General features: G+C 39.7%; 1 protein-coding gene across 1 annotated transcript; it reads left to right on the top strand.

Annotated features, from left to right (window-relative positions):
* The first annotated feature begins 27,702 nt into the window (after positions 1–27,702).
* On the top strand, positions 27,703–55,040 carry LOC114471346 (platelet-derived growth factor subunit A-like). Its single transcript, XM_028460103.1, has 6 exons — positions 27,703–28,153; positions 28,459–28,555; positions 39,254–39,349; positions 40,731–40,924; positions 47,881–48,007; positions 54,701–55,040. The coding sequence occupies exons 1-6, from the start codon at positions 28,070–28,072 to the stop codon at positions 54,709–54,711; spliced, it is 609 nt and encodes a 202-aa protein (XP_028315904.1). The 5' UTR covers positions 27,703–28,069; the 3' UTR covers positions 54,712–55,040.
* The last annotated feature ends 17,049 nt before the right edge of the window (positions 55,041–72,089 follow it).

Raw genomic sequence — 72,089 nt, 5'->3', positions numbered from 1 at the left:
GAGTCACACTGCAGGGAGAGGGATATTGGGGCATGATCGCTAATAATTATAGGATGTATTTTAGAGGACATCTTATGTACGATGGAATTATTTGAAAGAAAAAAGTCAATTCGGGAGAAGGATTTATGCACGGGGGAGAAGAAGGTATATTCTATTTTAGTTGGGTTATTCAGTCTCCATACATCTCCTATTCCAAGATCTTCCATGTAATCCATTAATACTTTAGCAGATCGAGATGGTTTTGTATTTGAGCACTTACTAGATCTGTCCAATGATGTGTTGAGCACCAGATTGAAGTCACCTCCGATGATTAAAGATGAGTCTGCAGAAAGGTCTGAAAGCTCTGAGAAAATTCTATGGAAAAAATCAGGGTCATCATTATTGGGGGCATATAGATTTAGAATTGTGAAACATTTATTATAGATTACTACTTTGATAATAATATATCTACCCTCTGGGTCTATGACGGAGTTGATTATGTTAACGGGTAACCTTTTGTTGAGAAGAACCGAGACTCCTCTTTGTCTGGAATTGAAACTTGAATTATATATCTTGTTAAAATTTGAATCTGTCAAGGATTTTTTTTCTGATTTAAGTAAGTGAGTTTCTTGAAAGAAGACAATGTCTGCATTTAATCTTGATACATAGTCAAATATCTTAATCTTTTTAGCCTGCGAGCGAATGCCACGCACATTCCAAGAAGTTACTGTAAACTGATACATAGTATGAGGTGAATGTTAGTCCATACAGGTGTGAGCATAAGTGAGAATCTGTGAGCATTTGTGCACTGTGTTGTAAAAAGTTTGGATGCAAGAAAAAAAAGAAGAGGAGACATATTTATCATGCGATAGCACCACGGGGTAAAGGACTGGATCGAATAGGTTAGTGAAAAGCACAAACATACAACGACAACAACCAATATCAAAAGAGTAAAAGGAGCAAGGGGTAATTATAGGAGGTATAGGAGGTGGGGGTGTTGTGGGTGTTGAGTGAGTGTGAAAGAAAAAAAAGAGTGAGGGGTTCGAGACGAGTGAGTTGACATGAGGGTAGAGAGTGTCCTGTGAGAGAGTATGTGCCAAAAAGTGTTTACCAAAATCTAAGCCAATATGTAGCATACATACAAACATACATACGTACATACACACACGTGTCTATATATACCTATCCATGTTTTTATTTTAGTGTTATTATTATCTTTATGCATTTATTTATTTTAATTATTATTATTGTTATATATATATTTTATTTTATTTTATTTTTTTATTTTTTGGAGTTATCATTATTTTATATTTATTTCCTCTATTTTTATATATATATGCATACATATACACATATACATACACATACACATACATACATAAACATATACATACATACACACATGTATACATATATATACATATACATACATACACATACACACACACATCTACATACACATACACATATAAACATATATATATACACACACATATATATATACATACACATACACATATAAACATATATATACACACATATATATATATACACACATATATATATATATATATATATATACATACACATACACACACACACATACATACATCTACAGACACACTTTTTTAAAAAAATGTATTTATTGTTTTTATTTGCTTTCTTTTTTTGTTTTTTTTTTTTAATGTACAGATATATATATATATATATATATATATATATATATATATATATATATATATATATATATATATATATACATACACACACGCACAAACATACATACACACACATACAACATATATATTTATTTTAACTTTTTAAAAATAATGCTACCTTAGCTTCACCATAAGTGGAGAATTATCCTTTCAATGTTAACACTTTTTAAAAAAATTAACAAATATTTAATGAAACTGAATCAAGCTTAAGAAACATTTAATCAAACTTCACATTTCATCTAATCTAATTAAGCTGATGATTTTTAATGTTTAATGTGTGAAAGTGGGACTTATTTTTATTTTAATCACTTCTTCATCTTCAGACATTCCTGAACACACATTTAATCTGTAAATGTAAAACATTTAGAAACCTCTGATGTAGAAAGAAAGATGCCACAGTTCACATAATGTCCACTAGATGGTGACATTTCATTTACTGAGTTGATATTAATGCAATAAGATTAAAGAAAACTTGAGGAAAATCCCACTTCATCATCACTTCACTATGGGACACAGTAAAAACATTTAAATCAGGGGTGCCAGGGTCAAATTGGGGGCAGAATTACACTTTCGGCCTGAAAGACCAAACACTGACTCAACACATGGATATGCTGTTTGAAATTATTCATAAAGACTTACACATTAAAAAGAAATTGCATTGGTGGCACAATAGCCTCACAATGAGGCTTACAATTACATATCAGCCTAAAGCACGTTACCCTCTAAAAACGTAACATTGACCTATCCATGCAAGTAGTCTACATTTATAAATTAGAAATGCAACAAAATAGACAAAACACATTTCCTATGAATAACACAAGTGTAAACTGTAAATTACTCTCATCATATTTATTGAATGACATGAAAACATGCCAATGCATAATTAGGCCAATTAAAAGAAGGCCAGGCCAAGTAAATGAGTCAGAGAAAGTCAGTGTTAGAATAAAGTCATTCAACAATAGACCATGTGACTGAATATACAGTAGGAATTAGTAAAACAAAAAGATTCTTAAATATCTTAAAACATGACATTATCTCAATAACAGATGGCACATTAATTTTGCAAGTCGTCACCAGTAAACTCCACCCACATTTCCACCCACCCATGCCTACTGTACAGCCGACATCAGTCAACCCCACCCCTTTTATTCCCTCCCACCCATATCACACAGGATTATGATAAATGGGGAGAAAAGCCTTCTTCAGCTACATTTTACTTGTTGAAGTCAGACTTTTAACTTTTACCAGTTTAGCTCAGCTGTAGCTGAAGCAGCAGCAGCAACAGAACAACTGACGAATTCCACCAAATGTAAAGGTCCAGTATTCTGCTATTCTTCACCCATCTCCATTTGTTCTAAGAACCCCACCAGCATAGTATTTGAGGTTTATTTTCCCAAACAAACCTGTTTTCTGGAGTTTTAGCTTCTGAAAAGTCACTTTGACTTCGACTCTTGCATTGTGCTCTGCTGCATCTCCATCTTCCGCAAATCAAATTCCTGCGTAAACTCGTGCTCCCTCAACATCCTCATGCTACGCCGACCGAGTAGGACGAGAGGCAACAGGTGGAAGCACATTTTTATCAGATAACACAGTATGCACTTGACTTCTAATTACCTCCTTTTTTATCAGATTTAGCAACCGGCACATTAAAATGAGTCGCGATAGAAATCAACTCATCTTTTTTATAGGGGACATATCATTCTAAATCCACTTTTTTAGCCCTTAAATGCATTTTGTTGTATATTTAGAGTGTTTAGAAGCACAGAAAAGTTCAAATTAGTCTCTTCAGGTGCTCCGTTGATATCTTTATATTTGTTTTGGTCATATTTTTCAATCTGTTTCGATTTTTTTATTCTCTATTACGTTTTTTGAACAATAACATCACAGCATTTGCAGCAGAACTGCCAAATTAGGACATCGACTCCAGGTCCAACACTTCGAGCAATCCGCCATTTTTATTTCTCGCTTTTATTTTGTAGTCCAAGCTCAAGGATGCCGAAGTTACGAGAGGATAAGTCAAAATGTTGGGTTGTTGGATGTAGTAACACACACGCTTCATTACACCGTCTCCCAGTATCAGAACCTTTTCAAAGTGCCTGATTGAGTTTTATTTTTCACGAAAATGTACCCACATCTGTGGGTAAGGTCATTTTTGTGTGTGTGAAGCACTTCAATGATGACTGCTTCTGCAACCTCCGCCAGTATAAAGAAGGATTTGCCGAAAGACTGTGTCTGATTGAGGGTTCAATTCCTTCTATCTTTGGAGACGACAAACAGAGCACTTCGGTAAGCTGTAAATAACGCTAAAAAGTGATGATAAGACGTCCCTGTCATTGTTTTGTTAGCATTAGCAGTTGCACCGTCTTCATATGTTAGCGCTGTGTGCTCGTTTAGATCCTTGATGATATGGCCTACGTGATTTAATTTAAGTCTAAAGTTTTCATTAGTCATTTCATTTTGCCATTTTTGTCTCCGAAAAGACTGAATTAAAATGCATTTTGTGACGTTAGCTTGGCGCTGGCGTTAGCTCGGCACTTGTGTTAGCTCACTTGTTAGGGTTCTGCAGGTTCATCATCTTCATTTTCATCTCGCTCCGCCGGGTCCAACTCTGGCTCGAACATGTAAGGCTGGATGGACAAGTCTAACGTTGTTGACATTTTGTAAATAACGTGGGAATAAACATTTTCTGCACCGCTAAATAATCGTATCTCTTCTATCAAACTACAAAAATGGCCGAACAGGGTGGAGTTGAACCCAGTGTCACCTCTGTAACCTGAAGAGGGGGCGGGGTATGAAGTGTCTCATTTGCATTTAAAGAGACCACACCAAAACGAGTTGCTCTCAGAAGCACATCAGAAAAGGGGTAGAAAAGGGGTGGAGCTATAATAATGAGGAATTCAGACCCAAGCATTGCAGTTCTGCTTTATATAGATCACAACCGTATGATTTATATGTAAAAAAGGAAGGACTTAAATGCATAATATGTCTCCTTTAAACTGGCTAAATACCTCCAAAGTGCTGCACAAAATCCTCCAATTTAAACTCTATACTCAAGCAGAACACACACTCCTAATATTCACCACAGAAGGATAAACGCACGGTCCAAAACTGACCACCACAACAGACAGGGAAATACAAAGTAAGTGAAGCCAAATCTGAAAGTGCACACAGCATATTCAATGTCCCCTTTATCTAAGACCTACCCATCCAAAACTCACCTGTCTAAGTAGACCCTGTCTCTTCACGAGCTTTGGCAGCAGGTTCTTACGCACTAAAACTCGAGAGGCAACCCATATGAGCAACGACCCGATATCCCGTGGACGTGCACCCGAGATCACTGAGTGAACAATGACCGCCTTCAACCAACACTATCCCCAAAAACAAAACAAAAACCCAGGTGAAGCGGCCCACCTCTGCAGCCCACAGGGAACACTGGATACAGACAATACACCAGAAATAACTCCACTTACCTGTTGTACCTGTTTCAAACACTATGACGCAGCATCCTCCCTTACGCGTTCATTCACAAGTAAAAAGAAGCCCCATTGTGCGGGACAACTAGAAATGCCCTTCACACCAGCCCCGCACCAACCTACACACCTGTCAAAAAACAAACAGGTTAAAAAAACAAAAAACATTTTCCGAACCCCAAGGTACAAACACGACATAACCCCACTTAGTTACAGCCCAGGCTTGTTTGAGCCGCAACAAATAAGAACAGGGGACACAACGCAAACATTTAAGCTCACATTTATTAGAAGGATTAGTGCGCCCCGGACCCACCCACCAGTTCACAGATAGCTGGACAGACCTACCAAGCGGCCGACAGCGACCTCAACCACCGGAACAGCTAGCGCTGCCCCCCAGCAAACAGCATCATCCAGGAGCGCCAAGCAACTGATGAAACTACTTAACTAAGAAATAAAATAATAACGGCTGACTTTCGCTCTATTCACACACAGGGCAAATAAACAAACAAAAAAGGCACACTTACTGCACAACAAACTAGTCCTAAAGCCGGCACAATACACCCTACATTGCAGGCCTGTATCATTGCTCGTGCACGTGGAGGCCTAAAACACTCTGGCCACAGACGTTCCATGAGTACCGCAAGATGGCCGCACCTACAAACACATCTACAGAAGGTGGAGATGCTGTTCCTCACCTGCCATCAGAGAAAGACATTTTGCTACGAAACGACAACAAAGAAATTACCAAACTTCGGGAAGAGATTTGTTGCCTTTCTAACGAGCTAAAAAGAAAGACGAATTACTCCCCAAATATACAGGCACGGTTGTAAAGCAGTCAGTAGGGCTGTCATCCTTCCTCCATAATATTCCAGACACAGTTCCCTGGGAGAATCCGGGTCCAGGACTGTCCTGTTCCACACCACGCCTGCCATCGTGGGCTGAGGTTGTTGTCCGCGGACATAGTTGAAAAAATAATACAGAAAATGGCGTCCTCTTCCACTTACTCTCCAAAATCGTTTTGAAGCTCTCTCATATGAAAACGGGGACAAACTCAGTCCAATTAAGCCGATCGAAATAACTGCCAGGAAAACGCCTCCACCTCCGCCTGGATTAAATTCCCACCGGCCAAAAACTTCCTCTGTAGCCCGTTGAAACCTCCTCAAAGCTGCAGTCCAGAGGTATGCTACTGCAGCACCATTTCAATGGCCATCTGATGACAGAGGATCCACCTACAGACATCAGCGACCCTCGCTCTGTTAGAAGCACAGCCACTTCAACGCCAACCAGAGCCGGTAACAGAGACTTTCCCGCAGCTTTCTGCAACCCGAGCACCACCAGACGTTCCGACATAAATGCCCCAATGCCAGTCACCTCCGAGGACGGAAACTCCACCACAACCAGCTGTGATCCGCCCTCCGGGCGCTTCCAGTCAGTATAACAGGCGCACACTCACTCCTAACACTCTCTTTCCACAAACCACACTCATTATTGGCCTAAATAAATTATTTACCTCACTATTAGATTAAATCAGCTTTACACAAAATGTAAACAAACCAACTCATTATCTTAATCATGCTCTGGACCTTGTTCTAACATATGGTTTAGATATTGATCACCTGACAATATATACTCAAAATTCTATTCTTTCAGATCACTTCTTATCCTTTGAATTCAAAATATCAGCCTGCTTAAATTCTGAGAGAAGAGTACATTATAGTAGAGCGCTGTCTGAAAAAGCTATAGCTAGATTTAAAGATTTAGCTCATCATTTCTTACCTCTGATCCATATGATATTTCAACAGAGAGACTTCTCTTTTAACTCTCATATTAAACAAATCACAAGGACAGCCTTCTTCCACCTCCGTAATATCTCTAAAATCAGGAATAACTTGGCCCAGAGTGAAAAACTAATCCATGCATTTGTTATAGCTAGATTAGATTATTGTAACTCCCTACTTTCAGGATGTCCTAGTAACTCATTGAAAAGTCTCAAGCTAATCCAGAATGCTGCAGCAGAGAGCCTATTTCTCCAGTGTTGGCTTACCTTCATTGGCTTCCTGTAAAATATAGAATAGAGTCTCCGCTCTCAGTCTGCTGGTCTTCTGGAAGTTCCTAAAGTGTAAACAAGAGGCAGAGCATTCAGCTATCAGGCTCCTTGCCTTTGGAACCAGCTCCCAGTCTTAGTATGGGAGGCTGCTACTCTCTCCATCTTTAAAAGTAAACGCAAAACCTACCTTTTTACTAAAGCGTATATCGTATAATAGGAACTAAGAACTAAGATTATACAGTAGAACAACAATATTATATTCAAACACGATCCACCATTTACACATAGCTCTAATGGGCTGCAATGGGATGATGTCCAATCAGACACAGTTGTGCCAGGTTGTAAACAACCCCCAACTTCTATTCCTCAATGCATAACCCATCATACTGTTCACACTGCTTCACACCATTTACACTGATGTCCACCCCATATATCATTACGTGCGACCAGTACAAGATGAAACCTTGTCCGTATTGGTAGCATTTCAAAGCATGGAGGATGCCGCAAGATATTTAATGTTAACCCAACCACTAGGAAATCATAGTGTATCATGTTTTTATCCTGCAGTCTGTGCCTTCTCCTTGCCCTCCACTCTCTTTTCTGTTTCAGGTGTCTTGATGCTGGATTTATAGACCCCCAAAAAATTCTGGAGAATTCATGGATGAGTTTGCTGAACTGCTGTCAGTTGTATGCACTGAATACAACACTTTAATAATAATAGGTAACTTAAATATTCATGTAGACAATAACATGGACAATAGTGCTAAAGAACTGTATGCTTTAATGGATACTTTTGGTCTTACACAACATGTGACTGGTCCGACACACACTCAAGGTCACTTTGGATCTGGTTATCTCTAAAGGTGTTGATATCGTTAATGTAAGTTAATGTAAGAGACTTAGCTCTATCTGATCATTTCTGTGTCTTTTTTGACCTAGAGACTGTAACATCTGTTCTCCCTACTTCTGTGTGTTTAAAGAAAAGGTACATAAATGACAGCACAAGTGCACAGTTTATGGAACCCATAGCAATGACACCAATAATTGAGTGCTGAGACAGTTGATGATCTTTTGGATGAGTTTAATACAAAAGTCTGTAATGTCATAGATGTGGTGGCTCCAATCAAACCTAAGAGAAAATCAAACACACAGAAAACACCTTGGAGGAGGACTGAGATAATGCAGAATTTGAAATCTGACTGTAGAAGAGCTGAGCGTAAATGGAGATCAACAAAACTCCAAATTCATCTAGAACTGTACAAAATAAGTCTGCGAAAATTCAATGATGGCTTGTTTAAAGCAAGGCAGCAATACTTTTCTGAAATTATTGCCAAAAATGTCAACAACTCTCGCACGTTGTTTTCTGTAATTGAAAAGCTCACAACCCCCCCAGATCAGATAGTCCCTGAATTACTGTCAGCTGGAAAATGCAATGAATTTGCTGTATATTTCAATGAAAAAATACAATCAATAAGGTCAAACATCAGAACAAACCAGCAAAATCACAAAACGCTTGAACAGCTTCAACAACTGAGGGATGAGTCAACTACAATGTCAGAGTTTATTACAGTGAACCCAAAAACAATAGAGGAGACTGTTCAGCAGCTGAATCTATCAACATGTTGCCTTGACACAATACCCTCAAACTTCTTTAAAACTGTTGTAAAGTCAATTGTCACTGATTTGTGTCAGATAATTAACTGCTCATTCCAATCAGGCACCGTACCAAAATCAAAAACCAAAGAGAACACTGGATGCCTCTATACTGGATAACTATAGACCAATCAGCAACCTTCCATTCATGGCCAAGATCATTGAGAAGGTGGTCTTCAACCAACTGAGTCAATTCTTAACCTTCAACAAAATATTTGATAAATTTCAGTCATGTTTTCGTTCTCATCACAGCACTGAAACTGCTCTGATCAAAGTGATCAATGACATAAGGTTGAACACTGATTCAGGAAAAGTATCTGTTCTCATTCTATTGGATCTAAGTGCTGCATTTGACACTGTAGATCATACAATTTTGTTGCACAGATTGCAAACATGGGTTGGACTAAATGGAAAAGTAATGCAATGGTTTAAGTCATACTTGGAGGATCAAAGTTATTTTGTAAGCATTGGAAACTTTGAATCTGACAGATTACCAATGTCCTGTGGGGTTCCTCAGGACTCTGTTCTTGGACCTCTTCTGTTTAGCCTTTATATGCTTCCTTTAGGACACATTTTACACAACTGTAAGGTTGATTATCAGAGCTACGCAGATGACACAACTATATCTATCACTGAACCCAGATGACTATGGTCCCATTGAGGTGTTGTGTGACTGTTTAGAAAAAGTAAACTGCTGGATGAGTGAAAACTTCCTTCAACTAAACCATGACAAGATGGAGGTGATTGTCTTTGGTAACAAGGAAAAGAGGACTGCTGTCAGCAAGTATCTGAGTCTCGATCTTTAAAAGCTAAAGACCAAGTCAAAAACCTTGATGTTCTGATTGACTCAGATCTGACATTCAGCATCAGATCAAATCTATCACAAAAACATCTTCTACCACCTAAAGAACATCTCCAGAGTGAAAGGTTTAATGACTCAGAAAGATCAGGAGAAACTGGTCCATGCTTTTATCTCCAGCAGACTGGACTATTGTAATGGTCTTCATCAAACATCTACAGCTGGTTCAGAACGCTGCAGCTCAGGTCTGAACCAGAACAAAGAGGTCAAGAACACATTACTCCAGTTTTAAAGTCTTTACACTGGCTCCCAGTCAGCCTCAGAATAGACTTTAAAGTTCTGCTGCTGGTTATAATGTGTGAATGGGTTTGGTCCAGAATACATCAGTGACATGTTAGTCAGGTATGAACCCAGCAGGTCTCTCAGATCTATGGACACAGGTCAGATAGTGGAGACCAGAGCTCACAGTAAACATGGTGATGCTGCTTTTAGTTGTTATGCTGTAAAGAAGTGAAACAAACTGCAAGCAGAGCTGAAGTCAGCATCACATGTGAACATTTTTAAATCAAAGTTAAAGGCACTTTTTTTCTCTACTGTGTATGATTGAGAGAGAGATTTTTGGTCATGTTGTTGATGTAATGTGTTTGTTGATGATTTTACTGATGATTTTAATTGATTTTTACTGGTGATTTTAATTGTTTGTATGATTTTTAACAATTGAATGTTTTATCATGTAAGCACATTTCAGTTGCCTTGTGTATGAAATGCGCTATACAAATAAATTGTCCTTGCCTTGCCTTGTGTTAGTTTTCTTTTACGCACAGCTTTTGCACACGGCTTATAAGTGCTATCTGATATCTGAGTTCTCATGTGAGCTCTGCATCCCATGCAGCCCAAGCGGCCGAATTGTGTGCTCTGGCAGAGGCATGTTGTCTGGCCTCAGGTACGTCTGCTAACATCTACAATGACTCTGGCTATGCCTTTGGTGTTGTGCATGACTTTGGGGTGCTCTGGAAGCAGCATGGCTTTTTGAAATCTGCTGGCTCCCTGATTTTGAATTCTACCCTTCTAGATGTTACTCACCTACCTTCCTGCATTGCTGTTTGTAAATGTGCTGCTCACTCCTCTGCTGCTGATGAGGTTTCTCGTGGTAATGTATGTGCCAATGCAGCTGTCTTCTTCCTCCACTTTCCTCTCTTCTCCTCAGCCTGTCCCCTCTCTTTCCAAACTCTCCACCTTTGTCACCGCCGCTGATTGCCACAAATGGTAGGTCTCGGACTGTCACTGTGAGTGGGGTTTGGTATGGCCCTGATTCAAAACCTTGTTTACCTGCTGCTCGTTTTCCTGCCTATGCTAAGTTGACACACAGCCAGGCTCATGTGTCAAAGGGGGAATGATAGCCTCAGTCCAGACAGTGGTTCACTAGGGGGTTCTCGTCCTTTGCAGCTGATTTTTGTCAAAGATGCTGATTTGTGCTAAAAACCACCCAGAAAGAAGCCCTCGAGTAACAGACAACTCAACCCACCACCATCCATTTCCTTTTCAACATTTACAGATGGACTTTGTTGAACTAACACCATGTTAGGAAATAAGCACTGTTTGGTTATCATTGACATGTTCTCTAAATGGATTGTGGCATTTTCCCACTAAACACCAGACAGCCACAGCAGTAGCCAAAGCACTGTTAACAGACATTGTTCCCAGATGGGGCATTTTCATACAAAATCTCCTCAGACACACGGCACACAACTTTGTCAGTCAGGTGATAACAGCTGGGACTGAGATTAGACATGGATCTTAGAAAACATTTGCAGCCATCACCTTGAGTCAGCTGGGGCCGTAGAGAGAGGTACACTGAAAAACAGATTGAACAAGTTGTATGGATCAGACAGAGCTGAACTGGTTTCAAGGGCTTGCCACTTGTCCATTTCCAAATGAGACACCAAGTCCCTCCTTTTCAGATTATTTTTGGGTATCCACCAAATGTGGAGCTGTCCCCTCAGTTTTGTCCTCGGATGAGACAGCTCTCCAGATCAACTATTGATAAAATACTGTGCACAAACTCTCCACACTCCTCTCACTCAACAGGTCCAGAGTACAAGCTGCCTTTCTTCTGACTACAACGAGCATTCTGCATGCCATTCAGACTGGTGACTTTGTGATCGTTTCACAACGCGAAACTGAAAAGGTGGACCGACTGGAGGTGGATTGGCCCTTTCCAATTTCAGCTGACAACCCAAACGGCCGTGAAGGTCGCGGAGCGAGCGATGTGGATCTACGCATCACACTGCAGAAGGGTACTGACACCAGCTGATGCTGACCCAAAAGCAAAAGGACCAGCAGAGGGGGCGTCGACGAGGTCGTTGAATGAGGTGGCGCAGTAAGGTGCTACCCCGTCGTGAGCTGGCTTCTCGTGAGCGTGCGTGAAGGAGCGTTTCTTTTGGATCAGGAGCTGTGCATAAAGGAGCATTTCTTTGCTTTGTGGAAATACGAAGCAAGGGGAAAAAAGACGTTGGGCGATCACAGGGGCTGATATTTTTGACAAGGCACATGGTCTGTTAAAAAATTAAGCCTTGAGGACTTCGAAGGAAATTGTACAGTCACAAGCCTTTCTGTTTGTGATTGAGGAAAAGACTGAAGAATCTTCGTTCAACATGGCATCGGCCCGTTGTTTCATGTGGAGCTTGCTCCGCTATAGCCTCAGCTGCTGACGGAGGCACTGGACTGGAGTTAATGAATACGAGTGATGTTCATGATGTGAATGGTGTTTTTGACAAAGGTACATATGGTAACAGAAGTAAACGTTGGATTTGCGATCTTAACCTACACAATACTTTATTGGCTACTAATGTGACCCACCCGTTCCTCACGAATACCTATGCTAATTATCAACCTAAAAGTAGAGGCCGCTCCAACTGCTACGTATGTTCTTGTATGCCTGTGTCATTGATGCATCCACGCTTGACAGCTATACACATAACCCCGCCTGATTCGCTATGTTATTTGGCCTATTCCACCCCTGGCGGGGGGGAATCCCAAACATTGCCCTAAACAATCGGTAAAAAAGCTCACAATCCTACGGGATGATACTTCAGCCCCTATGTACGTGGAATACACACCATCTACCGTTTTCCCCTATTGCTTCACTAGGAACGGCACACGTAAATTGGGCCAATTTCCTTGGCCTAATTGCAATCGTACCCATGGTCCTGAATGCTCAAATTGAGAAAAAATAAACACATGGGACCACGCTCAGACACCCAGGGTTAATGGAACACTTAATTTGGACAATGGGTTCTGGTTGTGCGGCTATATACTATATACACATCTTCCTCCAAACTGGGATGGGGTATGCGCTTCCGTGCATGTAACTGATCACACTTACATAGTCTCAGCTGTTCCTCTATCTTCACTACGGAAACGCAAATCTCACACTCCTCTGGGTTTCAACCCACATGACGCAATCTGGGGTACGGACATTCTGCCGGAACATAAACTATGGACAATTGGGCAAAAGGTATCCTATTAGCTGTTTCCCTGGAAGGGAGTTGGGAAAACGTTGCTGCGAATGGAAACGTACGTCAATATGACGTACGCGGCCTTTACCAGGACCTCGGGGGAAATTACGAACACAAGATTAATGGTTTTGCAAAATAAATTGGTTTTAGACCTGCAAACCTTGGCCAAAGGGGGAGTGTGTGCAATTGGAGGGGCTTCCTGTTGTACATACATCCCGGACAACACCGTGGACAGTCAGATCATTGCGGAAGCGGTTAAAAACATCTCCAAGTTACGCAACGCTATAAACAAAGATCACTTAGGGGGTCCTGATTGGTTTTCCACCATGCTTGCAGGCTGGCGTCTACTTTTGCTTAAAATTGCTATGATACTGGTAATAACAATCCAAATCCTCTGTTGCAGGATTCTCATACTGCGCCGGTTAATGGAAGGACTCGTGCAAAGCGCATTCGCTGACAGACATGTGCGCATAGCACAACAATAGCCAGAACTACCACCAGACATATTTTTGATGTGCGTGTTTGACGATTCTGATGGTGAGTCTGCACAGTCATCCCTTTACACTTATTGTATTTCTTTTGCTGTGTTTTTGCTAAGTAATCTTTTCCAATGAATCATGTAGTAGCAATGTTTGACATATTCATGTGGTTGCTCATTTTTGATATAATCATGAATATAGACTTTGCTAATGAATGTAGTTGTTAATGATAGATTTTGATCATGTTCTTTTTTAAGGGTTTTGCTTATTTCCACCTTCCTCTTGCTCTATTTTTAGAGATGTCTGTGTCTCAGAAAAACAGCAAATCCGTAATGTGACGACAGTAACGATGCTATTGTTTGATCTATTATATGTGTTTCATCTATCTACTATTTGTTACTAAGATTATAATTTATTACTAGCTGATTTTCTTCAACTCGTCTTGCATGCTTTCCTTCTGCAGGAGGAATTTTTTTGTACTCCTTTTATTTAGAATAGAATAAATATTTTTTTATTACTTTATCACTCTTTCGTCTGGACCTCATCAATCATCACAGAGCGTAAACACTTGGTTTAACACAAGGAAAACTGTAAAACTGCCATGACAACGCTCTGCAGGGGTTATTTCCTCAAACCTGCAGCGTATCACACTTTAGAGCAGGTACCGTATTAATGACAGATGATGATGATGCGCTGATCATTTCTGAAAGCAGAAATGGAAGAAGTGAATGAAATCAGGCTTTCCACTTAAACGTTAATCTGTTGTTCGTATGAGGGGGAAAAAGGAGAGATTTTAATTGTGACACGGACAGAAGAATTTGGCCGATCCTCTCACACTGCAATAATCTGATCTATAATCTGATCAAATCAACCTGTTACAGTGTTTATCAACGAAGGCGCTTCAAATTAAAAGTGTACTTTATAATTTTCACGGATTTCAATGACATTTACAATCGTTGGGAAAATTTTAATGTTCTGTGATTTCTAGACAGCCCCCAAAAAATGACATCATGCCCCAGCCCGCCTCCTTTGCTTCAGACTGCCTTTATTCACACACTACGTGCTTTTGTTCTACTTACGCGCGATGGGCGTGTCAGGAGCCTGGACCTGACATAAAAAGTTGTCATTTTTAAGGTGGCGATACAAACGCTGCTTTAAATTAATTGTGGCCAAAGGCAGGAACGTGCATGTGAAGTGTTCATTATATCCAGTAGCAAAGACTTTGTCCACATCCGTTATAAACAACTCAAATTTAATGAAGCACCTCACAACAACACACGCATCTAAAGAATCTGAAGTTTTTGACATATAGCAACTTGCGTACCCCTAGGGGTACACATACCCCCATTTAAGAAACACTTGCTTATACTATAAGGTCTCAAAAAATTTATAGTTTTCATACTCCACAAAAATCTAAGATAAATGAAAATCTAAACATAGTGAACCTGACTGTGCCAGCAGTGCTGCTCATCCCTCTATGACAGTGTCCAGTGTGTGTGCTGCTATGGTTTGTGTCATTTGGGAGTTAATGGGAAACTTCCTCTGAGCTCTTCACACTGATGCTATGGTGTCACGTCACTCTGAGAGTTTGAATAAAGCATGAGAGAAAAGATTCACACACTGCTTCCCTCCATTAGCGCTATTGATAAAGCGTGGCTTTGTTTGAGAGCCAAAGGAGTAGAGCAGCAGCTCCTCCTTCACTCTGCCAACAAAGAGGCACAAATCCCTCTTTGGAAGAGGAGAAGAAGAAGAGATTTTTAAGAGATAATTTGCTAATTATCCTTGTAATCTGTAGAGATGAGCATGAAGGGGTGTCACAGAGGGGGGGGGGGGTGGGGGGGGCTAATGGACAAACCAGCCAGAGAAGAAGAAGCTGTTTTAGTTACATCTGATGGTTCATTATTGTCAAATACATAATGAATCATACACACACGAAACAGACTCCTGTTAGGCTCCTCCCACTCAGCTGTTGTTAGACTCCTCCCACATCGATCCAGGAGCTTCTGTTCATTCCTGTCCTGGTTTTGTTCATGATTCTGTGCTTGAAGAATAACAATGTTCGGTAACGGCTTCCAGTAACGGGGTAATCTAACGAATTACTTTTTACGCCGTTACAACGCCGTTAACGTTACTGAACGTTAAATGTGGTGCGTTACATGCATTGATTGAATTCACTGTTATCAGAAAGAAACCCTGGCTTCATACGCAGCTGTAGTGAGGAGGTGGGTTAAAAACAAGGTGAGCGATTATGATTGGCTAAGGCGGTGTCATGTTTCATGGTAGCCAATCAGAGCCAGTGTTTTTACACGTGTGAGCACAGACACACACACAGACACAACCAGTACGGATTTGATGAAGCAGCAGAGATGGCGAGCGTGGAGCAGTCTGATGAAAAGTCTTAAAGTGTAACAACCCTGGATCAATCTGTCACTGAGAATGTTCATGTACATACTATTTAATTTAAATGTTCACCTGCACTACTCATCAATGTACTACTGCACTATTATCTTATTATTATATTTTATTTTATTATTATTATTATTATCTTATCTTGTTATTGTTATCTTGTTATTTAATTTAGTTTTGCACATATTAGTCAAACTACTGTTTATATTTATGTTTATATATACTGTATATACCTGTATATATATATATATTTTTTTTTTTTTCAGGATTTAGTTTGTGTGTGCTGTACTACAACGCTGGACAACTTCTAACAGAGCTAAATCACCATGGTAACTTAGGCTGAACACTTAACCTGGTCTGGACCAGGTTAAGTTTTGGATAAAAGATCAGTTGTATTGGAAAATTAGCTGCCCAAATGGACATCCTATAGAGTTTTTGCCCCGACGTCACTGGGTTTTGTTTATGCTTCTATCTTGGATGGCATCATCATGTCAGCAGACCACAGTTCAAGTTGTGACTGTGATCATCTATCTATAAAGCAAAGAAGGTTTGCGTGTGTGTGTGTGTGTGTGTGTGTGTGTGTGTGGAGCAAATGTCTCCGCGATGCGGTATGATTTCGACCTGAAACTTTGCCAACGGATTCCAAACACCACAAGTGTGTGCATTCGTTATTTTGGAGTACTTTGGTATTGCAAAACGTTCAAAACGTTCATTTTAAGATTACAGCACTCTCGGTAATGAGCGCGGTATCGAGCGTGCAATGTCCGGTTCCGTGTCACCGGGTCATGACGTCACTGTGTCGCAGTTTGTTTGGATTTAAAAAAAGAAGGTTAATATTAAAAACTTTTTGTACTGCTAAAAGTTATTTAAGTTAATATTTCATGGTTAATTAAAATTATTCTTGTGATCCCAAACTTCCTTTAAATCACGGGTGATGGACTTGACTTCCTCTTCTGTCTCCATCACTGTGGGCAGCGGCTGTGCTTTATCACAAACTATCTGGTTGGTACCCAATGAAGATTGTCCCAAAAGAAATCAACATCATAGACTGTAGTTGTTTAAGGAGACCAGCAGGGGGCTCTAGACATGCCACCTTGTGCCAGAGACAACAGATTATTGATAATTAGGACCCTTCCTCTGTATGACATTTGTGGTAACAACCACCTCCATTTCTCTAACCTGCCCTTCACCTTTTCTACCACCCCCTCTCGGATCTAAACCTAACCTTCACTCTTTGCCCAGTTTAGTTTATTTATTTCAGTTTGAATTTTTATCATTAAAATAATATCATCAGCATAGGCTGAAACAACAAAAGCTCTCTGACAGTGTGGTAGCACCAGCCCCTGAATTGAGGAGCCCAACTTACAAAGCAAGGGTTCAATAGAGATGGCATATAACATGCCTGAAAGAGCACACCCCTGCTTTATTACTGTTTGAATTCTCAATGGAGCACTTAATCCTCCATTCATTTTCAGTACACTCTCAATGTCCTGGTACAACGCTTTCACCATAGCTATGAAACCGGGGTTGAGGCCAAAAGCCCCCAAAGTTTTCCAAAGATAGAGGTGCTCAACCCGATCAAAAGCTTTTTCTTGATCCAAAGAAATGAGACCAGTATGTGCCCAACAAACTAGAGATGTCCAAAACATCCTGAATTATTAACACATTGTCATGAATAGACCTGCCAGGCACACAGTAGGTCTGGTCCTGATGCACGATCTGTTCCATGACTTCTTTTATTCCGTTGGCCAGCGCTTTGGAGAAGATCTTATCATCAGTGCAGAGCAGTGAGACAGGACGCCAGTTTTTTTTTATCTCAACTCAACTTTATTTATAGAGCCCTTTAAGGAGTAAACAGACTCATTACCTTCCGAGTGTTCAGAAAAGAACTGCACAGCTCGTCTCCTGATGGCTCTATCTTCCATTAGCTCCAGTCCCGCTGCTGATCTCAGAACATGGATGTACCTGCTCTGCCCATTCTTTTTTTCCAGCCCAAAGAAAAATTTGGACGGAGCATCCATCTGAGTTGCACTCTAAAATCTGGATCTGACCAGAGCTCCCTGGGCTCTGGTTCCCAGTAGGTCTGTAAGAGCTGACTTTTTGGCTTTTAGGACTTCAATATGTGCTTGTTTTCCTGTGGACTCTAGCAAAGTTTGGAGTTCCACAATTTCAGCCTGTAGAGCTTTCATGGATCTTGTGATGTCCGTGTGGCATTGAGAGTGTACTGCTGACAGAACGTTTGAATTTCGGCTTTACCTCAATCCCACCACTGTTTATAAGACTTAAAATCTTTCCATACATACATATCTAAAACTCTCTACAATGTTTTTAACAAGTAACAAAGATGTGTTTAAAGTACCATGAATTGCTTTTAGTTTTTAAAATTGTTCATAAAAATATTACAAAAAACAAGAGAGTTGTCAGTAAAAGGGGCAGGTACAATAAAACTATCCTTAAACACATTCATCTGATACTTGAAGGTATAAAACCGATCAAGTCTGGCTAAAGAAATAAAACCATCTCTGCTATGACTCCACGTTTATTTTGTTTCTCCTCCACACGTCTACAAGCTCATGATTTTAATTACCTGGTTTAACAGTAGGATGATGTTCAATATGATTCTTATTCATAGAGTCCTCCGCAGTACAATTAAAATCACCTCCTGAAATCAAAAAAGTGTCGTTAGTAACACTTTTAATAATGAGTTCATCTCACTCAAGAACAGCAGTCTGCAGGAGCATAGACATTTACCAAAAACAGCTCACACTGCTCAAAAATAGAGTGATCTACCTCATCATCATCATCATCATCATCATCATCAGCAGCAGCAGCAGCAGCAGTACCTTTAGTTAGCTCCATCCTAACTCCTGGTAAAACAGCCTTTCCTTCGACTTCTTATCAGATCTCTGACTGTTTCAACACTTTTTTTTTTTTTTATCAGGGAAGTAGTTTTCAATTTTAACTCCCCACATGTTTTTTTGTTTTCTTAATTAATTTTTTACATTTTTTTCAATACTGTAGTCTTTTTTGTTTCTTTGTCTTTGAGAAAAGCAGATGTCTCACTATCAGTTAGATGAGAAAAAAACTTCATCAGCACTGAACTCCGACCCTTCAGATTCCTTGTGTTCCCTTTCTGATTTCACTTTTGCTTTCTTACTTGTTTTAAAACAAGTTTTACTCATTTCCTGCTAAACATAGTCATTATTTTTCTCTTCCTGCATCCCCTCCTCTGCAGTATCAGCGCTCCCCTCTAGGGACGCTGTGGCCTCTGTTTCTATCATCTCCTCTACTCACACATACGTCCTTCATCTGCATCATTCTGTATTTACCATCTACACCATTCTCTTGTCCAACCTGTGACTGTTTCTCTCCCTGCCTTTCATCAACACACTTCTGTGTTTCTTTAACTGTTTTTTATCTCCTCTTCATCGACTTTTCTACGCTTGTTTGCCTGTTTTACCTGCATCGCTCCCACTCTGTATCTGTTCTCCATTCTTTAACTGTTCACCTTCCTTTCTGTCATTCTGCACTCTCCCACCTGCCCTCCTCTCCTTCTCAGTACTTTCACTTTGTTCATCTACTTGTCTGCGCTGTCCCTGCACCTCCTCCCCCATCAGCCCTTGGGTGATCTCCTCACCACTCCTTCCTCACCCACCGGTCTGTTTATCAGCTGACCTGCCGCCCTCACCAAAATGTGGACATGCCCTGACCGGGCGCCCCTCTTTCTTACAGTGGAGACATTTCATGTTTTCGGACGTAACGTGAATAACATAATCAAAATCATCCAATCTCAAACTTTACACAAGACTAAGGTCCTCATTTCTTTAGTTCAAAATCCTGTACACTTGTTGTCTCACGTCTCTAAAGTCACTTTTCCAGTGGTGGCACTGGTGCGACTAACTTTCTTTTTGGTCGCATCAGCACAGAATTTGGTCGCACCCCTTTTTTTTTCAAGCCATGCGTGCTGATAAATAGTTGACTTAACAGTAGTTTAACTAACTTAACATCTGCATTGTTTCACCCGATTCAATTAAATTCAAAGGGTCCAGCTCTGATAGTGGGGTCTCCTAACCCTCGTCCCCTGGTCAGGGGTCTGCAACCTTTACTCGACAAGGAACCATTTAACCTCATCTCACCTGGATTAAAGTCCTCCTGGAGCCACAAATACCTTCTCTATGAAGACAATACAGTATTAAATTATATAGAATAATGTTTGATTTCATTTGATTTGATTTATATTGATCATGTAAATGGAAACTTATAAACAGTTTGAAATAAAATAAAATAAATTAACATCAATGAATAAAACAGTATCTTTCATCTTCAAATTCTTATACATCTCAGTTTAAATGAACACAATGTTATATAAAGAAGATTTTTATTTAATTTGAAAGGCTACAAAAAGTAACTTGAATATGATAACACATGATCATGTAATCAACACATGCTAATAACTCATTTCTTACCACACATGCATATTTAACCTGTACATTGGTGAAGTAGGAATGTACTGAGTCATTGCACAATGTGATTTATTTTAGGTTAACAAATTGTTATATCTTGATTTTATTTGTCATTAATCATTATTAGCCTCTGTAAAAAAAAAAAAAAAAAACTATTTATTTCAATAGTTTTTTTAAAGCTATTGGGAGCCATTGCATAAGAGTCAAAGGGCCAAATTAGGCTCCAGAGCCGCAGGTTGCAGACCCCTGAACTGAGAGACCCACAGCTGAACATCTGTCCTGGCATCATCGTCCATCAGTTCTGGTCCCTTCATGATGATTCTGATGAGGTCCTCCTTTTTGGTGTGGAATCGTGTATGCGCTGCACGTGTACGCTCTCCACTCGGCGCCCCACATGCACTCCGTCACTATGCCCGGTGAGCTCAGCGAGCCCTCCCACCCCACCATCCCCCCAATCACCCGCCCCACGTCCAGACGCCTGTCCCCAGTGTTGGTGATGCAGCAGTGTGTGACATGGTGCGTGTAGTGTCTATGTCGGACCCTGATTCACAGGAGGAAGACTCAGAGGATGAGGAAGTTTACTCCTTTTGGATTTTCACAAGAACTCGCACAGATGAGACCAGACAAAAATTTACTCGCACACACTGAAAAAATAGTCGCATATGTGACCAATTTACTCGCAGTCTCGAGCCCTGCGTCTGTGTGACACTACATGACTCATAAACTGTGGTGCCTTGCAACTCGACGACAGCTTTTTATTATAGGAGAGACTATTTTACCATGTCATGACAAAAATCATCACTTATGAAAGGCGGAACGTTCGACAAAGTCACTCTTTTTGCCGCCAGAGACAGAGAAGATACAGCAACAAACATATCATTAATAACCACTCCGCTCTCCACCACCGCATTCACCTTTTCTACGCTGTCAACAAACAGCACGACTGCTCCGTTCATTCTTGCTGTGAATTTTACACTCTGAGGTCAGATCACCACAGCAACAGCGCGGGCGCATTCGTTTACTGAGTACTGGGAAGCACGGGCGACCTTTACACCATGCGTCCTCGTTAGACCGGTAAACTCCACATTCAACCCCATTATCTTTCCCAACATAAACTCCACACACCACGGCGACCGGCGAGTGCTGGTTGTCACCAACACAACTAAAAAACACGTACCCTTAACTTTACAATCAATTCGTTAATACCTAAACATAAAATTACACAGTATAGAGAGAGAGAGAGAGAGAGAGAGAGAGAGAGAGAGAGAGAGAGAGAGAGGAAAATGCATGAATAATGTGTCAGTGTTGGTCTCACCCCAGGTGTGATATGAAAAAAAAAATGATGAAAAACTATAGAAATAAATGTATTCAGTAGACACTAAATCACCTGAATTTTCTGAAAAATGTAAATATATTTTTATTAGATTTTTTGATCATGTATATATTTGAATTGCCTTGTGTATGAAATGTGCTTTACAAAGCGTTTATATGCCTTGATAAAGTGAAACTGATCAGAGTCCATTTATTCTCCCATGAACTAATATTGTATAATATCACTAATGTAAACATTAACACTTATCAATTATCTGCCTGCATTCATTTCTTCCCGCTTTTTCTGGAGCAACAGTGTTGTTTTTGGTCTGCGTTTGTGATTGGTCAGACGCAGCAAACTCCACCCCTTTTTTATGTGAGCGCGCACGCACCCAGCTTGAAAACCGCTGGTTAAAGTGAATGTGTTGATATCCTGCTTCGTAGTACAGCTGCTCTGGGATTGATTATGTGAAGCTAACGGAGAGATAATTCAGATCCAGCTTTGTAGTAAAAGTACTTTGAGTTTTAGGAATCATTTTGTTTTGTTTTCATTGCCAATTTTCTGGTCATTGAATGTGTTTGTTTTGTATATTTTACTTTTTTTGTGATTATTTTAGTCATTTTTGTCTAATTTTAGTTTTGTCGTCATTTTCTGTGATTTTGGATTCATTTTTTTTGTTTATTTTTGGAGTCAGTGTGTGCATGTAAACCTGAGTAGGTCTATGGTGGGAGGTCGAGCCCAGTGATTCTTAAATGGGGGTACGTGTACCCCTAAGGCTACACGATGGCATTACAGGGGGTACATAGAGAGAGAGAGATACTGGAAAATTATTAAATGTGAGCATGAAAAATATGGGTTTTAAAATGTTTATTTTTAGTTAATAATGATATTCATAATAATGATTATAGAAATGATCTTGATTAGAAATTAACTGAAAATACAAGAATCATAAATGTTCCCACACCAGAATGGAGAAGACAGGAAATTATAAAAACTATAGAAATAAAAATTTTCTGAAGCCACTAAATCAGTGTTTTTCAACCGTGGGGTCGTGGACACATGTGGGGTTGTCTGGAATTTAAATAGGGTTGCCTGTAATGTAGAGTAATTGATAAAAATGTATAATAACTATGTAAAAATATATTCTTTAAATTTAAAACAACATGTATTCTATAGTTTCACTTTCTCAAATATAAATCTATGTAAAATAAAATGCACTTTATATCTGAGCTGGTGCAACTTGTAACTAATCCAAGCTGCTCTGTATTTGTAACACAATAAAACAAACATGATCAAAAACTACTTAGAAGAAAAAAGTGTCTTTGGGGCCGCCTGAAAGTTTTTGATATCAAAATAGGGTCACGATGCAAAAAAGGTACAAAATACTGTTGAATTCCACTTCTTTACAAAATGATATTATTCAAAAATGTTATCACTATTACTGGTATTCTGAGGAAAATGTTGTCGTCGGAGAAAGTTGAGCCAAAAAACTTTGAGAACCACTGGTCTCTAGCCTGTACTGTGTGCTAAGCTAACTTAAGCAAGTTTTGTGTCTCCATGGCGATAAACTGTATTTCCCTTTACCAAACACGTCAATATAAACTGTAATGATGGTGGTAGCCAGCATGTTTAAAATGTTAATCCAGAATAAATCCCCAAACATTCATGTGTAACATAATAGTTTTTTAGCAGACGTCGCACGTTGAACGTAGTCTGAGTTAAAAGGTCAAATCCACTGGATTTAATTTAGACAGAATGTATGAATGTGCTTTCCCACCAAATGCCTACTTTTGTAAATAATTTGTGGAATAGCCGTTAACCCCCGCCCTGCTCATAAAATGTTTTTATCCACAGATGGATTAACTTTATATGCACTCTGTGTCTCTTAAAATGCCCTTTTCTATGTGTCAACTGTGGCCAAATCCTTCCTTAAATGTAACAGCTATAGCTTTGTGTTGGGATTGCTGTGGTAATGCTAACGTTGCTTCCAGCAAATTAATGGAGGAAAAAAGAACAAAACAAGACTTTCCCAGAGGAGGCTAAAAATAACATTGATATGTTTAAATCAAGGGAACAAAAAGGTTTCAATCACTTTTTTACCATTTTGGACTTTTTAAAAGACTGTAAACTAGCCATGATAAGGATGTAGCTGCTGTACATTTTCTCTTTTCACGTCATTTCTGGATTTTATAAATAGATGAAAATGTCCTGGTTTCTCAGGGACCCTGAACGCATCTCGGAGAGCAAGTTATTTTAAAAGACCGTAACTCTGCTAATATTTGCTCTATGGGCTACTGTATATGCACGTTGACTTTGCATAATATACTAACCTTTCACTGACAAACTGTAGATAGATGATAGATAGATAGATAGATAGATATAGATATAGATAGATAGATAGATAGATAGATAGATAGATAGATAGATAGATAGATAGATAGATAGATAGATAGATAGATAGATAGATAGATAGATAGATAGAGATATAGATATAGATAGATAGATATAGATAGATATAGATATAGATAGATAGACTTTATTGTCTGGCCTGAAGCAGTGACAGAAGTTATTATTTTACACGGCCACAATAGCAACTTAATAAAACACATAAATTTGGCTTAAAAATACATAATGAGGATAATTTTATTCAGAGTTGCTCCTCTTGTTTTATGTTTAGCTAGGCGCTAATGCTACTTTAGTAGCTACAGCTATGTTTTGATAGCATTTCTTACCTTGTATAAAACCTAATGTCCTCATGTGAAGCAGCAAACCTTTCCAAGTCAAACTTGTTCCTGATTCATCTCCTCCATCCGTCTTTGGAGCGCAGCGTTCTCCGCCCTGACCTCCTCTATAACACTGAGGGCTATAAGTCCAATGCAGCACAGGAGCAGTAGTCGTGGTCAGGACATGATACATCCATTTTCTCCTCAGGGTTCTCAGAGGGAGAGTTTGGTCTCTTTCTTCATTCCCAAACACCAGGACGAGGGGCAGGAAGGGAGTAATTATTCCATTCAAACAGAACAGTTACAGCTCCTCTGACGCCCTTGTGCATTTGATCACTCCTTCATGTCAGGGTTAGGGTTTAGGGGTTAGGGTTTAGGGTTTATCTCTCCAGATGTTGATGATCCACTTTTTTGCAGCTCATCTTCTTGCGGGTTGTATAAAAAGTCAAAGCAGAACTACATGTAGCTGAAGCTGTACACCTAGGAACACACCAGTGGTATATTGATGTGCTATCTTCAGAGAGAAGAGAAAAACTGAAAGAGACCAAATATCAGTGGATTTTATTAAAAACATAAGCAGGAAAACATAGAGGCTCAGAGAGATTTATCCTATAGTAAGTTAAGGTAACACTTATTTATCAATGTGCGTATGTAATGATTATTTAATGTTCTGTAAGCCTTGAGGTTTTTTTTTTATTATAGTTTTGATTTCTAGGAGATGTTTCTCATTGTTTCAATGATAGTGATTTTAAGATGGCTTAAATGAGAATTTTCAAGGACAGATTAATATAATCATAATAAAGGTGATTGACCCACTGACTTCAGATGTTTTTAAGTCTTTCTTATCAAAAGAGAAATTGATTTTTAAACCTTATGAACATTAACAACTTATTTATCTACTCTAATGTATTTAGTATGAGGCAGATTCAAGAAAACGTTGAGTATTTTGAGGTCGGCCCAAGTGTCCTCAAAATATGGTCAACGTAGCCATGACAACCATTCTGTCAAGTTTGGAAATATGCAAGATTGACAGTGTTAGGAAATAAAATACAATAATAAAATTATGAATAAAAATAATAAAATGATTAAAAAATTAAAATAATTAAGAAATACCAGACACTTGTTTATTGTTTAAAAGTCTTGAAAACTGTTAAATGTCACAGAATGTTGGTTCTTTATTGCAGGAGTTCTCAACCTTGGGGTCAGGACCCCATTTGGGATCGCAAGACACTGGGATGTGATCGCCAGATGCCTTCAAGAAACTAAGAATATTTTTTGAACAATTTGAGCCCATTTGTTGCTTATTTTTAACCTTTTTTTTTTTTTTTGCAACTACACCAAACTTGTCATATTTTTGCTCCATTTTATGTATTTTTGCTACATTACTCCAATTTCTGCCACTTCGCCATCATATTTAAATGCCTTTTCTGCACATTTCTTCCAATTTCAAGACATTTTCAGCATTTATAAACCCTTTCCACCATTTCCCACCTGATGTCGCATATGTTGACCCATTATTGTCATTTCATGCTTATTTTTGCCAATTTAACCACATTCACCATTTGTCATGCCTATTATTTACCAGTTTAAATTAATTGTTCCTACTTTTTAAATTACATTAACCCCCTTCCACCACATCTGCCACTTTTAAGCCAATATTGACACTTTTAACCATTTTTACCACTTTTTCTGGCTGTTTTTGTCCACTCTCATTTTCAACTTTTAACTCATTTCTGTTTTTTTTAAAAATCCCATTTCACCACATTTTCCATCATTTTTGGTGTACTTTTAATTTTATTTGTGAATAAAACAAGGATTTCCATCTTTAAGATGACTATATTAATAATAATAAACGTTCCTGGATAACAGTGGATATTATTCAGATGAATAAATAAATGTGGTTATCACAGATTCATAGAACAATGGACCATCATTTTACTGACTTTATGGATGGACCCCAAAAATCTCTCCCCTTTATTCCCCCTATAGATGGTCCTGTCTCCACATGACTGTTCTTCAATGTTCATGTCTGTGTTCAACCACCTTCAGCTACAGTGGGGGTCCCCGCTCTCTGGGACCTTTATTTTGGAGGGTTGGAGGAAGTGGCACCACTGATGTCTTGCATGGCTGACACTGGTTCTGATTCACTTCCCCTGTTTAATGATTGTCCTTTGTCCAGATGATTGGTTCTTTGTGCAGAAGATTCCACACAAATACTCAAATGGTTTCAGTTTGATATTAACACATTTAAATGGTATTAAATTTATTTGGTATTGGTATTAAATCGTTTATCTGTTCTGTCCTCATGTGAACCGACTGCACAGAATCACTCATTATAATAAACGTTTAAAGAGAAATCTGAATAGTGTGTGTGTGTGTGTGTGTCTGAAAACAAGCACAAAGTCTTTTCTGTTCACCCAACAGTTCCAGTCATGGAACCAAAGACATTTTACAAAGTGTTTTATTTCTCTCTACAGAGCAAACAACACAGTGAGTGAATGATGTGTGTTTATAGGCTGGATGACACACGTTCAGTGTTTATTAAAAGAAGTCGGTCTCTGGCTTACAGTGAAACACGTACACGTTCAGTGCATCTATATCTGTGTAATTATGAGATAAAGAATAGAACAACATATGATCAGAAATGTTTTATTGGCCGAGTACAGATTTTAAGACAGCACAAGGAATTTGACTTGGGAGTCGGTGCGTGAAACAAAAAGCAAAGAAACAAACCAGCAACAACAACAATAATAATAATAATAATAACAATAATGATAAATATAAAGGAGGAGAGATAAATAAAGGATAGATAGAGAATAAAGGATAAATATCATATAGGTCTAGAAATATATAGATTTTATAATGGATCAGTGCTCGTTGTATTATTTACATGGATACTAAATATATATGGACTACTTTAATCACAGAAGGGACAAAAACGATCTGATCTGAGGGTCACGTGATCAATAGTACCCCCTTTCACTTATTTCTTAACGCATCAGTTGTAGCTCTTTAATGATCTGCGGTTCAACGTGGTGAGAGCGAGCCGCGCCCCCGATGGCGGTGTTCGACGGGGACGCGCACAGTTATATCCTGTGACTGAGCATCCAGAGCCTCAGTGATCCCAGAGCTCCACGACAGAGGACCACGGCTGTTTCTGCTGCTTCACCCAGACCAGCTTCACTCTCTCTGGGCTCGTTTTATTCCATCTAAGGATTTGTTTCACAGATGTTTGGTTTCACAGGGATTTCAGTGGGAGCAGGAGGTCAAGGGTGGATATTCCTGCACATCTGGATATAGGAATTGTTAGTGAAGACCGGGACATGCTCTGCTTTGGTTCCTGATCATCTGATTTTAACCCCACCACCATCACCACCAGCAGCACCAGCAGCTGATATTGTGGAGAGTCCTGGAGGGGCCCCGTCCTGTCTTTCTGAGGGATGCTTGTGGGCTCCTCTGGTCTGGGAGCGACTGTCCGGCTCCTGCAGCGGACGGAGAGGCGATGAGAGCCGCGGTGCACCTCCTCCTCTTCCTCCTCCTCCTCCTCTTCCTCGGTTACCTCTGCCTGTTACGCGCGGCTGCTGAGGTGAGCTCAGCATGAAAAACTCCTCAGTTTAACTTTCATTCATCGGAATAATGTTGCCATGGTGATTAAACGGAGACTAAATCATTACAACTACGCAAATCTGCATGAAATCCTAGAATTTTCGTTGTCGTGTGTGCGTAATTACGCAAAAACCTTTGGTGACCAATCTGTTTGCGGTGATCGCACGGAGCAGATGTTTCAGGTTATCCATCAAAGTTGTTGCATTCTTTACGCACAGCTGTTCTAATGTGCGCTTGCGTGCGTGTGCGTGTGCACGGTAAACTGAACCAACTTTGTTCCCACAGGACTCTTCTCTTCCTCGGGAGCTGTTGGAGCGGATCTCCAGCACCGAGATCCGCAGCATCAGCGACCTCCAGCGGCTACTAGAGATAGACTCCGTAGGTAAAGCTCCTCACTATTATAATAAATACAATTATATTATAATAATATTATATTATAATGCTGCATTCACTGTTTGGAAAGATGAAGTTTTCGTGTGAAGATCATAATGCAAGATCATTTCAGAAAGCACAAAAATAAAATACAAAATACATCTTTGCCACCTTTGTCAGAGTTAGAATTAACAGAAGTAAACGCATGTAAAACGTAGTCCATATTGTGCATTATGAACATTATGAAAAGCAAAGAAATGGTTGGATTTCTATTGATACATGACACGTGTTCTGAGATGCATATACTTTTATCACAGCAGGGGCCACACAAATGTGATTTTATGTGATCTGAGGGTCACATGATCAATGTTCATGTCTGCATTTGGAAAATTATTTCATCTGAACATAAACAGGAAACAACAAAGGGCCTTTTTGTGTATTTTTGTTGTTGTTCTGTATGTTTTTGTTGTCATTCTATATATTTTCTTTTTCATCCTGTGTTTTTTGTTTTGTTTTGTATTTTTTAAGTGGTTTGTGTGTATTGTTGTACTCATTCAGTATTTTTTTGTTGTTTTGCGCTTTGAGTGATTTTTATTTATTTATTTATTTTTTTGTGTGTGGTCCTTTTGGGGGTAAGCTACAAATCTAGATGACCTCTTATCACGCTAACTTCCGGGATTTAATCAGTGTGTGCTGGACTACGAAGCTCGCTGGAACCTGGTCACAATCAGGTTTTTCTCTGGCTTGGATGTTAGAGAGTCCTAAAGCCCCGCCTCCTGACCAATCAGATCTCTTAGAAAACAACCTGCCCATTGTTAGAAGATCCTGATTGGTGCAGATCTGACTGAGTTTAGGAAAGAAGATTATTAATTATAAATGCAATCCTTTCATTTACTGATGACATCCTTTAGGATCCGTGTACGCGGACGGGTGAGGTAATGAATGAATGAATAATTTAAATAATAAATAATCCATACGCTGGGGCTGACATTATCAGCAGGAACATACACAATGTGTTCTCATCCCAGTGTGCGTGATAGAGGTCTACCTGAACAGAAACACGTGTGTGCTGTAATAAAGTTTAACTGCAGAGCGCTGTTCGTTTATCATCTAATGGATTAATATCATAAATAATCTCATACTTTTACACATTCACAGTATCAGCAGCTTCCTGTCTGAGTTCTCTCATTCCTGCCTTTTCTGTAACAACAGCATTGTCTTTGGTCTGAATTATGGATTTTAATTATTCATCATTTTAAACTTCAGCAACCTGGTCAGTACCAAGTTATGAAGTGGATCAGATCTGAGCGAGTATAAAAGCTCCGCCTCCTGCTGTGCGCTGCACTAACACTGTTGCTCTTCTCTGTCATCATAGATTAATATTAATTATATTTATTTAAGATCATAAACTGTTCCTCCATTCATGGTGAAGACGCTCAGTCAGACAGTTCCCTCCATTGTTTGGTCAGACGTTGCAAGCTCCACCCCTTTCATGTGCACGTGCACGTAGCGAGGCTGTAAACACTTGGCTCTAATTAGCGTGTTGTGATCATAGGTGATTGACGTTCGTAGGGAATGTTTGCTTAGTTGAATCCAGCTAACGTAGATTAATCTAATCTAGGTTTGTTTTAGTAGACATTTATTTCTTAGTTATTTTGTGTTTACTTTAGAGGCCGAATGAAATGAAACCTTATATGGCCCCCAGTGTGAGTTGAGGTGTTTGTTGCCATTTTGGAGGAATTTAAGGCAGGGTTTGTGAATTTCAGAGCTTTGCCAATCATGACACTGTTTGAATACTTTCTAACACAGTTGGTGCATGATGGGAAATTTAAAACCACATTTTAAAACACAATATTTCATGTAATTGATTTATTTGATAAAGTAATTGAAGCACCCGTTGTGTGTCAGTAATGGTTCGTTGTGCAGAGGCTTCATCCTGCTTCACTGACTGGAACACGTTTGCTGACTCATCATTTGTACCATTCAAAGGGAAGATCTCGTCAATTCTATGTTGTCATCAATTTGTCCAAAATTAACCCCTGAAAGTTTACATTTCAAACAGTTCAAATGTATTGAGTTAATTAAAAAAAAGTTAATAATTTTAAAAAATATTTCAAATACATAAAAAAAAAATCTAGCTACTTTTTGGAGGGTTAACTCTCCATCCATCCATCCATCCATCCATCCATCCATCCATCCATCCATCCATTCATCACCCACTTAATCACTCATTGACTTTATCTGAAAAGTTTAGTGCATTGCATTGTGGGATGTGGAGTCCCGTAGATGGATGCTTTAAAGTGTTTTCACTTCATTCTTACTGTGATTTGTTGTGTTTGCTCCTAAAACTCTGATAAAGTCACTTACAACATATTTCTCATGTTTTCACTGAAAAATGTAACAGAACAATAACAGATGTTTATTTTTACACTCGCACGTGCAATTTAATGTCTGGGAATACTGGGGAACAAACTAGAACAAAATGGAGTCAACCAATCACAGTAAGAATAAAATAAAATGTGTTGCAAAGTCACTTTGTCAGAGTTTTTGGGGCAAACACAAGAAATCGCAGTAAGAAGTAAAAACACTTCAATGTCTACACCAGTGGTTCTCAACCTTTTCACCCTGTGACCCCCAAAATAAAGGTCCCAGAGAGCGGGGACCCCCACTGTAGCTGAAGGTGGTTGAACACAGACATGAACATTGAAGAACAGTCATGTGGAGACAGGACCATCTATAAGGGGGAATAAAGGGGAGATATTTTTGGGGTCCATCCATAAAGTCAGTAAAATGATGGTCCATTGTTCTATGAATCTGTGATAACCACATTTATTTATTCATCTGAATAATATCCACTGTTATCCAGGAACGTTTATTATTATTATTATTATTATTATTATTATTATTATTATTATTATATATAAAATGGGTTCAAAGTGACCAAAAATGATGAAAAAGGTGGTGAAATGGGATTTTAAAGACCACAGAAATTGGTTAAAAGATGAAAATTAGAGTGGACAAAAATAAAAGGGTTGAAAGTGAGAATATTGGAACAATTAGTTTAAACTGGCAAATAACGGGCATGACATATGGTGAATGTGGTTAAATTTGCCAAAATAATCATGAAATATAGTGAGAAGAGGTTAAAAGTGACAATAATGGATCAACATATGTGACATTAGGTGGAAAAGTGGTGGAAAGGGTTTATAAGTGCTGAACATGTCTTTAAAGTGGAAAAAATGTGCATTAAAGGCATTGGAATGTGATGAAGAAGTGTCAGAAATGGAAGTAATGTAGCAAAAATACATTAAAAGGAGAAAAATTCAGTGATGAAAATAGATTAAAATATGATAAGTTTGGTGTAGTTGCAGAAAAAGGTAAACATAAATAAAAATGGGCTCAAATTGTTTAAAAAAATATTCCTAGTTTCTTGAAGGCATTTGGTGACCCCCTCCCAGAGTCTTGCGAACCCACCCAAGGTTGAGAACCCATCTACAGGACTCCACATCCCACAATGCAATACAGGAAATGTTCCCGACAACAAGACTGTGTTTACAGTGGAGATGAAAACAAACTTTTTAGCATCAATTTCAACCTTTAACATCTTTATTTATTTATCTTGGGGACAAAATGTGTGTGTGTGTGTGTGTGTGTGTGTGTGTGTGTGTGTGTGTGTGTGTGTGTGTGTGTGTGTGTGTGTGTGTGTGTGCTCATTTTTTAATGTGTGCTGCATTAATCCTGACAGCATTGAGATGCTAATGGCCTGACTAACACCCCCCCCCCCCCCCCCCCCCCCGCCCCACGGCTGGGTGGGGGTCAAGTGGCTCACTTCATTATCCTGTTGTCATTCTGCCCATTCTTAGTTTGTCATGTTTAATTCATGACGAAATTCCTGCGTGTCAGAGCGAGAGAGAGAGAGACAGAAGTGGATGTTGTGTTTAAAAGCACACACACACACACACACACATGCGCACACACACACGCACACACACACTGTACTGTAACTAGCTACAGTAACTAGGTACAGTAACTAGTTAAAGTAACCAGGTACTGTAACCAGGTACAGTAACTAAGTACAGTAAAGGTACAGTAACTAGTTACAGTAACCAGGTACTGTAACCAGGTACTAGAGTACAGACGTCTCTAGGCAGAGAAACAGGAACCTGAAGAAGAGTTTCTCATCTATGGGTCAAAGTCAACGCTGTAGAGTTCACAAACTTCTACCTTCTCTGTTTGTTCTTTACCAACATTCAACGATGGAACACGTTGTCGTGCTTTTAGTGGTTTTAAATCCCTGGTTTGGGCCATCGGCTCTCTCTCCGTGCACGAGCGTACTGTGGAACTCTTTACGACTGTTTTCTCCACAGAGACTCGTAAAAATGTAGTGGCTTTATCTTGTGTTATTATTGGAGAGTTTTCTGATGTTTTAGAAACATGAAAACACGTATCACACCGAACGCGACTGAGGTGAATGAAGCAACGCATTTACATTAAAATCAATGTTAATGACGCGATCTCAAGTTTTCTCCCCTAAAGCGACGTGACATGTGTAATGTGAGCGACGAGGTCGAACGGCTCAAAGTTGCAAAAATCTGAACTTTTTAAGGGACATAAAGCGAGAAATTCCTCGTCCTTCACTGTGTGTAGAGCAGAGGCTGTAGCCCCTCCCACTACAGAGCACACACACACACACACACTTCCCTGGTGATTGCGTCACCAGAGCGATGAAGAGATGGAGTGACCAAAAAGCAGGGGCGATGGAAACTACTGCAGCGCTACTGTCGCGTTTGGTGTGAACGCACCTTAAGAGGCTCAGAGTCACAGCTGCTCCACACATACCAACAGATCGTAACCACAACAAAACCTGGTCTTGACCAGGTTAGGTGTTCTGCATAAGTTACCATGGTGATTTAGCGCCGTACATCTCTTTGTTGTTTCCTGTAATATTGCTCTGATTGGTCGTTATTCTAACTCAGATACAGTCACATGTTTGTTTCTGTTCTATGGACACATTAATGGACAAATGTTGGCCCAGTTTGATCCTGTAGACATGAGGTCAGCTGTTATCTGATGACTCAGCACTCTGAGGTGCTCTCCACAGTGAAGAACTGTTACTTTCCCACCAGTGTTTCCATGGAGCTCAGCCAGTGACCTGCTAACTAAGTGCTAACACGCTAACAGCATAACTGGGTTACACTAACCAGGTTAAAAAAGCGCTTTAATCAGACTGCAGCATGTAAACAACCATGTGAACCTCGAGGTTCCAAGAAGCTTTTAGCAAGTTATATTTGTCTTGTTTTTTATGATTATGTTGTCGATTTGTAAAGAACAGACCAAAGAAAACATAAATATTGCTTGGACATTGATAGTTTTTGATCCAGTGTAAAGTTGGGTTTCTCTGTTCCACAGAGTTTTGAACCATAACACAGTCCAATCATTAAGATTTGGTGTCATTAATTACAGTAATCTAACTGTGGATTCTTGTTATACATTTTTAAATTGTGATTTATCTTTGAAGATTTTATGTTAGACTGAAACAAACAAACTGAACCTGAAAAGTGAAGAATGGTTTAAACCCAAACTACAAACAAACAGGAGCTGGTATCTCACCATACCAGCCTGTGATTGGCCGATCCCGTTAGATGTGTGAAGATAATATCCACAGAGGCAGGATGGGGAGCACCGCTCCCCTCCTTCCCCCTTCTTTTAATTACACCCCATACATTCACTAAACACACATTCACACAGGGGATAGGGAAGTGCCTCTCCATTGGGGAATGGAGAGGCACCATAACAGGGTGGTGGGTTGGTTCACATATTTGGGCCTCTCTGGTGGGGGCCTGGCTCCTCTGTTGGTGGCTGGGCCACTGCTTAGAGTAAAAATACATCAGGATGGTGCGGTCGGGCGTGGCGGTGGGTCTCGGGGGGGCTTTGCTGGGGTCTCTCCTTGCGGGGTCTTTCCGGGCGGTGTTGGCCTGGTGGGGCGCGGGGGTGCTTCCTCCCCTTGGGTGTGGCTGGGTGATTGTTTCGTCTCCTGGTGGCCTTGGGGGCGGGCCCCGCGGTGTGCGGGCCCGGGGCGGCCTGCCTCGCCGGTTTGGGGGGTGGGTGTGCTGGGGGGTGTGCTGGTGTCCTCGCCGGGGTTGGGGCGGGGTTGCTTGGCGCCTCGGGGTGATGCTGTTTACTGGGGGGCGGCGCTAGCTGTTCCGGTGGTGGAAGTTGCTGTCGGCCGCCTGGTGGGTCTATCCTGCCGTTTGCGGACTGGTGGGTGGGTCCGGCGCATCTTTGGCAGGGGGCTGCTGTCCCGCACTTGATGTGTGCCATTGGGGTGCCTCCGTCCCCGCGGTGGGGATCGCCGGTTGCTCGCGGGCCGGCGGGGGGCGCTGCTCCGTGGCTGGCGCTGTCCGGGGGGCGGCGGGCCCTGGGCTGCTGGCCGTGGGCTGTCCGGGGCTGTGCGGTCCTGCTGGGCCGTGGCCGGGTCCCGGGCGGGGGTGGGGGATGCGTCCCGGGGGGCTTGGCCCGGGGGCTTGCCCTTGGGGGGTCCTGGTCCCGGGGGGTGCTCCTGGGGCCCGGGGTGCTTGGCCTGCTGGCCGGGCCGGTCCTGGCGGGGGTCTTTCGGGGCGGGTGGCGCGTGCCGCGCCCTTGCGTACCTACTGGTACGGCCCCTGCTTGGGCAGTGCCCCGTGAGGTAGGGTGTCGGGGGCCGGAATAGGGGGCCACATCCCGGCGGGGCGGTCTGGCTTGGCCCTTGGAGGGGGCCCTGGCTTTAAAAAAAAAAAAAAAACTGAAGCTCGTGGCGCGGGCGGCATCAGTGAAGGGTGATCTGGGGCGCCGTGGGGGGCTAGGTTGGGGTGCCTGGGGGCCGGCGGGGAGACTCCCAGCGGAGTCGGGAGTCTGGGATCGGTGGCATGGTGCGCTGGGTCCTTGGCTCCTTGGGGCTTTCTCGGGTGTGTATGGGGGGCGATGGCTGCCTCTCGGCTTGGGATCTTGGGGGCGTTCGGGGGACTGCTTGGCCGTGGGGTGGTCGCCGGGGGCCCTTAGGCTGCCTGCTCTTGCTGCTGGCCTGACTGCTTCTTCGGGCCCGGGGGCGGCTCTTGGGTTTTGCAGTGGCGGTACTTGGAAATACATTTGTCATGGATGCACTGGCCTTGGGCTGTGGGATAACACTCATACTGGGCTCAACCATAGACACGTTGTTCCCAAATACCTGTTTTATGGAATTTCCACTCACCTCTTCCTCTGTTCACAGCCACCACCATTATTCCTAAGCCGCACACTGGTTACCAGACTGGCTTGACAACACAACAATAAACACAATATACACAACCACAATTTCACATCGCATCACTTAAAACTATTCCCCACCCATTCCATATCCTATCTTGTATCCCTCTTCCCTGTTAACTTCCCCACCCCCCTCCAACCCCTCACCTTGGTGTAACACTGCCCTCTCTTTTTTACATCCTCCCTTTAATAAAGTATTTCTTACCCTTCCCTAGGGAGGGCTGGTGATGGTCACAATTATGCAATGAAATAAATAAATTTATTTAATTGCAATAATAAAATATGCATTGCTGTCAAAAGATTGCACTTCTTGTAGTGTTAACCTTCGACAGCATGTGCAGACAAGGTAAAAAAAAAAAAAAAAAAAAAAAAAAAAAGATGTGTGAAGATAAGCAGGTCTGGACCTGGTCAGTAGATGATGGACACCACTGAGAATTCCAGGGGCCACAGTGGGGGACAGTGGCCGCAGTGGTATCTGTCATTGTGTCCTTGGGCAAGGCACTTCACCCACATTGCGTAGTATGAATGTAGTGTGTGAGTGAGTGTTGGTGGTAGTGGGAGGGGCCAATGGCGCACCATGGCAGCCTCGCCTCCGTCAGTCTGCCCCAGGGCAGTTGTGGCTACAATAGTAGCTTACCACCACTAAATGTGGAGTGAAATAATATTCCCTTAATTCTCTAAAGCGCTTTGAGTGTTTATGATAAAGCATTATATAAAATCCAATAAATTATTATTATTACAGCTTTTTACGATTGAATAAACACTAAAATCTAAAGTTTTGCCCAATTATAAAAACCTTACACTCAAGGAGCAAAACTTGGCCCCAGATGTGCACCACTGTAAGCACAATGAGTCCGTTCACACTTTGTGCAAAACAATACACACCGTGATTTGAAACACTAACACACACGTCTATGCATTAGACACAGAAGTATATCAAGATGTCACTTCCTTGCAATTCCAAAGCACTGACTGTCAAATGACCACATCTATGAGCCAGTTGATTGAACACTGCCATCAGGTGTGCAAACACAAGATTGCTTAATTGTAGACACACCAATCAGGTTTAAGCACTAGAACAAATGCAGCAGGTGAGTTCACCAAGCTTAACCAAAATGGAAGGAGGAGGAAGAGGAAGAGTGAGGATGAGAGGGGGAATCGGAGAAGGAGGAGAAGAAGGAGGCAGAGGCCGTGGCCGAGGAAGAGGAAGAGGAAGAGGAAGACCTCAAGCAGGAGTAGGTGAAGCTCAAAGGAGAAGAGGTCCAACTTTAAGCAATGAAATTCGCGCAACTCTTGTGGACCATGTTGTGAACCATGGATTGACGCTGAGGGAGGCTGGACTGAGAGTCCAGCCAAATCTCAGCAGATTCACCGTGGCATCTGTCATAAGGGCATTCAGACTGGAAAACAGGTAAAAAAATGACCTGTTTACAGCTTCTTACTGTATGCACCCCATATCAGCACTTTTGATACCCCTTCCTGTGACATTTTACAGTAGGTTACATGTATTTTGTTCTACATAGGATTGAGGGTCGAGTACAACGAGGAGGAAGGGCTCCCATTTTCACACCACTGCAGGAGAGGGAGATTGTGAATATGGTTTTGGCAAATAATGCCATCAGGCTTCGTGAAATCCAGGCCAATATTATTGAAGACCAAATCATCTTTTCTAATGTGAATCAGGTCTCTGTCCACCATAGCTCGTATCCTGAAGGCACATCAGGTACAAATGAAACAGTTGTACCGAGAGCCTTTTGAGAGGAACTCAGAGAGGGTCAAACAGCTGCGGCGTGAGTATGTGGAGGTATGTATTGTTCACTTTAGCACTCTGATGTTGCATACTGCACACATAACCTTTTTTTACATGTAAATGTACTGTACACTAAATCTATGCTGAACTACACAATCTTGTCTTTCACTGTATTTTAGAGAGTTTTACAAATGGATGCTGAGGCCATTCAGCATGAGTTCATCTACATAGACGAGGCGGGTTCAACCTCTCAAAGGTCAGAAGGAGGGGAAGAAATGTAATTGGCCAGAGGGCAATTATCAGTGTCCCGGGGCAACGTGGGGGTAACATCACCCAGAATGGGGTCCTCCACCGCCATGCCAACATGGGTCTGTATAAAACACCTCACATCCTTACATTTTTAGACAGAGTATACAACCTCACAATCATAAATAACATGCAGATCCAATACATTGTCACCTGGGACAATGTTTCATTCCACCGCTCTGCTCTGGTTCAGAACTGGTTTACGCAGCACCCACATTTCACAGTCCTTTTCCTGCCACCATATTCTCCATTTCTTAACCCAATTGAAGAATTCTTCTCGGCATGGCGGTGGAAGGTTTACGATCTGCACCCCCTGGCTCGGGTAGCCCTCATTCAGGCCATGGAGGAGGCCTGTGACCAGATTGAGGCCACAGCCATACAGGGGTGGATACGGCATGCACGGCGATTCTTTCCCCGCTGTCTTGCAAATGAGGATATCGCCTGTGATGTGGATGAAATTCTCTGGTCAGATCCAGCTAGGAGAAGAGACCAACAGTAGCAATTTATGTGCTGTGTTTTCTTTTTTTGTACAGGATAAAATGTTATGTTCATGAAAACTGGGAAATGTTTTCTTTTTTCGCCATGTTGGCTTGAGTATATGGAAAAAAATAAATAACATTGTCAACAGCATTAGTCTTGTGTCCTGTGTGGTGTCTACAGTAATGCATACAAGTGTTCACTGTGTGTATTGTTTTGCAAAAAGTGTGAGCAGACATTGTGTTGACAGTTGTGCAAATCCGAGCGATTCTTTGCCAATTCACTGTGTGCTTCACCCATACTACTCTATGCACTTAGAAGCAGAATTAGCCCAAAGTGTTTAAGGTTTTCAACAGCAGAGTGTAACTGGTGCAAACAGAGTTAAGTCATATGCAACGTGTGTGTTTCATTTGGTAAAAAAATATGGTTTTGATAAGTTAGTGTATAGTTTTTACAAGAGTGGTTCATTTTGCAAAGGAGTTAAGGTGTTTTGCTAATTGGGTATGTGGTTGGGCTATTCGTGTGTTGGGTTTTGCTAAACAAAACAAAACAATCAAAATTGTGTTTATTCAATCGTAAAAAACTGTAACAACTGAGCAGAAAAATATAAACCTACAGCAGCACTAGTTTAGTAAACAGTTCCTCACTAAATGTGTGTGTGTTTGTGTGTCTATGTGTTAGTGTGTGTCAGTGTTAGTGTGTGTGTGTGTTAGTTAGTGTGTGTCAGTGTGTGTTAGAGTGTGTCAGTGTGTGTTAGAGTGTGTCAGTGTGTGTTAGAGTGTGTGTTAGAGTGTGTCAGTGTGTTAGTGTGTGTTAGAGTGTGTTAGTGTGTGCGTGTGTTAGAGTGTGTGTTAGTGTTTCTCTAACCATTCCTCCTGTTTTGTCTTTGTTCAGATAATGATGTGATGGAGACCAAACATCTGTATCACAAGGACGTCTCTCAGCTTTACCCTGACCTGAAGACACACAGCAGACAAAGAAGAAGCATCGGTGAGACACACACACACACACACACACACACACACACACACACACACACGCACACACACGCACGCGCACACGCACCCACACACACGCACACACACGCACGCACACACACACACACACGCACACACACACACACACACACACACACGCATACACACACGCTCACACACACACACACACACACACACACTCGATAATTTGCTCAAAAATAAAGACGTTAAAGGTTGAAATTGATGCTAAAAAGTTTGTTTTCATCTTCACTGTAAACACCATCTTGTTGACATTGTTGGAAAAATATCCTGTATTGCATTGTGGGATGAGAAGTCCTGTAGATGGTTCTCAACCTTGGGTGTGTTGAGGAGACTCTGGGAGGGGGTTGCCAGATGCTTTCAAGAAATTAGGTATTTTATTTTAACAATTTGAGCCCATTTTTGCATATTTCATGCTTATTTTTGCCAATTTAACCACATTCACGATTTGTCATGCCCTTTATTTGCCAGTTTAAACTAATTGTTCTTACTTTTTCTACTTTTCCTAATATTTTTGCCACTTTTAAGCCAAAATTGACACTTTGAACCCTTTTCAACACTTTTTCTGTTCATTTTTGGTCACTTTGAACCCATTTTATTAGTGATTGAAACAAGGATTTCCATCTTTAAGATGACTATAATAATAATAATAAACGTTCCTGGATAACAGTGGATATTATTCAGATGAATAAATAAATGTGGTTATCACAGATTCATAGAACAATAGACCATCATTTTACTGACTTTATGGATGGACCCCAAAAATCTCTCCCCTTTATTCCCCCTTATAGATGGTCCTGTCTCCACATGACTGTTCTTCAATGTTCATGTCTGTGTTCAACCACCTTCAGCTACAGTGGGGGTCCCCGCTCTCTGGGACTTTTATTTTGGGGGTCACAGGGTGAAAAGGTTGAGAACCACTGACGTAGACAATAGCATTGAAGTGTTTTTACTTCTTACTGTGATTTCTTGTGTTTGCCCCAAAATCTCTGAAAAAGTGACGTTGCAACACATTTCTGGTGTTTTCACTGAAAGTTGCAGCAAAAAAGAAAAATGGAGTCAAACCAATCACAGTCCTCTTTGTCTTTAGAAAACACACAAGAAAGAATGAAAGAAAAACCCTTCTTTGTATGTATCCGTCTACAGGACTCCACTTCCCACAGTGCTTTGCAAAATTTGTGACAACGTTAATAAGAGTGTTTACGGTGGAGATCATAACAAATGTCCATCGTCTCCAGCAGCTTTAGGAGTTTGTTTGTTTACAGATGAGTCTGGATTGTTGCATATTGCATGAAGCCAGTTTTCTTCATAAATTGTTGATGGTAACGATACGTCACGTCTCTGTTTACATGCAGTGGTTGAGGAGGCCCATCCCGCTGTTTGCAAAGTGCGAACAACCATTTTTGAAATTCCCAGGAGCCTGGTGGATCCCACTTCAGCTAACTTCATCCTCTGGCCTCCGTGTGTGGAGGTGAGACGTTGCACTGGTTGCTGCAACACAGGCAACATGAGGTGTCAAGCAGCTCGGAAACATCACCGCACCGTCAAGGTACGAGTACGTCCTTTAATGTTGGATACAAAGTCAGGTTGGATTTATAGTGTACAAACATCTGTCATCCACTGTGACATTTAACCTGACGTGGGAAACTCATTTTGTTTGGCCCCCAAAATAAACATACCAAATAACTAAGAATCACATAGAAAATTACAGAAAATTAAACAAAATTACACCAAAAACATTCAAGATGGCTTCAAGTAAATAACTGAAAAATGTATATAAAAGTACAAAACAACACAACAACAAAACTACACAAAATGACTCATAACAGAAAACAACAAAAATATACAGAATGACTTAAAATGAAACAAAACAACAAAAATACAAAAAATGACTCCAAAAATACACAGAAAAATACAGAATGACAGAAATACATTCGAACCGATAACAAAAATACACAAAAATGACTCCAAAAATAAACAGAAAAATATATACAAAACAACAAAAACAGACCAAACCGTGGTTTTTTCCTGAGTTAAAGCTCAGATTGGTTGTTATTTGGGCGACCGTGGCTCAGGTGGTAGTGGGTCGTCTTCTGATCGAGAGGTTGGGGGTTCGATCCCAGTTCCTGACTATGTGTCGAAGTGTCCTTGGGCAAGACACTGAACCCTAAGTTGCTCCCAATGGTCGACTAGTGCCTTGCATGGCAGTCCTGTCCCACTGGTGTGTGAATGTGAGAGTGATTGGGTGAATGAGCTGATATGTAAAGTGCTTTGAGACTGTTTCAGTGGTGATAAAGCGCTATATAAAATCATGTCCATTTTACCATTTATTTGAAATGCTGACATTAATGCTGATCATTTGAGCCTTAAAACAGACAATCACAGTTTTGTGGCCTTGCTGTGACAAACGTTGCCTCAGGAAAGTGAGATGTTCATCTCTCTAAGTTAAAGTCTAGGTCTCTGTGGTTGGACCATTGAAGTGAATGGGCTCAGTGTTGCACCATGTGTTGCTGTCCCAGTTCATACCCTGAGGTCCCAGTGCAGCGCAGCATCATGTGAACAATCCCAACGTGTCACCAGTGCTAAGTTGTTTTCCAGCTCAGCAGCTTGTGATTAGACTCACTTTGTGTTTTTCTCTAACTGATCAAATAGATCCACTGATTCTCTCTGTGGGTGGTAACGCTTTATTGGCGACTCCTTCAGTTTGATGTGGATTATCATGACTTTAAGACACAGCTTTAGTGTCTGAGCGAGCTATTATTACCTCGTAATACACACAACGTAAATACATGGTGTGTTGGTGACAATGCAGACTAGATGGAGTCTATGTTTAGTAGTGATGTACACGCTGTGATGTCACAGAGACAAAACATTCTTAGTTGTAAAGGGAAACCCCATAAATCAAGGGTTCTCAATCATGGGGCCAGGACCCGATTTGAGGTAGGCAGACACTGGAAGGGGGGTCTCCACATAGAAACTAAGTAAGATCATTTTAATGCATTTTTGCTACATTTCTCCCATTTCTGACACTTCATCACATTTCATTGCCTTTTCTGCACATTTCTTTTTTACATTTTCCAGACATGTTCAGCACTTATAAACCCTTTATCACCACTTCTCCACCTAATGTCACATATGTTGACCCACTAGTGTCACTTTTAACCTCTTTTCGCCACATTTCATGCTTATTTTGGCCAATTTTACCTAATTCATGATTTGCCAGTTTAAACTAATTGTCCTAGTTTTTTAATTACATTACCTCTTATCCACTCTAATTTACAACTTTTAACCAATTTCTGTGTGTTTTTAAATCCCATTTCACCACCTTTTTCATAGTTTTTGGTCGCGTTGAACCAATTTTATTAGTGATTAAAACAAGGATTTCCATCTTTAAGATGATAATAAACGTCCCTGGGTAACAGTGGATATTATTCAGATGAATAAGTCGTGGCCTAAAAAGGTTGAAAACCACTGGTGTAAATAAATAAAAACAAATAATGATCATTATGAAAATCTTTGTTCATTGTTCATCATTATTATAATTTAAACAGAGCACAGGTTCTCAACAAATGGGTTGGAACCCAAGAGTGTGTTTTTCAGGTCACTTGCACATATTTTATTATAAACGTACTTTTATTGTGAAGGAGATTAGGGGATTATGTAATCAGGTTTTACTTTGTTATTGAATCTTGACAGTATTTTATTTTATTTTATTTTCTTAAACTAAAGGCTGTTATTCAGTTACTTACTGTTAACATTAACTTTTGTCTTTGTTGAGTTTGTGGATTTAAAAAAATATTAAAAAGTCAATTTAATTTTTGTACAACCATCACTGAGGTTATAGTTTGTACTCGATGGCCTCTTTTTTTAATCTTTCTTTTCTTCTTTTTCTTCTTCTTTTCTTTTTTTCCTCTTTTATTCTTTCTATTTTCTTCTTTTTTCTTTCCTCTCTTTTTTTGTTCCTTCTTTCTCTTTTTTTATCTCTCTCTTTTCTTTCTTTCTCTACATCTTACAGATCAAAAATAATATTTCATCACCAACATCTGACTTTCTTAATGAACATGCAGAAGTATAAACACTGCTCTACTACAGAGAACTCCTGTTTCTCAGTGTGCACGTACTCACTAAACAGAGAACATGTAAACACAGCCACTTACAGTAGGTATGCACTGTACACCTGCCAACAACTATTACCCTCCCCACTCTTATCATTGTGTGAGTCTGAGGGCTGATGGAGAGGTGGAAGGAGAACACAACAGTTTCCCTTTGAACGACTCCAGCGCTGGAAATAAGATTCAGACCAGTTCAGTCACACACTGACAAAGAGGAGCACAGCCGTGTGTGTGTGTGTGTGTGTGTGTGTGTGTGTGTGTGTGTGTGTGTGTGTGTGTGTGTGTGTGTGTGTGTGTGTGTGTGTGTGTGTGTGTGTGTGTGTGTGTGTGTGTGTGTGTGTGTGTGTGTGTGTGTGTGTGTGTCTCACCGATGCTTCTATGGGCCCTGAACACCTCACAAGGGTGGGGGGCATCCTAATTAGGTGCCCGGGCCACCTCATCTGGCTCTTCTCAATGCGGAGGAGCAGCAGCTCTACTCTGAGCTCCTCCTGGATGACAGAGCTTCTCACTCTATCTCTAAGGGAGAGTCCAGCCACCCTATGAAGGAAACTAATTTCAGCCGCTTGTACCCGCAATCTTGTTCTCATGCTTCAGTGAGAATTGAAGGTCATGGCCTGATGGAGCCAACAGGAACACATCACCTGCAAAAAGCAGTGATGCAATCCTGAGGCCCCCAAACTGGACCCCCTTAACCAGCCAGGGCTACGTCTTGAAATTCAGTCCATAAAAGTTATGAATGGATTCAGTGACAAAGGGTGGAGTCAGACCCTCACTGGAGTCCAACCTACTGCTCGCAATGTGGACCAAGCTCTGACTCCAGTCATACAAGGAATGGACGGCCTGTATAAGGGGGTCCGATACCCCACACTCCCGGAGAACCCCCCACAGGAATCCCAGAGGTACATGGTTGAATGCCTTCTCCAAGTCCACAAAGTACATGTGGACAGGTTGGGCAAACTCCCATGCACCCACAAGGACCTGCTGAGGGTGTAGAGCTGGTCCACAGTTCCACGACCAGGACAAAAACCACATCGCTCCTCCTGGATCCGAGGTTCGACTATCCAGCAGCCCCTGCTCTCTAGAACCCCTGAATAGACCTTACCGGGAAGGCTGAGGAATGTAATCCCTCTATAGTTGGAACACACCCACTGATTCCCCTTCTGAAAAAGAGGGACCACCACCTCGGTCTGCCAATCCATAGGCACTGCCTCCAATGTCTCCACAAAATTGCAGAGTCGTGTCAACCATGACAGCCCCTCAACATCCAGGGCCTTGAGGAACTCCGAGCGGATCTCGTCCTGCCTCCGAGGAGCTTTTTAACCATCTTGGCAACTTCAGCTCCAGAGATCGGAGAGTCCACTCCTGGGTCCCCAGACACTGCCTCCTCACCAGAATGCATGTTGGTGGGATTGAGGAGGTCTTCAAAGTATTCCTTCCACCAATCCACGACGTCCTGAGTCGGGATCAGCAGCGCACCATTCACACCATATCCAGTGTTAAAGGGGACATATTATGAAAGATGTTCACCTTTTAAAACCTTTCCCTGTGGTCGAAATGACATATCTGTGCTGGTGTTTGGTCAAAACATAACATAAATTAAGCAACAGAAGAGGTTTAATAAAAACGAGTTCTGTGAGAGTGCTCTGTTTTGGGGAGTGTGTCCCTGGATTTGCATAGACCTCCCCCTTCACTGTGTGTAGAGTGTAGACCCTCCCACTCCGCTACAGTGACACGACTGCAGCTGCAACTTACCGGGGCAAAATGTAATTAGTTAACTTCTTGAACAAGCCTACATTCTGAGTGAACTCATCCTTTAGTAACTCAGTAAGTTGATCATTTACACCATAAAAGCGGAGCTGTTAATGATAAGTGATCAGCTCTCTCTCTCCCCTGTCACCCAGCTTCACACACACTAACTTTCTCCTCCTCCTCTGCTTTTCTAACTACAGGAATAGTGCATTTAAGGTCATAATCATTTGTTTTGTTCAACTGTTAAGTTGATTCTGTCACAAACACGTCAGATCAGCGATACGAGGCCAAAGATCAGGTACTGGGGGTGGAGTCTATGGGGGGAGTTACCAGCTGAGGGAAGTGTATTGTCTTCGCGTGTGACTTCACATACTCAGAAAATTTGAAACGGAGAAATGTTTTCTGTGTTGTAAGACTTACACAGACCACAAACAAACGAATGGATGGTTTTATTTCACATTTCGTGTGCCAGTGGACACTCAAGTTACCTCTTATGTGATGAAAAAAAACTGCAAAAGTGGATTTTTTCATAATATGTCCCTTTTAACAGTGCACCGCATCCCCCTTCTGCGACCCTGCAACGTGGTCCAGAACCTCTTCAAAGCCATCAGGAAGGCATTCTCCATGGTCTCGTCAAACATTTCCAGGGTTTTGCCTGGGTGACCACTCCGCTTGTCCCGTCAGGACCCGTCAGTACCTGTCGGCTGCCACTGGGGTCCCACAGGCCAATCAGGCCTGATGGGACTCCTTCTTCAGCTTGGCAGCATCCCTCACCCCCGGTGTTCAGGTTTTGCGGTCACAACAAGAACCGCCCACCGGCACAGAAGTCCAATAACAAAGAACCACTTGCATTCAGGTCTCACTGTCATTGCCAACATGTGCATATTGAAGTCGCCCAGCAGAACGAGGGAATCCCCAGAAGGAGCACTCTCCAGTTCTTCCTCTAAGCGATCCCAGAAGGGTGGAAACTCTGGACCTATCCCCCCCCCCTAAGGCGGAGGGAGGCCACCCTCTCATCTACCTGAGTAAACTCCAACAAACAGGCCCCCTCTCACATGTAGAACTCCAGAGTGGAAGAGAGTCCAATCCTTCTTAAGAAGACTGGTTCGGGAATCCTTACTGTGTGTGGAGGTGAGATAAGACCATATCCAGTGGAAACACAAACCAGTTCAGGCTCCTTCCCCACCAGAGAGGTGATGTTCCACGTCCCTGGAGCTAGCTTCTTTAGCCGGGGATTAAATCACCATGGCTCTCGCTTGACTGCTGCCCAATCCACATTGCACCAGCCCCATACGACCCGATGGTCACATTTATAAAAATGAGTGTCAGCGTTTAGAATCTAACCAATCTGAAGATTGTTATTCTCATTTTTGTATGTTTTTGTACTTATATTGTAATTTTGTGTGTTTTAATTGTGATTTTGTTTAAATTTAGTTGTCGCGTACTAAGTATCATTTAGCATATTTTTCTCTCACTTTGTGTGCTTTGGTTGTCATGTACTTGTTTTTTGGGCTTGTTTTTAAAAAAAAAAATTTCCTGTTAATTTTCTGTCATTTTTTGTGTTTTTCGAGTCTGTTTGTGCATTTACTTTCGGGGCCTCACAAACAGAGCTAGGTGCCCATGTGGCCCCTGGGCCGCCTGTTGCCCATTACTGGCCTAATCCTTGCCCGAGCCCCACAATAACACTAATACTAACCCCTTGCCCTAAAAGTAACAATAAATGTATTGTGGCTCAATCTAAACACTTAATTAAACGTCTATGTTACTGTGCAGAGCTCAACTCCTTCTTTCAAAGCTATTGTGCAATCAGACATGGATTCCTGCTAACGTAGGTTCCTATTTGGGATGAAAAGCATTAATCATGGATCACTTCTGTCACTGGTGTTTTAAATTTACGGTATTTTCGTTTCCACAAGAACGCTTTTAATTGCAGGAAAGACTTAGACAGCTTAGACGTTCAGAGTTGGCAGCAAGTGTGACGAGTGTTGACACAACATAAAATATGCATCACTTAGTGGCAGTGAATCCAAAGCTTTCAGCAGTAATTCTCCCTTCATTCATAGAAGAAGAGACACAGGTTTACACAGGTTCGAAAGGAAACAACTGCACCTACTGTCTGTAACATTGACATCAATGCAGATCTATTTCACACGGAACCAAGCTTCTCTTTCTCTTTTGGAAATGTTTCTGTGTGACAATTAAGCATACAAACTGTTTCATATAAGCTTAGGAATGTATTACAGCTGGAATGATAAAGTATTTTTATATGTCCATAATAAATAAAGCTTAAACTGAGAGGATCAATCTGGAGTCAAACGTATTTTTAATAGATTTGAAGATGAAAACAAAGGGTAGGAAAAATTATTGACTCAAAATATGATTTTTTGTGAAAATCTATATTTATCCTGAGGATAGTTGTTTTTAAACACAAAATAATGTGTTTTTTAGGCATAGATCTACTAATAAGTACATTTCAAAGACGTTAAACCACATTTGTAAAAAAAAAAAAAAAAGGAAAAAATGGAGGATCCCTTAAAACAAAAACAGAAAGGAGTCAAAGGACTATCAGCGTTTGTATTGAATTAGTCTCTACCCTGTCAGTTTCACTTTAAAAACCTCTCTGCGTCTGTTTCCGTCTGTCCAGGTGGCAAAAGTGGAGTATGTGCGACGGCGGCCCAAACTGAGGGAGGTGCACGTGAGGCTGGAGGATCATGTAGAGTGCACGTGCGCCAACAAACGCCTCCTCAGCTCAAACCCAAGCGTGGACACTGGTGAGTACATTAGTTCCTGTTTGTATGAGTCGTTATACGCACAGACATGTTTCAGTCCAACAGATGGCTCACAGCGGAAGCATAACTGGTCCAAAAGGTCACAGGCACCACAGCTTTGTCACTATTAAACTAAAAAAGATGATCTTGAAACTCATTATTCTTGCTTGACCTCAGCTGACCAAGTTCATGATGCATTTAAAGACTGTCCAGGTCCATGTTTGAAGCTTTAATGATATATAACAGCAAATCCCCAGGCTCCACCCACCTACCTGATTACAATGGCAGTGTTGTAAATGTCATCCTAACGTACTACTCATACTAACGTACTACTCATACTAACGTACTACTCATCCTAACGTACTACTCTTATTAACATACTACTCATACTAACATACTACTCTTACTAACGTACTACTCATGCCAACGTACTACTCATACTAACGTACTACTCATTATAAAGTATTACACATATTAACCTACTACTCATACTAACATACTACTCATACTAACGTACTACTCATACTAGCGTACTACTCTTACTAACGTACTACTCATACTAACGTACTACTCATACTAACGTACTACTCTTACTAACGTACTACTCTTACTAACGTACTACTCATACTAACGTACTACTCATACTAACGTACTACTCTTACTAATGTACTACTCATCCTAACGTACTACTCTTACTAACGTACTACTCTTACTAACGTACTACTCTTACTAACGTACTACTCATACTAACGTACTACTCATACTAACGTACTACTCATTATAAAGTATTACACATATTAACCTACTACTCATACTAACATACTACTCATACTAACGTACTACTCATACTAGCGTACTACTCTTACTAACGTACTACTCTTACTAACGTACTACTCTTACTAACGTACTACTCATACTAACGTACTACTCATACTAACGTACTACTCTTACTAATGTACTACTCATCCTAACGTACTACTCTTACTAACGTACTACTCATACTAACGTACTACTCTTACTAATGTACTACTCTTACTAACATACTACTCATACTAACGTACTACTCATACTAACGTACTACTCATACTAACGTACTACACATATTAACCTACTACTCATACTAACATACTACTCTTACTAACATACTACTCATACTAACGTACTACTCATACTAACGTACTACTCATACTAACGTACTACACATATTAACCTACTACTCATACTATCGTAACACTCTTATTAACGTACTACTCATACTAACGTACTACTCATACTAACGAACTACTCATCCTATCGTAACACTCTTATTAACGTACTACTCATACTAACGTACTATTCATACTAACATACTACTCTTACTAACGTACTACTCATACCAACGTACTACTCATACTAACGTACTACTCATTATAACGTACTACACATATTAACCTACTACTCATACTAACGTACTACTCTTACTAAGTCTGACTTCTAAATGAGTATGTACTGTAGTGCTTCACGTTAGATAGTATGAAAAGATAGAGTATACGAGAAATACTTTGATGTATTCTATATGGGGAGATTTTTTAAGTATACACGGTAGACACACTAGTCATACTCAACCATCCCATGATGCATTGGGTGCGGAATGTAAAATCGACCTGGGAACAGTTTAAACATGAAAATCAAACATCCCATGTTCAAAATAAAAGCATCTCTTCTTGTCTTTCATTAGTTTTTTTTTTTAGGCTTCTTGTTTTGAAATTAATGGGAATTTTCTACTTGGTCACTTTCTCACAAAATGTTTTCAGAACTTTCAAAGTAAAGGTAGAGAATCAACAGAGATATTTAGCCTCAGTGTGATTCAGGTTTTCAATGCTGTAGGTTCCAAATGCATCTTGGGAAACTTGAAAGTATACTTCAGTGGGAACGATCATTATTTTAATCATACTTAGTAGATATCAGTATATAGTCATTGAGTTTGTAGTGGATAGTTCGTTAGTGGGACATTTACAACACAGCCACCCATGATGCATCACTTCAGACACAAGCTATGTTGCTCTTTGATCTCTCACTTCTTCTTCCAGTTACAGTGTTGATTATATTAGCATTAGCCTAACATTATCAATAACCCAGTATTAGCATTAGCTAGCATCAACCTAGCATTAGCTTTAGCTAGCATTACCCTAGCATTAGCATTAGCTAGCAGTAACCCAGCATTAGCATTAGCCTAGCATTATCATTAACCTAGCAATAGCATTAACCTAGCATTATCATTAACCCAGCATTAGCCTAGCATTCTGTAACTTTCAAAGGTGGAGAATCAACAGATACATCTTGGGAAACATGGAAGTATACTTCAGTGGGAACGCTAATTATCATAATCATACTATAGTGTATAGTAGACCAGGATTTTTCAACCACTGCGCCGTGGGAAATTAATCAATTTCACAAAAATGGTCTCAAAAACATTTTTGAAAACTAATACTCTTAATGTTTAACACAGAGCAAAATTGAATTATAAAAAATGTTATAAATTTCTTTATTATTATTAATAATAATAATAATAATAATAATAATAATAATAATAATAATAATACATTATATAAATATAATATAAAATTCTGTAATGTAATGTAAAAGATATATATAAATATCACACGAAACAATATTTAACAGAATAAAGTTTAATTGCAGTTCTAATCATATTTAATGTTTTGTTTTATATTTGTATTCAAACCTGTTTGATAAGAATCACTGCAAATCAATAATTCCACTTTTTATTTGAAAAAATAAATACTGGTATATCCATCCATCTTCTGCCAGCAAAAATAAATAAATAAAAATAAATATAAACTATATATATATATTGTTGTTGTTGTTTTTCATTTGATTCCTATTAAAAACACTTGTGCAGATTGTTAATTGCATTGAATTGATTTTGTTTTTTTTATTAGAAACTAGAAATATGAAAATCTTTTTTTTTTGTTTGTTTATTTGATTCCTACTCAAGACACTTTTGTTAGAATGACTGTATATTGTCTACAAAGTTGTTATTTTGTTAACATTTTTGGTTGTTGGTGTGCCTTGGGATTTTTTTCAATGAAAAAATGTACCTTGGCTCAAAAAAAGGTTAAAAGAAAACACTGTAGTGGACAGTATATACTCATTAAGTTTTAGTGTATAGTACAGAGTGAGACATTTACAACAAAGCCTTAAGGTTGTTTTATGTTTGGTCGGCGCAGCTCCGTGCGTACAAATGACGTAACGTTTCCACGTCATGTGTCTTTATATTTTTCAAACAAAGTGGACGGAGCCGCACAGGAAATCATGGTGGACGAACAGGAGCTACTTGTTCCTAAAATTAGAAAATACAAACATTGGTATGATTCTTCAAGCAGGGATCATTGCAAAAGCCAGGCAGTAACACAAACAGGTGCAATTCTTTTTTTGCATATTTTATTTTCTTTGTTACAGTGTGTTGCACTAAAAACAGTGTTGAATTTCAAATTCACTGCAGTCCTGTATTTTCTTCACTCGTGTTCATCCTGAGTACATTCTCCTGCCAGGGAACAAGTCCCTGTGGTGTCAGGAAAAATGACGTGTCGTGCTTTGCTGAGACGGCCAATGTCCAACAAGTTGTTGTGGCCTGCTATCACTGCCCTCCACTCCCTAATTGTGCTACACAGGCTTTCACACCCTTCAGTCGTCCCAGGATTCGTCATCGTGCTGCCAGTATGCCTCCTCTTGCCACGTGAGTGGTGGTAGTTGTAGATTTGCTGGGCATCATTGAGGTTTTTTTCTGTTAATGCAATAAAAAGAATTATGTTGTCATACAAAAAAAAGTCTTTAATATGATCACCAGTGTTTAGAATAATGGCATTTAAAAAATAACGGCGTTAGGTAACGGCGTTTGATTTTCAGTAACGGGGTAATCTAACTAATTACTTTTTATGCCGTTACAACGCCGTTATCGTTACTGAACATTAAAAATACGGTGCGTTACATGTATTGATTGAATAAATTGTTACCTGAAAGCATCCCCCGCTTTATACGCAGCTGTAGTGAGGAGGTGGGTTAAAAACAAGGTGAGCTATTATGATTGGCTAAGGTGGCGTGCCAGCACACGCGACACACACAGCAGATTTGATGAATCAGCAGAGATGGTGAGCGTGGAGCAATCTGATGAAAAGTTGTTATTTTTAAGGTGACGATACAAACACTACTTTATATTAATTATGGTCAAAGACAAGAACGTACATGTGAAGTGTTCATTATATCCAGGAGTGAAGACTTTGTCCACTGTTGTAAACAACTCAAATTTAATGAAGCACCTCACAACAACAACGACACACGTATCTAAAAAATCTGAATTATTTGACATATAGCAACTTTTTTTTTTATTTTTAACAGTAACGCAAATAGTTACTTTCCTTGGTAATGAGTTAATTTTATTATCGAGTAATTCAGTTACTAACTCAGTTACTTTTTGGAACAAGTAGTGAATAACTATAACTAATTACTTTTTTAAAATAACGTTCCCAACACTGATGATCACCCATACATACATATATAGTATTCCTGGAAATGGCCGTGTGGTACAGGGACTGCAGTACCTGGAAGGTTGGTCACACGGCTCTACATAAACTTTTCCAGTGGTGGCACAGAATTTGGTCGCAGTGTCGAGCCCTGGTTTGGCAGAAGGTGGTATGTCCAAGTTCCCGTGCAGCAGATTCTGCCCAAATCTGCTCTCCTGGAAGACACCACCATCACTTTCCCTTCCGTATGCTCCTATGTCCACCAAAGTGAATTGATAGTTTGCATCACAGGCTGCCATAAGGACAAGGGAATGTGTTCCTTTGTAGTTGAAATAGTCACTCCCTGCGTTTGGTGGTGCCTTCATGGCAACATGCTTCCCATCAATACACCCCAAACAATTAGGGAAATTCCACACACACCAAAATTCCAGATTTCTGATCACTTGGCTGTATTTGGAAGTGCAAGAAATTCACTGCACAATGTCGCCCAAATTGCTTCACAAACCTCCATCACAGTGACGGAAACTGTAGTTGGTCCCATCATGTAGCTCTGTGCTACACTTTGCTGGTTGTTTCCCGAGGCAAGGACACGAAAGGTTACTGCACGTTTCTCTCATGGTTTTATAGGGCAACTGTGAGTACCTGAATGTTTGATGAAAGGTCAAATGTGATGCAGCAAATCATCAAATCTGTGGGCTGACATCTGAATATATTTGAAGTGTACTTCCTCGTCCATTCGCATTGGCCTCACAAGCAAATTGTACTCCCCCTAATCCCGCCTCCTACGATTTAGGGTGATTTCACACATACAGTCCGGTTCAGGCGGTGAATCTGCAACATTGTTGCAATTTAATTTGGTCCGGTCCATTTTCACACATTCTATTTGTCAAGAGCACCAAACTTTCTGAACAACGTCACGCAGGCGAAACGGTCGGTCGCAGAATTGGACAGAATACTTCAACTTCCAATGCTGTGACGATGTGATGCTGCTCTGTCACTACTCACAGTCGCTCCGTCACGTCCTATAATTTGTCTCTTTTCCTATGTCTTCCAAAGGAAATCCTAAAACTATCTCTGCAGAAAAGTCATTAATAATAATTCAAAATAACCCATAATCACACGATGCCACAACCTGCGCTAATGCTCTACATAGACACAGAGATGACTCCGCTCCATCTGTCAGCGCTCAGAGCCGTCATGTCACCGGTAACTTACTGGTAAGGTTATGTAATATGTGAAGATATGAGAATATATACGCAGATAAAACAGAGCAGTCAAATGTGCAGCCATCGCTGATCACATGAACAGTTTGGGGAAACAGAGATGAGAAATACGGAAAGAAGTGAGGAAATGATTTCAATGTGTTTTGTGTGCTGACAAAGCAACTCTGAAAATGGATGGATGGATGGATGGATGGATGGATGGATGGATGGATGGATATATATGTGTTGCTGCTGGAGCACTGGGTTGTGAATGTGTGCTCGTTTCTGTTACCATGACAGCAGGCACACAGAGCATTAGCTCTGTCACTGATGGGATTTCTCCGTTACAAATGTTTGGTCCTGGTTGCTTTCTCACATGGTTAAAGACCGCACCATGCTTCGCTTGAGCCGAACCGAGACCTACATTTTTCAGAGGACCAAAGTTCGCTTGTTTGCTCCGCGCCAGAGTTTCAGTGACCTTTCACATATCGCAAAAAGAACGGAGTATCCGAGGAAGCAAAGCATGGTGCGGAGCAAAGAGGCATGTGTGAAGGACGAGTCGACCACCTTCGCTTTCTTTTCCGTCTCTGCAGTAACAAAAGACAACAAAGTAAGACGAAGTAGACGCAGTCTAGCCGCCGCCATGTTGACAACAACTTATTCTTCTACTGTACTTTTGTACCGTGGTTAGCGTGCGTTTGTAATACACTGCCCCCTGCAGTTTGGGAGTGGAAAATTGTATCGTAAGAGTATGAAGGCCACATGCGCTGTTTCATGCGGATTCTCTGCGTCTCATTTCCACGTACATTTATGCGAAAAGCATAAAACAACCTTTAGTGTGTAAAAACCACAATATCTGCTTTCAAGGACATCAAGATAACAACTTGATGTCCTTGATATCCTTTATGCATATGTGTGTATTTTAGGATTGATCGTATATGTGTGTATTTACTCAGTGAACGTTCCATTGACAGGCATCAGGTGAACGTGTGGAGTCCTGGAGCTGAGAAGAGAATGAGGAACGATAAAACTTCTTCACCGTCTGTCAGAGCTCACAGTGATGGCCGATCTTTGATGGAGTGAAAAAGAACTCGTGAGGACATTTTGTGCCAGAAAACTCCTACAGCCAGAGGATTCCTGGTGGACTGGCAGAACTCAGGCCGGGTTCTTATGGTTGGCGTCCGGCTCCTTCTGACTATAAACCGCTCAGCAGCAGCTGGGATTATGAACTGGATAGAATCCTTTCTTGACACAGTGGCCAGGATTAAGTTTTTGTACTCCAAGATTGACTCTTCCTCTGCAAAACGTTTGCACAAACGCATGTCTATCATTCCATCATCATCCTTCTTTCTGTTCAGTCTTTTGTCCTGGTATGTTGTCTGCATAAAGAACAGGAGGAGAAAAGCTCCTCCTACTGATATAATAAAATATTTATATGAAAATTGTCAGAAAGATTTGAGAGTTTACACAGAAAACAAAGCCGATTCTGTGTGTGTGTGAGAAAGAGATTATGGAGAGCATGATAATACCAGAGCTAAAACCCCTGTGAGTTTGTAACTGAGAGCTCTCGCACACATCTCAGGTTTTGTGTAATCCAAAAGATATTAAAACACACACACATGTTCACTCAGAATGCAAGTACATTCAAAGAGAGAAGCCCAGAACTATAGGAACCGCTAACTGATATCAATTAAATGCAAAATATGAAGCTAAAAATACAAAAAAACACAAAATGACTCCATAAACACACATAAATTATACCCAAAAACCAAATCAACAATGATAATACACACAAAATAACAGCAAAAATACAGAAAATGTGTCCAAAGAAATAAATATGACCAAAATAAACAAAAAAAATACAGAATAATTGACAAGAATGACAACATAACCTCATAAAGCCTTTATTGTTTCCTGTATTAATGCTCAGATTGTTCATTATTCTAATTCTGCCATTACTGTTGATCATGTGACCCTCAGATCACTTTTGTGTGTAAAACGATAACTATTTAAAAAACATTGTGGTTCACCAGGCTTTGTACACGGTGACGGAGCTAACGCTGATTAGCATGCTTGCTAATCCTTTGCTAAAATAAAGTAATAGACTAGACGAGTGGTTCTCAACCTTTTCAGCCCACGAACCCCAAAATAAACTAATAAAGGTGCCATTTGCACCCTAATATATTTTCATCTTAAAGATGTTAATCCTTATAAATAAAATTTAAAAAAATGGGTTAAAAGTGACCAAAAATTGTGTAACAGGTGGTGAAATGGGATTTTAAAAAACACAGAAATTGTTTAAAAGTTGCAAAATAGAGTGGACAAAAATAGACAGAAAAAAGTGTTTAAGTGGTAATATTGGCTTAAAAGTGGCAGCAATGTATTTAAAAAGTAGAAACAATTATTTTAAACTGGCAAATAATGGGAATAACAAATTGTGAATGTGGTTAAATTGGCAAAAATAATCATGAAATATGGTGAAAAGAGGTTAAAAGTGACAATAATGGGTAAACATATGTGACATTAGGTGGAAAAGTGGTGGAAAGGGTTTAGAAGTGTTGAAAATGTCTTGAAAGTGGAAATAATGTGCAGAACAGCATTGAAATTTAATTGAGAAGTGTCAGAAATGGGAGCAATGTAGCAAAAATGCATCTAAAGGAACAAAAATATGGCAAGAAAAAGAAATAAAAATAGTTTAAAATATGGCAAAAGGGGTGTAGTTGCAGAAAAAGGGTAAACAATCAGCAAAAATTGGCTCAAATTGTTCAAAAAATAATTGAAGGCATCTGGCGACCCACACCCAATGTCTCGTGACCCCAAGGTTGAGAACCCCTGCGTTAGGTAACGGTCAATTTTTCTTATTCCTGCTGTAGAAGTGTTCCAGTGTGAAAGGAAAAAACATTTGGTTTTTCTGTAAAGAGTTGAATGTTTTCGAAGGTGACCTCATACTTTAAAAACTAGACAGCGGAGAAGACGTCGACTTCTTGTCCAAACACAACAAAGCACATCTGTGAGCTGTTGGAGTCATAATCTCATCTGAGTTCAATGCTGAAGAGTTTTCTTTGACTACATTTCCCAGACAGCTTTTAGTCTTTGGGTCCCATGATGTTGACCAGCTCTTCACACACTTAAACACTGATAGAACAGGCTGTGTTATAGTTATTAGCTCAGCCAAGAAGTTTATATTTTCAACAGTGTTTGTTTGTTTGTTTTACATGAATGAGGTAAAAGAAAAAACAAACAAGACAAAAAAAACAGCCTAAATGTATATACAGTACACATAATAGAAAGCACTCGCAAATAGCAATTACAACATTTTTCTACTAACGTTCATCTTTTCAAAATCAGATTCTGTTTGAAAAGGGTGTGAAAAAACAACTTATCCAGTCCTACCCCGTCTATTTTTGACCCAGTTATGATGTGCTCATCACATTGGTACTATCTTTAAGGGCCTTAGGATGGTCTTATCTTAAAAAAAGATATTTTGAAGTTTTTTCCGATTGATGCCTATACCTCCTATTTTGGGCGTTTTTCAGCTTTTTGTCATTTTTTAGCTTTAATGCAGACTTAACCCAGTTTAAGTGTGCTTATCATATTTGCACTAGTTTTAACGGCTTTAGGATAACTTTATCTCAAAACATTTTTTGGGGAATTTTTTTCCAATTCATGCCTTACATCTGATTTTGGCCGTTTGTCAAATTTTTGTAATTTTTTTGCTTTAATGCAGATTCAAGCCAGTTTAAGTGTGCTCATCATATTGGTACTATCTTTAAGAGCCTTAGGATAGTCCTATCTTGAATTTTTTTCCGATTCATGCCTTACTATAGTCTTATCTCCAATTTTGGGCGTTTGTCAGTCTGTTTTTTTTTTTTTGCTTTAATAGAGATGAACCCCAGTTTAAGTGTGTAGTTTTACAAGCCTTAGCCTTCTCTCAAGATGTTTCAGTTAAATTCACCCTGAAGCAATGTTCAGGTCATAGCCGATACTATAGCTGGCCTCCTCAAAATGCAATGACAAAATCAGACCAATGACAGCATAAAAACAATTATTGAAAAACAAAAGGACACTTTATTAATTTCTCCCTTGTTGTTTTATTCTGTATCTGTTTAAAATGTCAGTTTTGAAGATGTTTGTTTATTTATTTGTTAGCAGGATCATATCAAAAGTACTCAACAGACTTTTAACCAAAGATAGACCTTAGCCCATGGGGGGGATCTGGATGTGAATATACTGATTATAATACAATACTAAATTTCTAAAATGTATATCTCGGTTGGCAATGGACTGATTTTTATGAAATTTGACAGGTTTATTCAGATCACATCTAGATTGTACATTTAATTACAATTTCTCTTTAAAAAACAATGTGTGTGTCCATATATTGTGACCTACTATATGGTTATTAATGGGATTTAAATTTCTTCCAAGTCTTTAAAGTGTGAATGATGATGGTACCATGATCAGGATCATTGATCCAGATAACTGACGATATGTGGAAAAGAGCAGATTTAATGCTTGGCGTAGTGCTCTTGTTCTGGATATAATACCTCATCACTATTGATCTTATAATATTACTATTATTACGAGATTTCAGCCAATCAGGGTTCACATATCATGTGTTGTGGTAACATCAGGATTAGTCTCAATCTACTTTTAGTGCTTAGTTACAAAGTGTCATCAGTTCTTGAGATGTTAGGACGTTAATCCTACTAAGAAAAGTTCCTTGAGTAACTACTACATCTCAGAAACTGAACCGCCTCTCATTGCTACTAGCAAAGGTTACATATACCATTATTTCATTTGAGTATCTTGTTGTATTTTGTGTTGAGTATCCCTTTAATGAATGCATGAATGAATGAATGAATAGCTTTATTTGTCATTACACATGTTACAGAGTAATGAGATTTCATTTCAGTTTCATCCCATCCAAGAAAACATGAAAAGACAATCACTGATAACAGGGGTGCTCACACTGTTTCAGCATGTGAGCTACTTATAAAATGACTATAAAAAGTCTCAATGATCTACCCCAGATCTACCCACTACAAAAACATATATTTATTTTCACATATATTGAGGATTCTTTATATGTACAATGTATGTTGATGTACCTAGCATAACCGCACGAGCTAATATTGCACAACACAACATAATTAACTGAGAACATTTTTTGTAATTACCCGAGTTTACTTTGATGACTTGCACTGAACTGAATCAGTGAGGGATGCATAGACCGGACAGTAGCTGCTGACAGCCAGCCTCAAGCACACTTCCAAATGTTCATCAGTCATGGTGGAACGGTACTTGGACTTAATGATCTTCATGTGGGAAAAGGCTGACTCACATAAATAAGTGGAGCCGAATAATGCACATTTCCTCATGTTGGGTTACTTTACCTCTGTGAGTAAGTTCCAGAACTGTCCATGAGCTCTTGACTTCAGCTCAATGTCGGCTTGTAGAGTCAAAATCTCATCTTCCACTCCAGAAGAGTTCAGGTCAAACAGAGTTTCAATTTTTGATGCGAGTGAATCAACATCAGCATCTTCCCGAAAAGGATAGCACATGAATGTAGCGACTGGCTCGAGCAAAGAAAAGTCTTGAAAGCGTTTGTCAAACTCTGACAGACAATTATCAATCTGCTTCACTGTCAAGTTGCACGCAGGCCTTCTCTTGTGTCTCCAGCTCTGACGCCACGTTCTGGAAAATTGCCACATCATGTCGCTGCAGCTTTGAGGAGAGATGTTGCGTCTTTCGTTTGAAAGCATTAACTGAGCTGATCATATTGATCACTGTTTTGTCTTTTCCTTGCAGCTGTAGATTAAGGTCATTCAACATGTTTGTCAGATCGGTTAAAAATGCCAAGTCTAACAGCCACTGATCGTCATTTAGTTGCTTGTATTCTGCATGTCCAGCTACACAGAAAAATTCCTTAATCTCAGGACAAAGCTCTCAAAATCTTTGCAGGAATTTCCCTCGACTAAGCCATCTCACATCAGTATGTAGCAACAACTCAGAGTGGTCGCAGTCAGCTTTCTCCAGATGTGCACGGAATAACCGTCTTTGAAGAGATCTGGCTCGAATACAACAGGCGATCTTCATTGCCACATCCATGTTGAGCATTTGAGCGCATAACACTTGTTGGTGGATGATGCAATGGTAATTCAGGAAGTCTGGGAAAGCATCGTCCTGCCTGCACTTGGCAATAAATCCATTCACACGGTCAACCATTGCGGGTGCTCCATCCGTGGTGATAGACACCAATTTGTACACTGGGAGCTGAGTTTTCTCAATAAAGTTTTTAAATGACAGAAATATGTCCTCTCCTCGCGTGTGCTCTTTCATGGGAAGTACTGTTAATAGCTCCTCTTTTGCAGTGATATCACTAAACACCATACGAATGAAAATGCACATCTCTGCTGTCACTCACGTCAGTCGATTCGTCCAACTGCAGTGAGAAACACTCACAATCTCCGATGTCCTTCCACATTTGCTGGGTTACATCCTTAGCTATGGCTCCACAGCGCCGCGTAACTGTACTTCTTGACAGCTGCAGAGCTTTGATTGAAGATAATATTTCTGTCTTATTTTTAAAGTCTCAAAACAATGAGTCAGCTGCTTCAACGAATGCCTCTTTTACCATCTCTCCGTCTTGGAAGGACTTCATGTTATTAACGATGACGTGACTCACCCGGAACGATGCTTCGGTGGCGGCTTTCGCTTTTGTAGTATGTTGTGTGAAACTGGGATTTTATTTCATTCACCTTTCTCTTTCTCAGCTCGCTTTTTGGTGGGAAGTCGGTGTCGTATTTTCCATGAACAATCCGGAAATGCCGCTCCACATTTCCTTTCTTTGGTATTGCGATGGCAGACTGGCAGATGAGGCAAACGCACTTAGAAAATGACATCGTGAAAAAAAGTCCACCTCCCATTTTGTATGATAGTGATAAGTTTTTGTTTTCTTACTTGGTCCAGCAACCCCGCTCATTTTTGATGACTATAAGCTTTCTTTAGTTTAAAAGAAAAAAGCGAGGGCTTAAAATTGGAGGTAACTTACTGACTAGCTTGTTAGGTCAGAAAACTTCAGTTGTCATCTGACTGGCTGCCCTGTATGTCAATCAAGTGACAGGATGGATGATAGGCTGACGTCTATTTTTTTAATGTCATGCGATCTACCAATACTACCATTCAACGTATTGAGCACCCCTGACTTATAACATGGGAGGACAGGAGCGGGAGGACTGTGGTTCGCCACAAGGGCGGCGCCCCGTATTTAGACGAAAAAAATGGGATAACAACAGAAGGAGAGGTGAGGGGAAAAGGCAGGTTTTAAACTGAATTCCCTATTGGGGAGGACAGTATAAAACCTCCTCAGCCTACATGCACAAAGCAAAACACCATCACAAAGAGCACGAGGCCATAGCAGTAGGGTGGGGGTGGTGGGGTGGGGGTAGCCCTCCAGGGTCTGGTGCCTATCTCCCTGCTGCCTTCAGGTGCGAGGAGAGGGTACACCCTGGACGGGGCACCAGTCCATCGCAGCATTTAAAAGCTGTGGGATTGATCCAGTTGTCACTGGTCAAGTCAAATCCAGATATCTTCCTAATTTGATCTCAATAATTTTGGGCTAAAACAATATGAAAGCTGATCAGCTGTTCCTCATTAGGTCTTTGGTTGGTGTGATGATTTTTATTGCTTTCATTGTTGTTTAATCTGGAGTGAGTGAAATACTGTATTTAAGAAGCTGACAACATGAGTAACACTTATTTTCTTTTATAATAACACCTGCAGGATGCAGTTAGCCACACAGACCAGGGGCCAAATGTGGCCCTCGGTCTAATTTTGTCTGTAAATATTTGTTTGTATGAAATGAACACAAAAATACACAAAACAACCTAAGTAAACAACAAAAAAACACAGAATTAAAAAACACATAAAATGTTTCCAAAAACACAGGCATTAATCCAAAAACCCAAAACAATAACCACAATGCACAAAATCCATCCATCCATCCATCTTCAAACCCGCTTATTCCCGTTTTATCAGGGTCACGGGGGTCTGCCGGTGCCAATCTCCGGCTCTCATAGGGCGCTGGGCGGGGGTACACCCTGGACAGGGCGCCAGTCCATCACAGCAATGCACAAAATGACTTTCTAAAAACACAAAGTCAACTCAAGGACAACAAAAATAATTCAATAATAAACAACAACCAAAATGCACACAGAAAACACACAAAATGAGATAAAAACATATACAAAATGACAACAGAAATTTACAAAACAACAAAAAATGACTCCAAAAATAAAGAAACTTTTGTTAATAATATGTTAAGGTTTCGTTTATTCAGGCAATTTTTCTTCAGGAAATTTGATCTCTTGACATGTTTTGACTGCCAACTGTCAGTCTTCCTCAGAGGTGATTGTTTTGATGTGTTCCTACGAGTTCTTTCATAAGCAAAGCATCAGCTACTGGTCGCTTTCAGCGAAACACGGGAGTCAAAAACATGTCAGGAGATCAATTTTCCTGAAAAAAGTCTGAATAAACGAAACCACAACATATTATTTTATAAAACTAGATGAACTTTCTGGAATGACTCTCAGTTGTTTGCTGCTAATGCTCAGACTGGTCATTATTCCTAATGCTGACATGACAATCACATTGTGATAATAAGAGTTTCCTGATCTCTGCTGGAGAAAGACGAGCATGAAGCCCGTCTGCATTAATGACAATAGCTGTTTCCATTACAGATTACAAATAAAAGGAATATTTCTAAATGTTGACAAAGTATAATTGCACTTTGAACGTGTTTCCATTGAAAACTGTTTTGAACAGAAGCCTCGTAACTCCTGTAAAATCTCATCCCGCGAGACTTCTCTGCAGAAAGACGAATGCTCTGTATTCCTTTGGTGTTTCACGTCTAATGTAACAGTAATAATTATTACGTATAATGCTAATAAATGTTTGGGTCTACACGTACCGCACCATGTTTACTTGGAAATAAGTGGTCATGTGACCAGGTACGTCACGTCCCGTGACGTGTATTTGCAGAAAAAGTGTTTCTATTGAGTTTTTGCGACACATTTCACTATCGAAAAACCTCATCATGAAGACGTAAAAACTTTTGAGTGATATTTGAGTTTTTTTTTCAAAATTAAGGTGTTTTTTTGATTACCAGATTTTATTGCACTATTTTGATTTTGCGCATTACTATGAGTAATGGAAACACAGCTATTGTCTTTCTTTGCTTTGGCGATAAACACTCAGTGAAGGCGGAGTCTTCTTCCTTTCCTTTTCCATAATGTGGAGCTCAGAGCAGAGCCACGTACCCCTCACACATTACATGGGAGCTTTAATTCCTCCTAAACCCTCTATCCCTCTATTTTCATCTAAATACTCCCATAACAACTCACAGTTCTCTCGTTCTTGTCCTCCCATGTTATATGTGATTGTCTTCTCATGTTTCTTTGGTTGGGATGTAACTGAAATGTTTGTACAGCACTTTGACTTATTAAACACATGGACCTATTAAACACAGACTTATTAAACACATGGACTTATTAAACACATAGACTTATTAAACACAGACTTATTAAACACACGGACTTATTAAACACAGACTTATTAAACACACGGACTTATTAAACACATGGACTTATTAAACACATAGACTTATTAAACACATGGACTTATTAAACACACAGACTTATTAAACACATGGACTTATTAAACACACAGACTTATTAAACACACGGACTTATTAAACACAGACTTATTAAACACACGGACTTATTAAACACATGGACTTATTAAACACATAGACTTATTAAACACATGGACTTATTAAACACACAGACTTATTAAACACACGGACTTATTAAACACAGACTTATTAAACACATAGACTTATTAAACACATGGACTTATTAAACACACAGACTTATTAAACACACAGACTTATTAAACACACAGACTTATTAAACACATGGACTTATTAAACACACAGACTTATTAAACACATGGACTTATTAAACACACAGACTTATTAAACACACAGACTTATTAAACACACAGACTTATTAAACACACGGACTTATTAAACACACAGACTTATTAAACACACGGACTTATTAAACACACAGACTTATTAAACACACAGACTTATTAAACACATAGACTTATTAAACACACGGACTTATTAAACACAGACTTATTAAACACACAGACTTATTAAACACACAGACTTATTAAACACACGGACTTATTAAACACATAGACTTATTAAACACAGACTTATTAAACACACAGACTTATTAAACACACGGACTTATTAAACACACGGACTTATTAAACACATAGACTTATTAAACACAGACTTATTAAACACACAGACTTATTAAACACATGGACTTATTAAACACACAGACTTATTAAACACACAGACTTATTAAACACACGGACTTATTAATCAAACACAGACTTATTAAACACATGGACTTATTAAACACACGGACTTATTAAACACATAGACTTATTAAACACATAGACTTATTAAACACATGGACTTATTAAACACAGACTTATTAAACACACAGACTTATTAAACACACGGACTTATTAAACACACGGACTTATTAAACACACGGACTTATTAAACACACGGACTTATTAAACACATAGACTTATTAAACACAGACTTATTAAACACACAGACTTATTAAACACACGGACTTATTAATCAAACACAGACTTATTAAACACATGGACTTATTAAACACACGGACTTATTAAACACATAGACTTATTAAACACATAGACTTATTAAACACATGGACTTATTAAACACAGACTTATTAAACACACAGACTTATTAAACACACGGACTTATTAAACACACGGACTTATTAAACACACAGACTTATTAAACACACGGACTTATTAATTAAACACAGACTTATTAAACACACAGACTTATTAAACACACGGACTTATTAATTAAACACAGACTTATTAAACACACAGACTTATTAAACACACGGACTTATTAAACACACGGACTTATTAAACACACGGACTTATTAAAAACACGGACTTATTAAACACACAGACTTATTAAACACACAGACTTATTAAACACACAGACTTATTAAAAACACGGACTTATTAAACACACGGACTTATTAAACACACAGACTTATTAAACACACGGACTTATTAAAAACACGGACTTATTAAACACACGGACTTATTAAACACACAGACTTATTAAACACACGGACTTATTAAAAACACGGACTTATTAAACACACGGACTTATTAAACACACAGACTTATTAAACACATAGACTTATTAAACACACAGACTTATTAAACACATAGACTTATTAAACACACACAGACTTATTAAACACACGGACTTATTAAACACACAGACTTATTAAACACATAGACTTATTAAACACATGGACTTATTAAACACACACAGACTTATTAAACACATGGACTTATTAAACACATGGACTTATTAAACACATGGACTTATTAAACACACAGACTTATTAAACACATGGACTTATTAAACACACAGACTTATTAAACACATAGACTTATTAAACACACAGACTTATTAAACACACGGACATCGGACGGAGTAAATGTGTCCCCGTGCTGCATGAACAGGGTGTAATATCACCAAGTTTATCATTGTACAGTTATTAGAGCTACTATCTTTACCAGGGAGCAAATATTTATTCCTGGTTATTGTTTTCTAGAGTTTATTTCCCGGTGATTAGTTCATATCTCCTTTCCGCTCCGTGGACTAAAGTGTGTTATTGTTGAGCTGCTGCTTCAAAATTACAATCAAAATAAAGGTGAAAACAGTTCTCATGTGGTCTTCTGTGTTACAGCCGATAGACGCGATACGTCACGTTCAGCCATGTCCAATCTGATGCTTCCCGACCCCCAGACCTAAAGCAGAATTAAATAAAGCCGAATAAACCTGTTTTCCATGTAAACCTCAGTTAGAAATGACTATTACCATGTAAACATGAAGCAGAACACTTTAATTCCGAATGATTTAATTCAGAATAACTCATTCTGAATTAAAAAACATCATGTAACCGTGGCCATTGTGGTTTGACAAAGCTTCCAGACACCCTCTAACAGCTCTGTGTGTTTCTGCATTAAACACCTAACGACTATCACAAGCTCCAAGGACAGATAGCTTTTACAACAACAACAGTTTGTTGGCTGTGGTGTTAAAGAGCAGCCGAGGCAGACAGCCTGGTGACTTTATGCATGTTTGAGGTTGCTTTGCATAACTGCCTCTGCTGGCACATATTGCTCTGGGGAGAGCTACTGTAAACCATGTGTAGAAATTGGCCACGAGTGCAACCAAAGTGGGTAGTTGATGTGACTACATAAATAACATAATTAGACGCTGCTCTGGGAGCTGCACAATGGCAACACTGTTTTAGGACTCAATGAACAAAAGAGAGCGGAAAATGCCGTCACTTTTTATTCCATTCTGCTAAATTACACTTGGATTTGCAGGATTGGTCCAACAGTGAAGCCTGTGAAGAGATAAAACACAGAGTAAACTAAGTAAAGCAGTCACACCTATGATCAGCTGATATCTATTCAAACGATAGTTATTTCTTTATATTCCAAAGACCTCAAACATCAGTTCAATCAAATAAAGCAGTGCTTTTAAAAGCAGTGTCGGCCTCACAGGTCAATAAAACAAGATCTGCTGAAGGTTGAAATTGCTGCTCAAAAGTTAGTTTTGTAACTATACTATATACTCTCTTGACATTTTGGGAAAAGTTTGGTGCATTGCATTGTAGGATGTGGGGTCCTCTCAACCAGTGGTTCTTAGCCTTGGGGTGAGGGTCCCACTTGGGGTCGCAAGACACTGAGAAGGGGGTCACCAGATGCCTTCAAGAAACTAAGAAACATTTTTTTTTTTTTTAAATTTGACTTCATTTTTGCTTATTTATTCCCTTTTTCTGCAACAACGCCAAACTTCCCGTTAATTTTTATCACTTTTTCTTGGCATATTTTTGATCATTTTAATGCTTGTCTTCTACATTTCTCCCATTTCTGACACTTAACCATCAAATTCTAAAACATTTTTTCCACTTTCATGATTTTTTAGATTTTTAAACCCTTTCCACCACTTTTGGACTTGGACTTGATTTTATATAGAGCTTTATCACCACTGAAGCAGTCTCAAAGCGCTTTACATATCAACGCATTCACCTATTCACACACCAGTGGGACAGGACTGCCATGCAAGGCGCTAGTCGACCACTGGGAGCAACTTAGGGTTCAGTGTCTTGCCCAAGGACACTTCGACACATAGTCAGATACTGGGATCGAACCGCCAACCTCTCGATCAGAAGACAACCCACTACCACCTGAGCCACGGTCGCCCATGGCGACATAATGTCACAAATGCTGACTCATTATTGTCACTTTTAACCTCTTTTTACCATATTTCATGCTTATTTTTGCCAATTTAACCACATTCCAAATCTGTCATGCCAGTTTAAACTAATTGTTTCAATATTGACACTTTGAACCCTTTTTACCACTTTTCCTGTCAGTTTTTGTCCACTTTAATTTGCAACTTTTAACCAATTTCTGTGGGTTTTAAAATCCCATTTCACCACCTTCTCCACTGTTTTTGGTCACTTTGAACCATTTTATATCTGATTAAAACCAGGATTTCCATCTTTAAGATGACTATGATAATAATAATAAATGTTCCTGGATAACAGTGGATATTATTCAGATGAATAAATAAATGTGGTTATCACAGATTCATAGAACAATAAACCATCATTTTACTAACTTTATGGATGGACCCCAAAAATCTCTCCTTTATTCCCCCTTATAGATGGTCCTGTCTCCACATGACTGTTCTTCAATGTTCATGTCTGTGTTCAACCACCTTCAGCTACAGTGGGGGTCCCCACTCTCTGGGACCTTTATTTTGGGGGTCAGGGGCTGAAATGTTGAGAACCACTGCTTAAAAGAATGTGATGATGATGACATGATTAGGTTTTGATTTCAGTCAGTAATTCATTGTGTTCTATTTGCAGAGTGGCACTTTGTGCACTTAAAATAGGAAACATTGGTCTTATTTATGTTATTGTTTACAGTAATTTTTGAACTACATTTTCCTACACTTTCATTCCTTCGGCTTAAACAATGATAAGGCTTTTTTATGGATTTTTTCCGGGTTGATGCCGCTATAAGACTGACCTCATCACATTAGACCAATGACAATGCTAAACAGGTTACGCTGGACCAATAAAACTGAGATGAAAACTGAAAACAGCAGATGGACCGAACTAGGAAACAGCAACTTGCTCCAGTCTGCCAGTAGACGCTGATAGTGTGGAGCACCACCATCACCAGGTTTGGAAAGGCTGGACGCTGCATGTTGAAGGAGACAGAATGAGCTCAGGGGCTGAAGCGATTCTGAGGCTGTTCAACTCCGACACAGAAGAATGGTCTGGAGCCTGTTTTTAAAAAGTCTCGTTTTCAAGCACCAAAATGGAAACGGACAAAGAAAACGTTACAAAACGTTTGTGTTTTCACTAGAAAACGTCTTGTAAACAGGGCCTAATTCTCCCTCTAAGCTGCCCTCGTCTCCTCACAGTGTTTGTCACGGTTTGTCTCCAGTGATTCTTTTGTTGCTTCTGTTTTCTAAAAGAATCACACAGAAAAGCTACCCTGCTGACAACCAACCCCCTCCTCCTCCTCATCGTCTCCATCCCCTGCAGCTCATTCTTTGTGTTTGGTCTGGGATGTAGCACACAGGCTACCGCTGCCTCTGAGCAACACAAAGAGTTGCCTGCACGTGAAACAACAGGAAGGTGCACCAGTGGTTGGGTCAAGTTAATTAGTAAAAATCAAATATGTGATGGTACCCCTGGTACACAGCAAACAAGCCTTTACTTCATCCTCATCATCATTACTATCCAGAGGTGTAAAGAGTACTGATATATTATACTACAGTTACTTGATTCAATTGAAATCAAGTACACTGTACAAGTACAAGTAAGTCGTACATAAAATACTCAATTACAAGTCAAAATGAGCTCAATTAAATAGTACTCATAGTAAAAGTTACTATAGTTACTTTCACCCCCCACGTTTATTTTTGTTAGTAAATCTTGCTGCGGTTTTCTTACATACAGTAAACATCTCATGTAGAAACTTAAAAAAGAAGAAACCAATTTATTTATTTTTCACAAAGGCATCTGTATAAAATAACACCAATTAATTCATTTCAAAATAAAAATTAAAATTCCCAGGCTACATTTATAAATTTATATAAAACAGTGCCATGTCAAATATGCCATGTGTGTAACAACATGGACCAGAAATGGAGCGAATAACAACATATGGATTATGTTTAATGTACCTTCATAAACTGTTGACCTTAAGATATCAATTTTTTTAAATAAATTACTCAGTAACAAAATTTAAAACATACTTAAGTACAAGTAAAATTACTGATTGAGAAAAACACTTTAAAAAGTATGAGTACCCATAAAAGCAGACATACTGTAGGTAACTGGTGGTCCAGGGGCCACATGTGGCCCTCAGCCTAATTTTTTGCAGCTCCCAAAACAAATCCCCAAAAATTGTAATTCAAGAAGTTGGAACATGAAGCCCAACATAATACACTAAGTACACAAATGTACACAAACAATTCCAAAAATACACAAAATGACTTATGAAACCAAAAATGACAACAAAGACACACACCAACCACTGAAACAATCAAAATGATTATAAAAACACACAAAACAACAACACGTTGCAGAATAGCTCCAAAGACACACAAACTGTTAACAAAAATACACACAAAATGACACAAAAATACAGAAAACAACAAAAAGAGAGAAAGTGACATCAAAAACAGACAAATTGACAACAAAAATGCAGAAAATCAACAAAAAATACACAAAAAATGTGTGTACCCTTTTTTCTTTGGTTATTCTGTTTAAAAACCAAATCAAAATAACAAATAAACACTGAGGTTATTTTGTTTTACTGATTTTAAACCAAAACAGAAATACAGAAAAAACAAAAAACAGTGTTTTATGTTTTAAAATTCAATCTTGTTCCGTTTGTGTGATATTTGAATATTTAAGGGAAACGAGGACGAGAACTTCATGTTTTAATCTCACCACACAGAGAGAACCCACAGACGGACTTTTGTTTGATAAAAAATGATTTGTATCATGTTGTCCACCTCACACTGATGACATTTGTGTGACAATAATGTTGCGTTAAAAAGTTATTGATGCTGGAAGTCCGAATCTGTGAATATCGGCCAACTTTACCAAACAGTGTTACGGTCCTAATAGTATCCAGATAATCTGGTGACTGGGCAGAGTTTTGCTCCCGGACAAAAAAGAAGCAACACATAATTCACATTACTGGTGAAATGAAACGTTGTTACGACATAAATAAATCAAAACCAAAAAATGGATGTTACATATGTGGAACCAGGGGTGGTGTAATGAATCTACTGGTGCTCCTCATTTCTTGTGATCAACTTCCATGTGTGTTGACGGCTGCTGTCAGCGGTATTATAATGTACAATATAAATATTTTTACTGCCCTCAAAAAAGCTGTAATTGTTTTTGCAAAAGTGTCAAACGGTAGAAGTTCTAACATCTATTGTTCCTCACACCAGCCTCACAGTTGATAGTGAGTCAGCAGTTTATCTGGATACTATTTGGACTGTAAGAGCGAAACAAAGCATTAACGTGAGCAGCTTTTTACTGAAACATCCACAGAATAAATGAAAACAGGACCAGAAAAGTGCTGAAATCACTTCTAAACAGTCCTATTGTGTGTGAGGACACCAGAGGTTTATTCCATAAAACAGGTTATGTTCAAACTCTGAGTTTGTTCAGGCTCAAATGAGGGAAACTCTGAGTATCTCATTCCTAAACACGAGGTTTGTTCTTCTCTGAGTATGTTACCATGGCAACATTGTCCGTGAACTAAACCTGGTCACTGACAGGTTTTATCAAAGAAACCCTGGGTTTCTACCTGGCTCCGCCCACCTGAACACCGTTTCTGAACACTTTAATGAACCTTAACACTTTTCTCTGAAACACATTAGTAACATCACACACCACAGACGTGTTCACGTCATTACTAATGTTGTTCCGTTTTTTTTTTTTTTTTTGTTGTGCAAATGGTAGTTTTCTTTCTAACATTGTAGATGTAGATCATTAAGTGAAACACACTGAGAGGTTGATCTACATTAAAACATCTACTGACGTCTGTAGTAAAGTTCTCTGAATACAAACCTGTGTATAATATAAAGGAGGAGATGATCATTTAAATAAATCCACTTTTAAGGCTCAATTATTGTTTTATATTGTTATACAGTTAAATCTGTAGATCATGTACTTTTGAATTGTGACGCTGCTCTCGAAAGTGATGGGTTGCGGGTTTGCGTCCCGCTTCAGTGTTGCTTTATGAAATTTTTCAGGACATTGACTCTGGCGACAATATTACATTAAGAATCAATATAAATGATGTGATATGAAGCAGCAGTCACTGTTTTTATATCCAGTGTAACAGGAGGACTCTCTATGCAGACATCTTATGCTGCTGACACGTCTCCTCAGACACATTTTATTCATATTATTCACCACTCGTCACTTCACTGAAGCAATAAAGTGATGAAGTGACCAAAAAGTGTGACTAATTACAGGTGATTTAAGCCACTATAGTCACTGAAGACTGAACGCACCTTTAGAACAGGCTCATATTCATCAAACACCAGCTTATTTCACCATCAGGGTGAATATATCACTATCTTCCGTTTGGTTGTCATGGCAGTTTGAGTATTCTTCGATCCATTGATGATGGCTTTTTGTCGCGCGCGTGCACGTCAGTAACCCAAGGTTTACATACTCAGGGTTGATTGACCCACTTCATACCAGCTGTAATGGAGTTTCCCATCGCTGGGCATGTTGACTCAGAGTTTATGGATAGACTCAGAGTTTGTTAACCCTCCTTTATGGACCACTCTGGTCCAGGACCTGGGGAGGGAGGTGCAGCGGACTTCAGTTCTCGCTCTAATTTCCCCATAAAGGTCCAAATATCTCACAAACAAAACAAGATCAAAAAACAACACAAAAAGAAGAAAAAAACAACAGAAAAACGCTGCTTATCTGGTTTTTTGTTTTTCTGTGTTTTTGTTTTAAACCTGTAAAACAAAATAACCACATTGTTTATTTGTTATTTGGTTTTTGTAGGAGCCATAATGTAGGATATTTGCGTATGCGTGACACTGTGTTTGGTTGCTGTGGAAACGCACGGGAGGCG

This window comes from Gouania willdenowi, chromosome 1 (genome assembly GCF_900634775.1).
Source record: "Gouania willdenowi chromosome 1, fGouWil2.1, whole genome shotgun sequence".
NCBI lineage: Eukaryota > Metazoa > Chordata > Actinopteri > Blenniiformes > Gobiesocidae > Gouania > Gouania willdenowi.
Note: the sequence above shows the minus strand (reverse complement) of the source record. Positions and strands in the feature narration are given on the sequence as shown.

Coding starts and splice junctions, on each gene's coding strand:
- LOC114471346 (XM_028460103.1), top strand. CDS start 28,070: ATGAGAGCCGCGGTGCACCTCCTCCTCTTCCTCCTCCTCCTCCTCTTC. Junction 28,154..28,458: donor TGTTACGCGCGGCTGCTGAG/GTGAGCTCAGCA, acceptor TTGTTCCCACAG/GACTCTTCTCTTCCTCGGGA. Junction 28,556..39,253: donor ACTAGAGATAGACTCCGTAG/GTAAAGCTCCTC, acceptor GTCTTTGTTCAG/ATAATGATGTGATGGAGACC.